Source organism: Henckelia pumila, chromosome 4, assembly GCF_033568475.1.
Source record: "Henckelia pumila isolate YLH828 chromosome 4, ASM3356847v2, whole genome shotgun sequence".
NCBI lineage: Eukaryota > Viridiplantae > Streptophyta > Magnoliopsida > Lamiales > Gesneriaceae > Henckelia > Henckelia pumila.
The window spans coordinates 33,260,710-33,332,798 of NC_133123.1; the positions used below are offsets into that span (position 1 = coordinate 33,260,710).

The 72,089-nt window shown below is 36.0% G+C and overlaps 4 protein-coding genes across 4 annotated transcripts; 3 read left to right on the top strand and 1 right to left on the bottom strand.

Annotated features, from left to right (window-relative positions):
* The first annotated feature begins 18,216 nt into the window (after positions 1-18,216).
* On the top strand, positions 18,217-21,820 carry LOC140864169 (LEAF RUST 10 DISEASE-RESISTANCE LOCUS RECEPTOR-LIKE PROTEIN KINASE-like 2.3). The gene is made up of 5 exons (XM_073268136.1): positions 18,217-19,002; positions 19,196-19,887; positions 20,016-20,102; positions 20,317-20,355; positions 20,434-21,820. The coding sequence occupies exons 1-5, from the start codon at positions 18,344-18,346 to the stop codon at positions 21,582-21,584; spliced, it is 2,628 nt and encodes an 875-aa protein (XP_073124237.1). The 5' UTR covers positions 18,217-18,343; the 3' UTR covers positions 21,585-21,820.
* A 1,194-nt stretch (positions 21,821-23,014) lies between these two features.
* LOC140860228 (LEAF RUST 10 DISEASE-RESISTANCE LOCUS RECEPTOR-LIKE PROTEIN KINASE-like 2.1) lies at positions 23,015-26,610 on the top strand. Its single transcript, XM_073263135.1, has 5 exons — positions 23,015-23,839; positions 24,209-24,906; positions 25,015-25,068; positions 25,196-25,234; positions 25,314-26,610. Exons 1-5 carry the CDS (start codon positions 23,157-23,159, stop codon positions 26,459-26,461), a joined length of 2,622 nt encoding a protein of 873 aa, XP_073119236.1. The 5' UTR covers positions 23,015-23,156; the 3' UTR covers positions 26,462-26,610.
* A 6,516-nt stretch (positions 26,611-33,126) lies between these two features.
* LOC140860795 (uncharacterized) lies at positions 33,127-36,089 on the bottom strand. Its single transcript, XM_073263801.1, has 6 exons — positions 35,837-36,089; positions 35,593-35,692; positions 35,111-35,538; positions 34,874-34,927; positions 33,973-34,287; positions 33,127-33,341 (listed from the first exon to the last, which is right to left on the bottom strand). Exons 1-6 carry the CDS (start codon positions 36,087-36,089, stop codon positions 33,127-33,129), a joined length of 1,365 nt encoding a protein of 454 aa, XP_073119902.1.
* A 3,024-nt stretch (positions 36,090-39,113) lies between these two features.
* On the top strand, positions 39,114-52,681 carry LOC140860796 (PR5-like receptor kinase). Its single transcript, XM_073263802.1, is given in 5 exon segments — positions 39,114-39,171; positions 39,256-39,708; positions 46,454-46,459; positions 52,031-52,302; positions 52,304-52,681. Coding segments are annotated over 5 exon segments (1,167 nt in total).
* The last annotated feature ends 19,408 nt before the right edge of the window (positions 52,682-72,089 follow it).

Here is a 72,089-nt window from a genome sequence, read left to right on the forward strand (position 1 = left end):
AATATTCTGTCACATGATTATTTAATATCGGTGCTTTCGTTTTCAAAAGTTGATGTTAAATTTTGATAAGATATTGACTTGATACGACACGTATGTCTTATGGTACTTGCATCAACACCTAGAAGAAATAGAACAATTTTAAAATTAAATTTCATATCAATGCAGAATTTCGTGGTGGTTACAATATAACTATGGAACTTACTGTCATTGTTGTTGGTTGGTGGTGCTGGAAAATTACTCTCTTTGAAATCTCCATTGCATCTAGAGGTGATGAGGTAGGACAGCGATGATTTCTTCAATAGGTTTCTTCGACGGCGAGCTAAATAGTTATTTCATTGTTCATCATTCATCAACCGTCGTATATTATGATCAGATAGTTTCCATTGAAACCTTTGATATGTCGAACAATATAGGATGAGAATGATATTCATGTTTACAAATACTGTGTATGAACGAATACCACAAACAACAAAGCAATCGTTGACAACATCACCAAAGTACACTGAATGGTGTTGGCCGAATTTGACAAAAAATTTAGAAGCAGATTTGTTGACAGACAATTCAGAGACAATAATAAAGATGCAGATATTTAGAATATATATGTTTTGAAGCTGGCTTCATACCATTTGTTTGTTGCTCACTTTGAGATCGTGACTCGATCCATTCGTCTTCTCCGATAGTTTGATCGACGAAGATTAAGGTATTCTTGTCGTCGTTTTTGAGTCATGGTATGTCTTCTCTGGCGTTCACGTGTTGTACGCATGCATTTGACGTCTTTCATTCGTGCGGGGCATTGTTGTGTTCTACATCGAATAATGAAGATATAGTTAGGTTTCTACAGATATCTGTAATGTGTAAGGAAAATACTTAAATGAATCGGTTATTTTGATATCGGCATTGTGTGTAATCTGTGATAACTTCAAAACTGAACAATAAATTTTTTGTTCAAAGTACGTAGCCGAGGAAGTGGGAGAAAGATTATGAATTCCATGATGAAGAAGAAAAAAAGAAAAAAAAAGATCAAAAAGCATGTACCTTGATGGGTTTGTTGATGGAGAAAATATGATTGTATCTCATATTTTCTTTCTGCTGTGAAATATGAGTGGCCGAGAGTTTGTGAGGATTTAACTGGTGCCATGTTAGAGAAATTAGTTTTAGGCACTAGAGTACAACGTAGTTGGTATGTTAGTGGGCAGTTTTAGTGCTAGTGCATCTTCCCATGTTTTAATTTTTGGTTGTTTTAATTATTATTTTTTATTTGGATCATATCAAAAGACCATGATATGGTGTTCTCATATAATAAATAGTAATAGATATTTACCAAGATATTTGAGAAAAAAGTTGGAGAAAAAAAATTGCAAGATATTGGAGATAGGGATGCCAACACTACTAGAACCGGATAAAAAATATTATGCAATGACAAATTTTTTTTTAAATAAAAAAACTTTTATGTTACACACAACAAGGATATTCAAATATTGAATTTGCATATTACTATATTTCATTTCAGTAGTATTAAAAGATCCATAGGATCTCATAAATACAATAAACGAAGCGCAAATTTACTTTTAAATTCTTGAAACCAAATTTAATTTTACATTCAGTCGTCTATGTTAAAAAATATATCTGTTTTTACTCTCTGATTCATAAAGAAATTTTTTTGTACTCCTGAATTCATATGTTTTTTTTCAAATAAAAGTCAGTACAAAATTAAAAACATAATACTGATATATGATATTTTAACATTAATTGTTTCAAATCTAGTACTTATATTGTTATACATGATTTTTTTAACTAACTGATACATGTTTTTCGAGTACTCAAATATGCATGTAATTATTGATATTAACGACACATCTGTTTTTCGATGAAAATCGGTACAAAACATTGAAAATATGATATAATATAATTGAATACCGACGATTTTAGATTTGATACTAATATATGATATTTGGGTACCCAAATATTTGTTGCAAGTGGATATTAATAAAATTATTCAAATTTTATTCTTAAAATGTTATCTTTTTGTACCATATTTAAATCAGGTAGCGCTCGAATATCATGCATTAGTATTATATTTTCAATGTTGTGTCCAATTTTTGTCAGTAAAAAGATATGTGAGCTCATATAGTGCAAAAACATTATTTTCTGAAACAAACAATACAAACACATATTTTTATGGGCAATGCTACATGTACAATGAAATTTGTACAATAATTTTTATGCCACACAAAATTCAATACAAAAATTTAATTTATCAAATTTCATGATACATTGAATGCAAAATCTCACAAAATAATAATAAAATATCATGATATAATTATTGTATATCGTTGTACGATATATTTTGATTGTACCTCTAGCATGTTTTATATTTTTTGTCACGAAAACAGAATACAAATTTGAATTCGAACTTGACCTCTCCACTCATTCGTATGGTACCCAAATAATGGTACGAAGATACTGCAGAGAAACCATACTGCACGCAAAACCAATGAGATGGACTTTTCAAATCGCATTCATTATTACAACTTTCAACAAACTTTTACGTAATTTTTGTTATCAATAGTACATTTACTTACATGTGCTATGGACTCTTAAAATCGTATTTATTACAACTTTCGACTTTTCAGTAATCCTTATCAATTCTACAATTTACTTACATGTGGTATGGACTCTAAAAATCGCATTTATTACCGCTTTCAAATTTTCGGCAATTTTTGTTATCAATTGAACAATTTACTTGCATGTGGTATTCACTATGTAGCCCATTTCCAATAATAATCTTCATATTTTCATTATCCATCCTCTAAAATAAAGATCTACATTTTCCATTTTAAAAAACATATCAAACTCATATTCTTTAAATTTTTATCAAATTCTCTATTTTTTTCAATACCAACCATAATATATATGAAATAAATAAATAATTATGTAACATAATATATAACCAAACTGAATTAAATATGTATTTTGGTTGATTTTTTTTTATAAAATAATACATTTATTTTGTCATCAAATTGCAAGCCACACACAACATTAAATATGCAACACATAAAAATAAATACAGAGGCTGAATTTGACGTCTTCGTAACTAAATATATAATATATGGTTTTTTAATGATCTTATTTATTACTTACCTTTGATTTGATCCAAATATTACAACTAAAATAAATAATAAAAAAAGGATAACACTCAAATCAATAAAAATTGGACCAAATAACTCACTAAAATTTAATATAATGGCTGAAAATAACAAACAAAAATTTGAAAAAATGACCAAAAATAAATGCTTTAAAGGCACGATTAGTGATTTTGGAGGATGACATTTTCGTAATTATTGTCATCCTCCAAAATCAATCTATATCATCATTTGAAATGGTGGATGACAACAGAGAACGGTTGGAGCTATGGTAATCACTCATCCGCCATTTTGGAGAACGATTGAAGTTGCTTTTAATTAGTCGTCCGAATAAAATTTATTTTGTAAAAAGTAAATCAATATATTTAATTGCTTATTCGAACTGAATTATTTGTACTTCAAAAAGATAATATTAATAAAGAAATAGTTTTATTAAAAAATTGTTTTAAAAGTATTGTATACTATATATATATATATATATATATATATATATATATATATATATATACACACTATATATATAGTATTGTATACTATTTTTTTTATTTTAGCATGTATATTTATTACTAATGAATTAATCTAATATTCTAAATAATTCGTTGAACTATTTTTTTAAAATTAAATTAATTTTTAGATAATTTTACATTGTAATCAAATTAATTTCAGAATTAATATTTAACGGTAAGCTTTTACTAAAGTATATATATATATATATATATATATATCATTTTCCTTTTTAGATGTTGTAATTCATTTTTATTCATATCGTGGGAGGAAAAGTGAATATTCACTTTAACTGCATTGTTTAGAACATGAAAATGCCCATTAAGTAGACATTTAAAAGAGTACATTTTTTTATGTTATGAGTTCTTTCGATTTGTATTTACGATGAAAAGTATTATTTTTGGCATAAAAAATAAATATTTTTTCATTGATAAGATCAAAAAAAATATCTGCATTACAAAATTGACTCGTCAAATCGGCTAAATAAGAGTTTTTGACAGAGAAAAAGTGAATATTCACTTTAACTGCATTTTTTAGAACATGAAAATGCCCATTAAGTAGACATTTAAAAGAGTATGTTTCTTATGTGACGAGTTGTTTCGATCTGTATTTACGATGAAAAATAATATTTTTGACGTAAAAGATAAATAATTTTTTATTGATAAGGTCGAAGAAAATATTCACATTACAAAAATTAACTTGTCAAACCGGCTAATAAGAGTTTTTGACATAAAAATAAATATTTTTTCATTGATCAGGTCGAAAAAAATACCCGCATTACAAAATTGACTCGTCAAATTAAACTGGCTAATAAGAGTTTTTGTACATTTGTAATAGATGGACAATTTATAAGTCCGATGATTCCACATAAATTCCTTTTGTAAAATGAAATATTTTCTTTTCTTTTCTTTTTTAAAATGGTCTCATGTACTAGATATGTATTCATATATAGTTGCTAACCAGAGTCATTTATTAAGCCATCAATTCCGTGATATAAATCATATTTCGAATGATCAGATATATATTTGTTAAGGTTTTTAATTTTGGTAATGAGCGAACGAGTAGCAGTAAATCAAACAGAACAGACAACCGTAGAAACGATAAAAAAATACGCTTAGTCTAAAAACAGTAGAATACTGGTATAAAACAGTAGATATCTCAAACAAGTAGAACTGAAGCGTAACAGATTCATATAGGGTTGTCCTTTAAGCATTTCAGAATCAGTAGAACAGAACTAGTAGACATACGAAAAAACATAATCAGTAAGAAAGGTTCAGTGAAAACAAGCCTTAAATAGCCGTTATGATATGATAGGACATCCCAATGCTGCTAGTATTACAAGAGATGGATTGTCGATTTGATGACAATACAGTAGAATTACTCATGAGACTCAGCTCAGCTTTGGATCCAAGAGATGGATACAAGTCATTCAACATCAATGACATTTGCAAACTTGTTGGAATGTTCTATCCTGATGATTTTACGAGTCAAGAAAAGTTGCACATAAAGTATCAGTTGGAGCTTTTTGAAATTGACATTCTGCGCAACCAATATTTTAAGAATATTTCAACGCTTTCAGAATAGTGCCAATGACTGTCATAAAGGGAAAAGAAAGAGAACTATTATATTATAGATCGATTGATTAGACTTATTTTGACTCTCCCAGTTTCTACTGCAACCACAGAACGTGCATTTTCATCTATGAAGATTGTGAAGACACGATTACGGAATAAGATGGAAGATGATTTTTTGACTAGTTCATTGCTAATTTATATTGAAAAGGAGATTTCTCAAACTTTCGGTACTGACTCAATTATTGATGACTTTGAGGTTAAAAAAAACGTCGAGTACAACTCAAAATAGATAAACATAATAAATAAGTTAGTAAATATGGAATTCCTATATGTTTTTATTATATTATTTGTATTATAAGATTAAAGTAATATTTTTTTGTATTGTTTGTAGGTTTGATTGTTATGGATGATCAGACAATGGATTAGGCATCGAAATTTTGGCAATTGTACATTGAAGTTTCTATTTTTTTTTATCTAAGTTATTTATTTTTTGTATGACGATTTTTTATTGTGTTGAAGTAATATTTTGTCCTATAATTATCTTTCTCTTGAAATATATGTGTTTTTTCATCTCGCCCCCCTATTTGATTTTTCTGGCTCCGTCCCTGGCCATAATTAGGGAGTATTTTGGAGAGCTTTTACTTATTTAAAAGTTATCTAGTAGAAATTATTTTGAAGTTGGTGAGAAGCTAAAGTAGGGAGTGTTTGAAAATAGAAGTTGAGAGCTAATACAAGCTAAAGTTTAGTGTTTGGAGAGTAATTGCTTCCAAGCTTAATTTTTAACTAAATGACAATCATACCATTATTTGATTATTTAATTTTTTATACTTACACTATAAAAAATGAGTTTATTTATTATTATTACATTATGAATTTTGTATCAAAAATATTTTATTTTTTATAAGATGAATACTTGAAAAAATATATAAGATTAATAAAAATAAAAATATAAAAAAAATGAAAAAATGAAAAAATTTGTATAAATATACAATATATGTACAAAAATTTATGAAAATGCAATATATATATATATAAATAAATTTTTGTAATAATAATGTAAAATTTTAAAAAGTATTTTTATAAAAAATGCTTGTAATAATTAATAATGTAAATTTTAAAAAATATATTTTTTTAAAAAAATACTTGTAATAATAATGTAAAATTAAAAAAAAATTTAAAATAAATAATAAAAGCATATGTAATAAAATAAGTTTATTAAGGATATATATGTCAACTTGTAATTTTATATCTTAAACAAAAAAACAGAAGCAAAAAAAAACATCAAATTTTAGCTTCTTTTAGAAAAAAGGGTTGACTCCGAAGGGGACCCCATTCCACATGAGTCAGAGGCCCATTGGCTCATGCGAAGGGTCAATCGAGGGATGTGCACGAGCGGCAGGGACCTGAAGGAGGGAGCACATGGCTCAATCCCCAGAGCATACCCCCCCACAATATTTCAGCAGGGAATATGCTCCACACGAGGATCGAACCCGCAACGCTGGGAAATTTCTTCTCACGTTACCTCTGGCCTTACCAACTCGCCTATGCCCCTGTGGGCATCAAATTTTAGCTTCTTGCTTTTGGGTAAACTTGTAGAAACTAAAACAGAATTTAACATTCACAAACATTCAAAAACACTTCTATGCAGCTAGAAGCTAAGGTAGTGTTTGGGAGAGCTTCTAGAAAGCACTTCTCAACTTTTCGTTAATAAAATTTTGAAATTTTGTGAAATTTTGTTAAGAAAAAGCTGAGAAGTGTTTACTAGAAACTCCCCCAAACACTGCCTAAGAAATACTTTGTAGAAGCTCTACCAAACACTCCCTTAAATATCGGTGTGGTGGGATGTAGACAACTTTCCAATCCGACCGACAAACAACTGTCCTCGTTTGGTCGTGAATAACATCATACGCTCTTTGCGCCAAGCGCATTTTGAGGGAGTAACTAAAATATCTGCTTTCGATCGGAAACACCCTCAACTTCAGCCCCCAAGTGAAAGCTGAATTTTGCTTCACTGGTGTGTCCATCGATCGCTTCATAACGTGCCTCCTGGTAATTAATATTGTATTCTTTTTTTGCTAGATCGATTCGACAATAATTTTGTGTATACATAACATGCATGCATTAATATGCTGTGCCATTTCATCAGATAGCTAGATATATAACCAGTTCGAGTATGGTCCACATGGTGACATCTCTTCAGGGGCGGAGCCAGGATTAAATATTGAGGGGGGCCACAAACAATATTGGGAAAGATAAAAAAATGTTATAGTTTAATCAATAATAATCAATATCCATCGTTAATGAAGATTCTGAAATACATCGTTACTTTTCGAATAAATAAATTAGAATTTAGAACGTTTCTCTTGCATCTCTAGAAAAAATCTATTAAATTTTTTTGAGCAACTAGCTTCTCAATATATATCAACAATAGTCATTAAGAATATTATTTATTTAAATATGACACATTTTAATAGAAAAAAATCTTTCAATTTCAAGTTTTACTTTGTATCATAATGATCATTTTATCTAGTAATAGAAAATTAATATCAATGAAGTTTTTTTGTTTAAAACAAACATGTCTTACTAAAATTTAAAAGTGGATTAGAATTCAAGATAATAAAGAAAGATGGAAAATCCACACATAAAAGTGAGATCAAAGGAGGAAAGAGACAAAAAATTTGGAGTCAGCAGATCATGTTCCTAATTAGTTTTGTAGAATTAGTTCAAAATTTTAAAGATGCATTAACTATTATTATATTAATTAAAATTTAGATATTAAATACAAGAAATATTCATACAATAACTAAAAACCGTTATTATTTTTTTGGGATTGATTTAGAAAATTTTGAACCTTTTATGATGAAAGAAAAAAAATATAATAAAATTAACATATATATATATATATATTCATATATATTGGGTGGGGGGTGGGGCCAGGCCCCCACCTGAGGACAATGTCCCTCCGCCCCTGCATCTCTTCGTATTAATTAATCAGCCTCCGACAAATATATTATTCTACGTATTTGAAGATCTCGAAGAATATTGGCGGCGTTCAATATTACCTGGGAAAACTGCAAATTTGGTCATGTATATTTGTCACTTTGCGATTTTGGTCCTCTATGTTTTCATATTTCAGTTTTAGTTCTGTATGTTTCGATTTTTGGAAATTTCGATCCTTTTTATTCAAAAATGCTTACGTGGCACTGTACACGTTAGCTCCACATCAGCACTTAATTGGTTCCACGTCAGCGCCACGTCGGAAAATGACTAAAATTGCCAAAAAAACAAAAAAAAATGGACTAAAACTAAAATTTAAAAATATAAAAGACTGAAATAGCAAAAGTTTGATGTTCTCGGTTGGTGGAAAGTTCATAGCCCCAGGTTTCCCATTTTATCTAGATTGGCTCGCGATGTGTTGGCCATGCCTATATCTACAGTAGCTTCAGAGTCTGTCTTTAGTACAGGGGATCGTATCATTGATGATTTCAGAGCTTCGTTGACCCCTAAAATGGCACAATCTCTGATTTGTTGCCAAGATTGGCTCCGTCACAATCCAATGAAAAGTTCAGAAGAAGATTATGATTTCATTCAAAATATTGAAAGAGGTATGATTATTTAATTTTACTTTTGCTGCCGCCTGTCTATACTAATTGTTTTTATTATAATGTTCTCTTCATATCATAATGTGTGTATATATATATATGTGTGTGTATACGTGCACGCATTCTTATTCATATTTTGCAGAATTTTCTCAAAGTATTGGCACCGAATCTGGAATAATTGGCATATGAATCATACTTGTTAGAGGTAAGTTAAATTTTATTATTTTACATTATTTTTTGATCTTTAGTTTGATGCTAAATATTGTTTGTTCTTGTTGAAAATTTCGTATTACTTTGATGCTAAATATGTTTGTTCTTGTTGTAGGTGAAGGCATGATAAGTACTGGAGCAGCCGAGCAGTGATGAGCTATCAAACATTAATAAATTATGATTTATGTGTTGTTACTTGTTATTGGCTTGTAGACTATTATAATGGATTGATGTTAAAGACTAAAGACTTGTTTGTATTGTGAATTATGATTTGTGGTCTTGTGTTGAGGATTTATTGTGTTAAAAGTTAATGTAAGAGTTTGTGGATTGTGGTTATATTTGTATTTATCTTAATTAGTTTGTCAATTGCTTTTTGTTTTTGGCCTTTTGGGTTTGCTCAGAAATACTAAATTATAACAGTTGTGACTTGTGATTCACATGTATGCAAATTAAAAACATTTATAAATTACAATTCTGTTAATTAGCCAAATATATATTATATAGGTGTGTAGTGCATGCATCAGTTGGACAGTGTACATTTCTTAATTTATGTAATTTTTTTAGCTCGTTTGTATATAAATATAAATATATTATATATATTAAAATCATTAGTAAGCAGGGATATTTGGTGGTTTGGCAATTGGCACGAAAGAAAAGATTGTGTTTGCAATTCTAATTTGTCCTCTCGACGACTAACTTCTAAGAGAGACTAAGGATATTTTTAAATTTATTTAATTAGATAATATTGGAATAATAATTAATAAATATTTAATACAATAGTAAATTAACTATAAATTATATTTTAAAAAAATGAAATAAACTTAATTATTTGAAATACAAATTAAAATTTATTTGAATTTTAAAGTTCGAATATAATTTCTTCTTTTATTTCAAATATTCCGCTACTTTCTGATAATACCTTGTAGGAGTCACTAGTTATTTTCTAAAAATACATAAATTGCAAAAAAAAAAAAAAAAAAAAAGGTTAACCGAAAAACCGAACCAAAAAACCGAAATACTTTCGGTTAAAAACCGAACCGAACTGTTTAGTTCGGTTTGGTTTTTGGTTCGACATTTCGGAGAACCGAAAATTCGGTTTAACCGAATTTTCGGTTCGGGCGGTTCGGCCCGAATGAACAGCCCTAGACCTTATGATATATACAATCATCGACCAAATTCATCTCAAAACAAACGAGATGATCACATGATGAAATGTAAAAATATCATTTATTAATTAAAATTCAGTACTATGTCAATATATATTCCTGAAGAGTCTTTCAAAGAAACCAAAGAGAAAAACCCTTTATAATTGTATCCTCTTACTGTGTAAAATCTCATTAATGACAAGGCGAGCCTTATATCTTTCCACATTACCTTTTGAGTACTCATGGTTTTAAATATCCATTAAGAACAAATGAACTTCACACTTTAGGCAATGAGACAAGATATCAAATGTCATTGTCTTTCAAAGATTTTATCTCTTTATATTGACATCAATCCATTTCGAAAGTTAGAATTTTTTATGACTTGATAGAAATTGATAAAATCATTTTTTTATCATGTCAATGTTGACCTTATTCTTTTGGAAAAATACAATCAAATTACCTTAGATTGCACTTCTTCTCTCTCGAGTAGAATTCCATAATGACGAGGTTATTGAGATGTAAGAGTTTGTTCTTTCAGAATATTTCTTGAATGAGAGATTTTTTTAAATTGTCTTACCGTATTATGTTTTTGAACAAAGTCAAATATTCTTCCTTAAAGACAATTTTTCAAAACTTTATCTCCCCCCACAAACTCGACATCCTCAAAAACCAAGCATTTTCTTAACTAATAATCAAATTAATTGTGGGACCATAAAACTTTTACCCCTGAGATCTTTAAGAATCACTTCAATCAAACTTTGTTATTGATATATGCTGCAGTCATTAGTGTTTTTCCATAAATGAGATATAAAAGTCATATATAAAATAATCATCTATGAACAATATAAATTATTGTTGATCATTCCAAAAAACCATATGAAAGACCCACTAATATTCATATTTATAAGTTCATAGACATTCAAATTCTTGTTGACTTCAAATCTCTTTTAATTTGTTTGTTTTCCCTTTATACATTTAACACAAATATCAAAATATGTTAAATTTAAAGGATTGAGAATTTCGTCATATATAAGTTTCTTTATTCTCCATCCGGAGATATAACATAATATCTCATGTCACGACGTAACTGAATTCTCATTTACTGGAATTTTATCTTTGAGACTTTTAAATTGAATTGCAGGGACTCATTAAATGAAACAATTGTATCAACCGAAGAAAGATTATTGTAACGAGATGAAGAGCCAGAGCCAACCAATTTTGAATCATGAAACAACCTAAATTTCCATTTCCAAATGAGCAAGAGAAACCGAATTTGCCCAAAATAGAAATAAAAATTATCCCCCCTGAAAGTCGGTACAATAAATGTTTCATTTAGATTCAAATAAAACTCAGGCCTTAACAATAATCTAAAATTTTTAATTATTTCAACTTTAACTGTTTTGCCATTGTACACCGATGAATATTTCATCATCATCTGAACTTTAGCAATAATAATAATAACCCGCGTAGACACACTGATGATAGCACCAACATCTATCCATCATATGTGACATCAAAGATAAATTATTTTTAAAACAAATCTTTATCAAATTTAGAAACTTTATTTTCATGAGCCTTTTAGCTCCACAAAAGAAACAACTAGTATTTTCCGATTAACTCGATTTCTTTTGTTGTTTCTTTTGAAGTGCTTTATTTGCAGCTTACTTTATCCTTAATCATTTATCTTTATACCTCATTGAAAGCGAATTTGTCAAGAACGTACAAAATTCATCCTTTCATTCTTGACAAACCTCATTTTCAATATTCTTAAGGTGATTTTTAGCTGTAGTTATATCTTTTCGACATATTGCCCTAATGATTCCTAAATGACTACCTTAATGATCATCAAACATGCAATTTAATTTTCCATAGCTTTCTAGCTCCCTTCTTTCAAAAGAGGTATTCTAGTTCATAAAGGTATATTGGAATCAATCTTTATTGCACTATCTTTGATCATTATTCCAATAACTATCAAGATGTTTACTTTTCCATAACTTGAAGTAACAATCATCTTTGAAAGTAATAATAAAGTTTATGTGGACAGTAAAACTAACAAAAATATTCAAACAATAACTGAATAGAAAATTATCAATAAATTAAATATGCTCACAAAAAATGCCCAAATAAGTAATATTAAATTCAAATAAAGGCACTCTCCATCTCAAGATATCGGACACTCCATTAATATTCCATCTTTGGACAAAATATTAACTTGTAAATGATATCTTGATGTAGTAATCAAATACTGATCATAAGAACATATCAAATAATAAATCTTCCTTTGAGCCGATTTATTATTCATATGTAAAACCAAATAATAATCACATATTTATTACCACAACTGCACATGTAATTCTGTTAAATAATAACATTCCTTTGGGCCGATTAATTATTCACATAAGTTACATGTACAAAACCTTTTATATTTCAAAACAAATTAATTTCCACAATAGAGGTCACTTTGGCGACATGTTGCTTCAATCAATTTATCCCAAAATATATATACCTTAAATGTTCCTTTATTCAAATTTAATATCAAAGAAAATTGACCCATTTCTTAAAAAATAAATTTTAAGTATTTTGGTCAAATTCAATTATTTAAACATTGATCGTAAGATCAATGCCGACTGGCGGGCAAATCAGGCAATTTACTGGTCATGGGTGATCTTCTCGGGTTGGATTCCTGTATATTCAAAAAATTAACTGACCCATGTATATTGACCTGATAAACTTAATCCATAGAAAATAATCAATTAATTCAAATAATGCAAACCTCATAAGGGATACCGAAAATTGATAGTCTAACATGCCAAATAATAATCTTCCTTTGGGCCGATTATTATTCACATGAAAACTGAATAACTATCACAATTTTACCCTTATATAAATACATATGTAATCATATTAAATATTGATCTTCCTTTGGGCCGATTAATACTAATAAAAATTACATAACCGAAACCTTTTATATTCAAAATAAATTAATATTCACAAGAGAGGTCACTTTGGTGACATGTTGTTTCAATTAATTCATTTTAAAATATATAAAATATAATCTTATCATTATTTGAATAATTGAAAATTTAAACCTTAAACCCAAAAATAAAAATATTGGGCTTATAACCAAATTAAACTTTATCCAAAAAAATATATGATGGGCTAGAAAAAATTTACCAAAAATCTGAATATTTTCGTTTCCTTGATTTTTTAAATTTTTTTTTTAATTTTCGAAAATTAGAAAATTGCCCAAAATAGAACAAACCCTAACCCATCAACATCTTCATCCTTATTGCGCCGCCGTCGCCTTTCCTCAGACCGATTCCGACCGGAAAATGGTAGCCCACAAAGAGGCGACCACGACGGTGCCTTCACCTTCCCCGATCGTCGCCTTATCAGCCGGAAATCAGCCCCGATTTATTCGAAGCTCGCGACCTGCCAGGCGTGACTTTGGCTTCGAAATCGGACGATTGTGTGATGATTTACGGAGATGTATCTTTACTATCGGAGGCGCCTTTATATGGGCAACAAAACGCCTTATGTATCGCCGCCGGAAACGGCCTGAAAGCCGGTCGATTTGGGCGATTTTCCGGCGGCCCTAACCCTAATTCGAAAAATTCAAATTTTCCAAATTTTTTTTAAAAAAAAATCCGAAAATAAAAAAATAATTTCTGGACTGGAAAATTCGAATTTGATTCGAACACTGTAATTTTCTGTTTTCGATTAGATCAAATCGAATATAAACCGTATCTCAATGATTTAAACATGAGCGTCTCTGATACCACTTGTTAGGGAAAAATTCCCTATAAATTTAAACCCAGAATCATCATGTTAAATCTTCAAGATTAAATACTGTAAACTTAAGCGGAAGCGTACCTTAATTCTTAACAATTGATACCGATGTAGATCTTCATGGTTTGGCCTTCCAGATCAACACGATTTGCTTTGAGAGTTCCTTCAGTTCTCTCACGCTCTCTAACTATCGATGAGAATAGAATAGAATGACTGTGTCGATGTAGACGTCGTGTGATCTGGGGACCATAACCCTATATTTATATTTTGGGATTCTATTTAAGCCCATCAATCAAATAGAAAATCCCACTAGTATCTACACATTAAAGGTCACACCCTATTAGATACATTAAAGCCCAAATAAACCGAAACTTTATTTAGATCACTTTTAAGGGCTAACTTTATTTGACAGTCCACAACACATAATTATTTACATATAAGCCCAACGTTGGATTTATGATCCAACAAAATTAACTTGTCAAACCGGCTAATAAGAGTTTTTGACATAAAAATAAATATTTTTTCATTGATCAGGTCGAAAAAAATACCCGCATTACAAAATTGACTCGTCAAATTAAACTGGCTAATAAGAGTTTTTGTACATTTGTAATAGATGGAAAATTTATAAGTCCGATGATTCCACAAAAATTCCATTTTGTAAAATGAAATATTTTCTTTTCTTTTCTTTTTTAAAATGGTCTCATGTACTAGATATGTATTCATATATAGTTGCTAACCAGAGTCATTTATTAAGCCATCAATTCCGTGATATAAATCATATTTCGAATGAACAGATATATATTTGTTAAGGTTTTTAATTTTGGTAATGAGCGAACGAGTAGCAGTAAATCAAACAGAACAGACAACCGTAGAAACGATAAAAAAATACGCTTAGTCTAAAAACAGTAGAATACTGGTATAAAACAGTAGATATCTCAAACAAGTAGAACTGAAGCGTAACAGATTCATATAGGGTTGTCCTTTAAGCATTTCAGAATCAGTAGAACAGAACTAGTAGACCTACGAAAAAACATAATCAGTAAGCAATGTTCAGTGAAAACAAGCCTTAAATAGCCGTTATGATATGATAGGACATCCCAATGCTGCTAGTATTACAAGAGATGGATTGTCGATTTGATGACAATACAGTAGAATTACTCATGAGACTCAGCTCAGCTTTGGATCCAAGAGATGGATACAAGTCATTCAACATCAATGACATTTTGCAAACTTGTTGGAATGTTCTATCCTGATGATTTTACGAGTAAATAAAAGTTGCACATAAAGTATCAGTTGGAGCCTTTTGAAATTGACATTCTGCGCAACCAATATTTTCAGAATATTTCAACGCTTTCAGAATTGTGCCAATTACTGTCAGAAAGGGAAAAGAAAGAGAACTATTATATTATAGATCAATTGATTAGACTTATTTTGACTCTCCCAGTTTCTACTGCAACCACAGAACGTGCATTTTCATCTATGAAGATTGTGAAGACACGATTACGGAATAAGATGGAAGATGATTTTTTGACTAGTTCATTGCTAATTTATATTGAAAAGAAGATTGCTCAAACTTTCGAAACTGACTCAATTATTGATGAGTTTGAGGTTACAAAAAAAACGTCGAGTACAACTCAAAATGGATAAACATAATAAATAAGTTAGTAAATATGGAATTCCTATCTGTTTTTATTATATTATTTGTATTATAAGATTAAAGTAATATTTTTTTGTATTGTTTGTAGGTTTGATTGTTATGGATGATCAGACAATAGATGAGGCATCGAAATTTTGGCAATTGTACATTGAAGTTTCTATTTTTTTTTTATCTAAGTTATTTATTTATTTTTTGACGATTTTTTATTGTGTTGAAGCAATATTTTGTCCTATAATTATCTTTCTCTTGAAATATATGTGTTTTTTTTATCTCGCCCCCTATTTGATTTTTTTGGCTCCGTCCCTGACCATAATTAGGGAGCTTTTTGGAGAGCTTTTACTTATTTAAAAGTTATCTAGTAGAGATTATTTTGAAGTTGGTGAGAAGCTAAAGTAGGAAGTGTTTGGAAATAAAAGTTGAGAGCTAATACAAGCTAAAGTTTAGTGTTTGGAGAATAATTGCTTCCAAGCTTAATTTTTTAACTAAATGACAATCATACCATTATTTGATTATTTAATTTTTTATACTCACACTATAAAAAATGAGTTTATATATTATTATTACATTATGAATTTTGTATCAAAAATATTTTATTTTTTATAAGATGAATAATTGAAAAAATATATAAGATTAATAAAAATAAAAATATAAAAAATGAAAAAATGAAAAAATTTGTATAAATATACAATATATGTACAAAAATTTATGAAAATGCAATATATATATATAAATAAATTTTTGTAATAATAATGTAAAATTTTAAAAGTATTTTTATAAAAAATGCTTGTAATAATTAATAATGTAAATTTTAAAAAATATATTTTTTTAAAAAATACTTGTAATAATAATGTAAAATTAAAAAAAAATTTAAAATAAATAATAAAAGCATATGTAATAAAATAAGTTTATTAAGGATATATATGTCAACTTGTAATTTTATATCTTAAACAAAAAAACAAAAGCAAAAAAAAACATCAAATTTTAGCTTCTTGCTTTTGGGTAAACTTGTAAAAGTTAAAACAAAATTTAACATTCACAAACATTCAAAAGCACTTCTATGCAGCTAGAAGCTAAGGTAGTGTTTGGGAGAGCTTCTAGAAAGCATTTCTCAGTTTTTCGTTAACAAAATTTTGAAATTTTGTGAAATTTTGTTAAGAAAAAGCTGAGAAGTGTTTACTAGAAACTCCCCCAAACACTACCTAAGAAATACTTTGTAGAAGCTCTACTAAACACTCCCTTAAATATCGGTGTGGTGGGATGCAGACAACTTTCCAATCCGACCGACAAACAAAACAACTGTCCTCGTTTGGTCGTGAATAACATCATACGCTCTTTGCGCCAAGCGCATTTTGAGGGAGTAACTAAAATATCTGCTTTCGATCGGAAACACCCTCAACTTCATCCCCCAAGTGAAAGCTGAATTTTGCTTCACTGGTGTGTCCATCGATCGCTTCATAACATGCCTCCTAGTAATTAATATTGTATTCTTTTTTTGCTCGATCGATTCGACAATAATTTTGTGTATACATAACATGCATGCATTAATATGCTGTGTCATTTCATCAGATAGCTAGATATATAACCAGTTCGAGTATGGTCCACATGGTGACATCTCTTCAGGGGCGGAGCCAGGATTAAATATTGAGGGGGGCCACAAACAATATTGGGAAAGATAAAAAAACGTTATAGTTTAATCAATAATAATCAATATCCATCGTTAATGAAGATTCTGAAATACATCGTTACTTTTCGAATAAATAAATTAGAATTTAGAACGTTTCTCTTGCATCTCTAGAAAAAATCTATTAAATTTTTTTGAGCAACTAGCTTCTCAATATATATCAACAATAGTCATTAAGAATATTATTTATTTAAATATGACACATTTTAATAGAAAAAAAATCTTTCAATTTCAAGTTTTACTTTGTATCATAATGATCATTTTATCTAGTAATAGAAAATTAATATCAATGAAGTTTTTTTGTTTAAAACAAACATGTCTTACTAAAATTTAAAAGTGGATTAGAATTCAACATAATAAAGAAAGATAAAAAATCCACACATAAAAGTGAGATCAAAGGAGGGAAGAGACAAAAAAATTGGAGTCAGCAGATCATGTTCCTAATTAGTGAAAGGTTATAGGATGAAGCTTTCAAGGGGCTTACGCTTATGGGGCGTCAAGCAAATACAACACATTACTTAGCTACATTTGCATCAAATTGTATCCACGGGATGTCGTGGAATGTGGTTAATGGATTCACTGAAGTTATTTATGCGGATAATTTGGTTTAAAATGTTTTTTTTACCTTCAAGAAAAGAAAATTAGAAAGGAAAACATTTGTATATAATTTTTTTAAAAAAATCTTAAAATATCAATTCCGTCTTTTCTTTTCACAAAAACCTAGATTGTATTTGGATGAATGTATTTCAAACTAAGCATTTCAAATCCAAAATCCATAATAACAAACCTATTGGTTTATTTGACAAAAATTACCCCGGGATTTTTATTAATAAAAGTCTTCTATTCATAATTTTTATCAGGCATTAAAGATATGGGCCTCTAATCTTGAAGGTGAAGAGCAAGTTCCTGGAAAGATGCACTTGATCAGGACCATTTAGTTGACTGATCATGCATTCCAGATAATTGAACCAAAAGACAAGCCATCTACACCCCCTTCAATTTCATCTTCCTTCACTAGTCTGTAATGCTTTCTCCGCCATGTCTTCTTCCATCATCCTTCTGCTCCACACCTTTACTTGGTTTCTAGCAGTGGCCCTTGTTAATGGCGCGACATTTACGCTCGTCAACAACTGTACTCAAACCATTTGGCCTGCGATTTCGGGCACCCCATCACTTAATACGACAGGATTCGAGCTCCTCAATGGTGGCACCCGAGTGTTGCAAGTTCCAAAAGGGTGGAATGGTCGGTTCTGGGGCAGAACAGGGTGTGTTTTCAATGCCAATGGCCAAGGCTCCTGCAGTACTGGCGACAACTCCACTGCAACCCTTGCGGAGTTCTCCGTCGATTCTTTCAATTCCATGGACTTTTACGACATCAGCCTGGTCGATGGCTTCAACTTACCCATTATGATACAAGGCAGAGGCAGATCGGGGCAACGCTGCCAATCCATAGGTTGCACAGAGGACTTGAACCGGCTGTGCCCAGCGGACCTGATAACTAAAAGTGGCGATGCGTGCCAGAACAAGTGCAAGGCCACCGGCGTACGCAGTCCGTCGGTGTGCGGGCTGACAAATTATTTGCAGTTGTTCAAGAATGCTTGTCCCATGGCTTTCATCTATCCCACCGATGATGCCAATGCAGTGTTCACTTGCTCCGCCGCAGATTATGTCATCACCTTCTGTCCCTACCAACTAAGGTACCACTTTTTAACCAACAAATTTATAATTAGGAATGCTGAGGTTGTGTTTGGATGCGAAACTTGAATTTCAAGTCCATCTGAGTGTTTGGATGAATTCTAAATAAGTATACTTTTCTTAATTTATTATGTAAATGCAATAGTGGAACACAAAAACTTGATTGATTTCATCAATAATTCCAAACACTTGCAGCCTGCAAAATGAGATGTGCAGCCAGCCATTTCAATGCGGCAGCATCAGCAACATAAGCTTTCCCTTCTGGGGAGCGAATCGTCCCAGAAATTGCGGCTTTCCAGGTTTCCAGTTAACCAATTGCAAGGAGGGCGATGTCCCCTTGCTCAGCATAAATTCAAGACCTTATCGAGTCCTGGGAATCAATCATTCGTCACAAACTCTAGAAGTAGCAAGACAGGACTTATGGGTCAATACATGTCCGAGTGTTCTCTACAACACAACTTTAGATCCAAACCTTTTCAGCTTTCCTCAAAACTATAGTTACAAGAAAGTCACCCTGTATTACGGCTGCAGAGAAGGTGTCAATTTGCCACTTAGTAACAACCAGTTTACCTGCTCTACAGATGGTATCGAAACTCTAAATTACTTCATGGGAGAAGAGGCATCCGACATAGGATCCAATGTCACATGTAGCAATAGCATTTCTGTGCCATTAAATCCGTCTGCTGCAGTGCTTTTGTCCAATCACTCGGCTTTAATAAACGATTTGAAGGATGCTCTTGGCAAAGGATTTTCGATCCAATGGTTAAATAGCATCGCTGACTGCCAGGGTTGCATTCGATCAGGCGGTGTTTGTGGGTATGGCCCAGATTCAGCATTGATTAACTGTAACATATCAAACAATGTGCTGGTGGTGGATACTTCAATAGGTATTTGCAAGTTTGATTCTATGCACAACTTTTGTGTAGTGATGAATAGATTGCACCTCGATTTTACGTCCATTTTTGAATGGCTTAACATGGTTTTTGTTTTTTGTTTTTTGTTTTTTTAATACTAGGTATGGGTCCAACTCTTAGTCCCGGACCTTCTCCATTTTATTACACTGGTGACGAAGATCCATTCTATGATACTAACCGTGGATATGGTATGTTCAGCTTATCGCTCCCGTCTGCCCATTTCAGCCATTTTTCATCTTTCTTGGTTAGGAAAAATTTATCATTTCGCATACACTATTTTGTGAAATCTTGAGATTGCTGAAAACACTATGACTAGTAACCCGTGTTTTCTAGGAGATTTTTAGCAATTTCGATACTTCACAAATCAAAAAATTGACTGTCTAATGTGAAGGTTTCTACTAGGTGAATCCGGGCTGTCTATTGTGGTGAAGGCTCTAATTGGTAAATCTTGTTCTGCCTTTAGTCAATTAATCAGTTCTAAAACTCTTTAATCTATTGTATACTATGATTTATTTTCAGGATTGGCCGTAATTGCAACTGTTGCAGTTGTTGCAGCCTTTATCATAGTCTACCTTCGAAGAAAACGTCGCTTCAAAAGATCACAACTTGGTTTGAACCAAGAAACTAATCCAGATGTTGAAAATTTTCTACTCAATCGTGAATATCTGGCTCCAAAGGAATATAAATATTCTCAAATCAAGAAAATAACAAAATCATTTAGTGAAAAGCTCGGGCAAGGAGGATACGGAAGCGTGTACAAAGGAACGCTAACTGATGGGCAATTTGTTGCTGTCAAGCTTTTGACAGAGACAAAAAGCAATGGAGAAGATTTCATTAATGAAGTTGCGAGCATCAGCAAAACTTCTCACGTGAATATCGTGAATCTGTTGGGATTTTGCTACGGAAAGAACAAAAGAGCTTTGGTCTATGAATTTTTGCCCAACAAATCATTAGACAAATTCATCGGTACCAATGGATCACTTAACACGAAATGCAGCCTGGATTGGGAAACTTTGCATAAAATTGCAGTCGGTGTTGCTCGAGGTTTAGAATACCTTCACAAAGGTTGCAACACGAGGATTGTTCATTTCGACATCAAGCCTCAGAATATTCTATTGGATGAAGAATTCTGTCCTAAAATATCTGATTTCGGGCTTGCTAAACTATGCAAAAAGAAGCAGAGTGTTTTATCTATGACCGGGACAAGAGGTACAATTGGATACATTGCTCCTGAAGTATTCTCCAGGAATTTTGGAGGAGTTTCTCACAAGTCAGACGTCTACAGCTACGGAATGATGGTTCTTGAAATGGCTGGAGCAAGAAACATTGTTGACCTTGGATCAATGCAGTCTAGTGAAAATTATTTTCCAGATAAGATTTATGAGCAAACAATATTACATGAAACCGAAAACTTGGAAGCAACAGCCAGTGAAGAAGAAGAAGCAACACGGAAAATGTTTTTGGTGGGATTTTGGTGCATTCAAACCATCCCCGCGGACAGGCCATCGATGTCTAAGGTTGTTGAAATGCTAGAAGGTAGTCTTGAATCCATACAGATTCCACCAAAGCCATTTCTGTTCAATCCGGTGTCACTAAGGCAAGAATTATCCCCATCCGCATCTGGAAATGTAGATATAGAAAGTTCTATTGAGGGAGAGCATGATAGTTAGCTATTGGTTCATATATATCCCACTTGAATACTTGATATTCTAAGCAAAACAAAAGGCTAGGAATTTCGTGTAGTAACATATTCATCGTATCTTAGTAAACTATAAAGAACAATGTTGTATCAAGAATGAAATGTAGTAGTTTGGAAACATAAATTTGCATATGTCAGATAGTTGTTTCACCAGATTGTTCTGAATTATGGCAGATTCGTGTATTAAAAGTTGCAATAGATAGTTTTTTTCACAAAATTGTTTTTAGTTTTTCAAAACGTTGTTTCGTCCATTACAAATTCCACTAGATTTTCACAACTTTAATTTTGCAATAATTCAGAGGTCGTATTATCTTGTACTATATATATTATTAATAAAGCACGATTGAGTAAATGAAACATTTGACCTTTTAGATGAACATTAAACCAAATGACCATATCGCCCTCTTTTCACAATCAAATTAATTACAGAATTATCTTATCGTTAAGGCATTACCAAAACCATCCCCTTATTAAAATAATGGAAAATAGTGTTTTTGGTTCACTAACTTGGTCTATTTTGGTTAAAAAAAATAAAAAAATTGTTCCATTTTGCATTTTATCCATTAATTTCAAAATTTGATTATGATACACTAACTTTAAATTTTCGGCTATCTCGAGCCAATTATTAATGCTACATCGGAATTAAAATAATCACATGACATTCAGATTTCACATTAACAATTGGACAATAATAACTGAAAATCAAAAGTTGATGTATCAAAAACCAACTTCAACAAAACACAAATCCAAAATTGGACACAGTAATGGACAAAAATAATCTTTTAATTTCCACCTAATTATAAGGTAAAATAATAATGATTGACACTAACTACTATCATCATTCCAATGCTTAAACAAAAAATCATCCTTTTTAAAAAATAAATTCTCACATTTCAATAACAATTTTAACCATTTAATACAATCAATATAACTAATTATAACAAAGATATTTTCTGATGAATTATTATAATAATTACAATCAATCAACAAGAACACATATAATTAATGGATGGCTCGACCAGCAAAGGTGAAATATTGCAGTAAATGTTGGCTAAAACTTAGAATATCTACATAAAGGCTGCAATACGAGGGTCACACATCAAGCTTTAAACATCCTTTCAGACAAAAACTTTCCCACAAATATCATGGATCCTAGGCTTGCAAAACTATGCTAGAAGAAGTATGTTTACTTGCTGGACATGAGAGTCTGGAAAAGATACCAGAATGAATGTGAGATGGATATTGTCGTAATATTGCAAATGAGTTGATAAAATTATTGGACATGATATGATATTTTTCTCGTGTCGGTTCAAACGATAGGTCCTTGAGTCATCAAACATATTGTCCTGTAATCTGAAATCATGGGGTCAAGATCAGCAAGTTCCTGGAAAGATATGTATAAAACTTGATTAGGACCATTTTGTTTCCTTAGTTGACTGATCAGGCATTCCAGGAAATTGAACCAAAAGATGAGGCATCTACACCCCTTCAATTCCCTCTTCTTCACTACACTGTAATAACTACTTTCTACAAAAGTTCTTCCATGTTTTCTTCCACCATTGTTCTGCTCCAAACCTTTACTTGGTTTCTAGCAGTGGCCCTTGTCAATGGGGCCACATTTACGGTCGTGAACAACTGTACTAATACCATTTGGCCTGCCATTTCGGGTAGTCCATCCCTTGATTCAATAGGATTCGACCTCCCCAGCGGTAGCACCGGAGTTTTCAAAGCTCCGAAAGGGTGGGTGGGTCGGCTGTGGGGCAGAACAGGGTGCACCTTTGATGCTACGGGCCAAGGATCCTGCAGAACTGGCGACTGCGGCTCTGGCCGAATAGACTGCAATGGCTTTGATTCCACTGGGATCACCCTGGCTGAGTTCTCCATCCACCGATCGGTCGATTCCATGGACTCGTATAAGATCAGCCTCGCCAATGGCTTCAACCTGCCCATTATGATAGAAGCCAGAGGCGGATCGAGACAGCACTGCCAATCCACAGGCTGCACAGAGAACGTGAACCGGCTGTGCCCGGCTGGGCTTAGAACTAAAAGTGGCCAAGCGTGCCAGAACCCTTGTAAGGCGACGGGTACCGACCGCACATCGGAGTGCGGGCCGGCAAATTATACTGCGTGTCCCATGGCTCTTATCATCCCGGACGATGATGCCAATGCAACATTCACTTGCTCCGCTGGTGATTATGTTATTACCTTCTGTCCCTCCCTGTTCAGGTACTACTCTTTAACCAAATAATATTTGGTAAACTGACACTTGGTAGGATGATCGTGCTCATCTACTCCACCTACTCGAAGACCCTTCACCTTCACGGACATTGGTTCATATTCTATGTAGTTTTAGGCACATCAAATTGTATTATTGCATTACTATTTGTCCACTTCTTTGGTACAATACATCCCAACTTCCATAATACTCTTATTCGCCATGCTTCTACGAATCTGACAAAATGTGTTGACATGTCTGTGTTTTGCTGAATCAAGAATCTTGAGAAACCATTTTAGTAGCAACCCATTATGATTGGAAATTGTTGGCCGTAGAGACGAAAGTTAATTGATTTTAGCAATAATCCGGAATTCCTGCAGCCTGCAAAATGAGAAGTGCCGCGAGCCATTCAACTGCGGCGTCCTCAGCAACATAGTCTATCCCTTTTGGGGAGGGGATCATCCTGAGATTTGCGGTTTTCCAGGTTTTGAGTTGACCAACTGCGGAGGCGAGTTCCCACAGCTCAATATTGATTCTAAGACTTATCGAGTCCTAGGATTCCATTTCTGGGAGCAAACTCTAAGAGTAGAAAGACAGGACTTAAAGGAGAGCTTATGTCCAAGTGTTCTCTACAACACAACTTTCAATCCAAACCTTTTCAGCTTTCCTCAGAACTATAGTTATGAGAACGCCACCCTGTACTACGACTGCATAGAAGATCATTCAGATTACAAGATGCCATATAATGACAACCGGTTTACCTGCCCTATAAATAGGACCCAAACTCTAAATTACTTCGTGGCAGGGAAGGTATCTGAGCTAGGATACAATGTCAAATGCAAAACTAGTATCTCTATTCCAGTAAATCAGTCTGCAACAAAGACTTTGTACAATGTTTCAACTCCGCTAAATGATTTAAAGAATGCATTTCACCAAGGATTTTATATCCAATGGATAAATAGCATCGCTAGCTGCCAGGGTTGCGTTCGATCAGGTGGGGTTTGTGTATATGACCCGAATTCAACATTGATTAACTGTAATATTTTTCAGCATACGCTGGTGGAGGCCCCTACTATAGGTATTTGCAAGTTTGATTCTGTGCATAGTTTTAAATAGGTTTCACCATAATAATAAAGTCCTTCATTTACATTTGGATGGTGTAATATGGTTTGGTTTTTTGTACAAGGTTTGCCTATCGCTCTCGGTCCCACTCCATTTTTTTATTCTGATACTGGATATGGTATGCTCATCTTATCGTTCCCCCCATCCGTTTTAGTCCCTTTTTTTTTATCATATTTTCGATTGAAATTTTTTCATCACTTTGTCATGTTGAGTTTATTGTCTAATGTGAAGAAGGTTTGTACTAGGTGAATCTGGACTGTCTGCTATGGAGAAGTTTCTAATAGGTAAATTTTGTGCCATCATTGGTTTGTTAATGGGTTGAGTGACTCTACTACCTATGGTGTCATGTTATTCTATTTTCAGGAACGGCGCTAGTTGCAACATTTATAGTTGCTGCGGCCTTTATCTTACTCTGTCTTGTAAGACGTCGTCGTCGCCATAAAAGATCACGATCTGCTTTGTACCAGGATACTAATCCAAATGTTGAAAATTTTCTACTGAACAATGCATATCTGGCTCCACAAAGATATGAATACTCCCATATCAAGAAAATAACCAAATCGTTTAGTGATAAGCTCGGGCAAGGAGGATATGGAAGCGTGTACAAAGGAACTCTATCCAATGGGAAACTTGTTGCTGTCAAGCTTTTGATAGAGTCAAAAAGCAATGGAGAAGATTTCATTAACGAAGTTGCTAGTATAAGCAGAACTTCACATGTCAATATCGTGAATCTTTTGGGGTTTTGCTATGAGAAAAACAGAAGAGCTTTAATCTATGAATTCATGCCCAACAAATCTCTAGATGAATTCATCAACACCAATGGACCAATCAATACAAATTGTCAATTGGATTGGGAAATATTGCATAAGATTGCACTGGGTGTTGCTCGGGGTCTAGAATATCTTCACAAAGGTTGTAATACGAGGATCGTTCATTTTGACATCAAGCCTCAAAATATTCTTTTAGATGAAGAATTCTGTCCCAAAATATCTGATTTTGGACTTGCTAAACTATGCGAGAAAAGACAAAGTATTCTATCTATGGTCGGGACGAGAGGAACAGTTGGATACATCTCTCCTGAAGTATTCTCAAGGAATTTTGGAGGAGTTTCTCACAAATCTGATGTGTACAGCTATGGTATGATGGTTCTTGAAATGGCGGGAGCAAAGGGTATCGTTGGCATGGGATCAATCCAGTCGAGTGGACACTATTTTCCGGATAAAATTTATGATCAAGTAACACATCAGGAAAACAAGAACTTTGATGACATTGTGAGTAGTGAAGAGGATGATGACTTGAGCAGGAAGATGTTTTTGGTGGGGTTTTGGTGCATTCAGACCATTCCCGCGGACAGGCCGTCGATGTCTAAGGTCGTGGACATGTTAGAAGGGAGCCTTCAATCTATACAAATTCCACCAAAGCCATACCTATTTAATCCTCCCAATTTGGGGCAAGGATTTTCCTCCTCAGCCTCTGGAAATATGGAGATGGGAAATAAGGCTGAAGATTAGCAACATTGTTGGAACAGAACAAATTTGCCTGAACATGTTTTTTTTTTACATGAATTAACGAAATATAGCTTATCATATATGTGTGATATAATTTATTTAGTCTAAATCATGATCCTCAATGTTACAAGTCCAATCAAACATATCAACGTTTTAACAAAGTCAATGAAAATCAGATTATTTTGCTAACTTGATCAATATAATAAAATAAATAAATAAAGTAAAGTCTTTACTTGATTCAGCATCGGTTGAATGCAAAATTATTTCTAATTAATTAGTTTAAAATTTTTAAAAAAATTTGTGAATTTTAGAATTTAGTAATTAGCGCAATTTTGAAATGTAAAGTTTTAGTCATCGTATACTTGCCACACCAAAAGATGTCAAAACTATTAAGTATCTATATATTTGTGTTTGTCCAAGGAACAGGGCTACAACATACATTTTTAGAAACTCTGAGTTGAGATCTTGAGAGTAAGATCATGCCAGAGTTTAACAAACAAACGCAGCCAAGTAATAACAATCGAAACTTCGTAAAACTACTAAAATAGTTGATGTTTCATAATAAAATACAGTAATATTAGAAAGTATATTTAATTTATCGAATTTTTTTCAAACCAATAATAGTTATGCAAGCATTAGATATATGATTAGTACAATTAATCAGATCCTTCTTCTTTCCGGACATTATGAACGATGCATCTAAAGATGAATATTTAGGTAGTGTTTGCAACCTCTAAAAATAAGTGATTATGGAGATTCTCTTAATAAATTTGTTAAGTAAAATTTGTTAAGAGAATCTCCATAATCACTTATTTTTAGAGGTCGCAAACACTACATTATATAACTATCTGAAAAAAACGGTGTACGTGGTTGGTTATGTAAAATAGGCAGTGTTGTCCTTTGTGTTGTAACACCACAGACAACACAGTGCAGCAAAAATTTAAAGCGTAAATAAAACACAAGTAAATAATTTTGCACGAGTATAAAAACTCGTGCGGGTGCCTTAGGGCTAAATATTACTAGTAAACGTAAGATCAGTCTTACAAAGCAATCATAGTAATTTTACGAAAAGTCATTAAATCCTAAATTTCTCAACAAGTTGAGAAATCAAACTTGCATCCTAAAATACAACAGAGTATAAAAGAAATTGGATGCAACTTTCGTAGCCTAAATTGAAGAGACATAAAAGATCTTCAACAACACAGTTCCCACAGTGTTGTTTCTGATGTCTTCAACACGAACGAAAACACGGGGACATGCAACAACGATGGCTGCAAACCTTGCTTCAGAGTTCTTCAAATACTTCAACAGAATTCTTCAGAGTATGCGCAGAGTATTGTACGTCTGAAGCTTGCTTTTATCTTGTGCGTGAAATCCCCTTTTATAGATTAACATTCAAATCTTGAAGATTTCCTTAGATAGAATCCTACATGAATAAGAAAACATATTTTAGTAGGAAATAAACTCTATCAAATCTTGCAAATCAAATCTTGATAATATCGAATTATATTATATCAACTAATCACCTTATCAAAACATGATTTAAACTTTGGCAAATATATCTTTAACATAAACGACACATACTCAGGATATTTATCATATATTTTATCTTGTCTAGAAAACAAAATCTAATAATATCAATTAATACAAGGGCCAAAAATATCAAGGAATAAAATTCCTTTCAATCTCTCCTTTTTTGCTTTCTGGACAAAACATTGCACAAGAATGAACTAATCACAAACTCCCCCTGAGTTTAAAAATCTTCTCCCCCTGAATCTTAAAGTCTCCCCCTGAAGTGTTGTCCCTCGTGTCGTAACACGGTGGATAGCATGGACAATAACACATGGGATTCTTTGATTCATATATCAGATCACAAGTGGGGTAGAAGATGTTAGTCTAGTTAAAGCATGTAAGAGTACTTAAAGCACATAACTAGAACGAACAAAAACACTTATATTATAATAAAAAAGAAACAGATAAGCAAAGATGAGAGAAGAAGCAAAATCTAAATTTGATCACTATCGGATCCCTCTTGATCAGTAGCTTCATCCTCATCATCTTTAGTCCCAGATGGACCAGCTTCAACTTGTGCACTATTATCTCCCCCTGTTTGGCCAGAAATACCAAGTTGTCTCCGACAATCAGCCGAGATCATGCTGTAGAACGCAATATCTTCCCGTGCTTGCGCAATTTTCTCTTCAGCACGAGTCATCAGCAGCTGAATAGTGGCAGTGGTGAATTCCAAGGTAGTAGGAGTAGGCACTGTTTCTTCAGTGTTGTCACCCGTGTTGGCAACACCGGGTGCAACACCAACAGCTTCAGCAGCAGAAGTAGGAATAACAGTCCAGGGCAAATCCAGAACTCGATTTCCCTTGAGAAGTCCAGCTGCTAACTTCAAAATCTCAGGTTGATCAGTGAGATCTTCTGTAATATTGCGGATGAAAGCCTGAGATTCCAAAATGCCATAGATCAAGGATGGGAAAGGCAGCTTAGTAGACTTGAGTCCTCCATCAGCAAACTGGAGCACTGTCTTGAACATCATCTTCCCAAAATTGAAGGGACTCCCAGTCCCAATGGCATACAAAATGACCGCCTGTGGTCTTGTGATAACTGTTGAGTTGGATGAAGGAGTCCAATTTCTCACAGCTATCTTATGCAGCACAGAATAAAAAGAGGTGAGCTTAGCTGCAGAAAAATGGTCAGAGAATTTTTTGACCATACCACTAGTAAGAACAGTAATCACTTCATTGATTTATGGAGGATTGCCTTCATCCACATCTGGGGTGGAATAAAAAGAGTTGATTACGGCTGGAGTGAACTCGAACAGCCTACCCCGAAGGTACACCAAGCCATACTTTGCAGATTCTGGATCTTCAATGCTTGAGGTTAAGTTGGCGTAGAACTCCAGAATCACCCTCTTACAATAGGGTATCACCGCAAAAATAGTAGAATAGAGTTGTCTAAGCTTCAAAAAATCAATCAAATTGTACCTATCGTAGGAGCGTACATCTATGTTCCTTTCATCCAGTAGACCTCTATGAGTGAAGAGAGGCCAGACAGCAGCAGCATCACCAGAATAAAACATGAGGGAATGAGAAGCATCCATGTCATAGTCCTTATCAACAGTGTTGTTCGTGGTGTTGACGACACCAACAGCAACACTGGCATCAGGAGCAAAAACTTCCTCAGTCTCTAAAGCATCTTCATCAGCATTCATGCTGGAAATATCTTCAGAGTCTTCTTTTTCTCCAATATCAGCACTCTTATCAGAAGAATCAGCAGCTGACGTGGCAGAGGAGGAAGAGGAGGAAGAAACAAAATCTTGATGTGCTTTTCCCTGAGCAAATTCTTCCATCATCTCAGTATCAGGCTCATCATCGGAGAGATGAGCAGAAGGAGGAACAGACGAAGAAGCCTTGCCTTGCTTAAGGATTTCCAAAATTTGAGCCAGAGTGGCATCTTCATCAGAAGCAATACTTTTTTGAGGAACAGTAGCAGCAGGAGTGTCCTTAGTAGGAACATCATCAGAAGGGTTTGAATCTTTGCTATCAGAAGCAGATTCAATGATCGGAGCAGAGGCAGAGGCAACAGCAAAACCAGAGGGTTTCTTCCTTGCCACAAATTCATAGTTGGCATCATCAGAATTGTCGCCGGAGCTGCGATCTTCTTCAGCCATGGAGATGCGAGGAACCTTGTAAAACCGCTTAGACTGAGTAAAATCAGGGTCGTACCCTGCCTGCCTTTTTGAACGCCGAACCATCGGTGGAGGAGGATTAACACTATTCAAAACGGAAAAATCAAGAGGATTCTCCAAATCAATCGCGTTTCCTGGTTCTCACGACATGAGAACAGCAAGATGAACGGGTTCCATGGGTACTGGAACGATCGACAGAGAAGGAGTGGAAGTTGGGTTCTCCGGTGTTGCAACACTGGCGGAAACATCGGGTTTTTTATGACCCATCTCGCTTCTAATATCCTGTGGATCAAAGCCTGCCATGGAAAATAAAAATTCTAGAGAAAGAAGGATGTAGGGTTTGCAGAAGACTTGATCGAGAGTAAAGAAATTTGAGAAGATGATAATGCCCGATAATCACGAAAACTCATATATATAACCCTTATCACAAACAATAATATTTTCCTAACAAACCCATAATTACTTTGATTTCCTTATCTCACCAGGTTACCAACGGCCAAGAATTAAAAACCGAGATTAAAGAGATAAAATCTCATAAATAAGGCAATAATCCAAGATGTATATTTCAGCCCAAATCTTCCAGAATTACCTACACATCAGCGTAACTCCACTGAACCAAAAGGCAATCACAAAAATTCAATTTTTAGTAAATAGGGTAAATCATCAAAATTCGTCTATTTAGAAACTTACCCAAAAACAGAACCCTATTAACAAAAATGCATATGCATGACCTATTTTATGCCTAAACAGAATGTAACATAAAGTAAGAATGCAATCACAAGCAAACAATATGTTGACAAGTGTAGTGTTGTCTCTCATGTTGCTAGCATTATCAACAACACCATAGTTTTTCAAAAAGCATTTGAGACTTACACACTTGATTACCCTTGTTTTTAAAAAAATTCCAGAATTGGTAGCCTGCACACTAAAAGAACAGTCTTCATTGGACTCAATTAGGTAGCTTTTTCCATTTTCTTCCGATTATTTATAAAGATTGTATATATGACATTGGTCATCAAACTTTAAAAAGCTGAACACTGAATTTTCGAAACCACTTTTCACATGGGACAAGAACATGGAATACACGTACATCCCTCAACTACTTAGTGGTTTAGTCAGAGTTCGATTTACAAGGGCCAGTATGTTTCAATAAAAAATTTGCAGAAAAACTTGGCATTGATTGAATCAATGAAACAGAGATTTAAACACTACACAAAACAGAGTGAGTGCAGAATGCCTAAAATCCTAAAAATGCATGACAAGAAGAACAACAGTGTTGTCGGTAGTGTTGTAACACCGCAGACAACACATGCAATGAATTATAATGCACACATGCTGAGTGACCTCCGAAGAGTTGAGAATCTCTCATGATCTAATGCTTTAGTAAATATGTCTGCCAATTGGTTATTGGTTCCAATAGACTCCATTCGAATCATACCTTTTTCTACTAAATCTCGAATAAAGTGATGACGAATGTCAATGTGTTTTGTGCGTGAGTTTGAACTGGATTCTATGATATATCAATAGCACTCGAATTATCACAATAAACAATGGGGGGTTCACTCTTAAAACCATAATCTTCAATCATTTGGTTCATCCAAAGAAGTTGTGAACAACAACTTCCGGCTGCCACATATTCAGATTCAGCAGTCGAAAGTGACACACAATTTTGCTTATGACTATACCATAAAACCAAATTATTGCCAAGGTAAAAACACCCACCCGTAGTGCTCTTTCTATCATTCACATCACCAGCCCAATCAGCATCACTAAAACCTACAAGATTAGTGTTGGTTTCCCTCGTATACCACAATCCCAAATCCAATGTACCCGAAACATATTTCAAAATTCTCATAACAGATTTTAAATGGGTTACCTTTGGATCAGATTGGTACCTAGCACATAAACACACACTGAACATGATATCCGGACGACTAGCAGTCAAGTACAAAAGACTCCCTATCATGCTGCAATACATGGTGTTGTTAACACCAGCCGCAACACTGTCTTTTTCTAATTTTTCACTCGAGCCCATAGGAGTTTTCATGTTCTTAACATTCTCTTTGCAAAAATTTTTCACCAAATTCTTTGCATACTTACTTTGACAAAGAAAAATCCCATCATTTGATTGCTTAACTTGCAGTCCAAGGAAAAAAGTTAACTCTCCTACCATGCTCATTTCAAAAGTAGAAGACATGCATTCAACAAAACTATCAACATGCTTTTGAGAAGAAGCACCAAATATAATGTCATCCACATAAACTTGACAAATAAGGATTTCACCTTTGGCCTTTTGAATAAAAAGGTTTTTGTCAACCTCACCTCGTTTGAAGCCAATTTCGAGCAAATACTCGGTCAACCTACCATACCATGCTCGTGGAGCTTGCTTCAAGCCATAGAGTGCCTTCTTCAACTTGTAAACATGATCCAAGTGGTGTGGATCCTCAAAGCCTTTGGGTTGCTTCACATACACTTCCTCATTTAAAATATCATTCAAAAATGCACTCTTCACATCCATTTGGTAAAGTTTTATACCCATATGACATGCAATTGCTAGCAATAGTCGGACTGACTCAATGCGCGCAACAGGAGCAAAGGTCTCATCAAAATCAACCCCCTCAACCTGCGTATACCCTTGAGCAACTAACCTTGCTTTGTTCCTAATGATGTTTCCTGATTCATCGGTTTTATTTTTAAAAATCCATTTTGTACCAATGACATTACCATGATCAGGAGGTGGAACCAAAAACCACACATCATTTCGGACAAATTGCTCAAGTTCTTCATGCATGGCATTTACCCAAAATTCATCATTCAAAGCATCATTGACATTCTTGGGTTCAATATTGGAAACAAAACAGGAATGCATTACTCGTGAGTACATGAAACTCATGCATACTAACCCAACCATCTTGCGGTAGTCAACTTTGTCCTTAACACGGGTTTGTCTTGTTCCATGAGCATCTCCAATAATCTATGATGATGGATGATTCTTCTGTATCTTGCTTGAAATGTTCTTTTCAGTAGATACCTCAGTTTCCTCATTATTTTGAGAATTTTCTTCATGAACAGTTTTTGGAAGAACCAGTGTTGTGTTTGGTGTTATAACATCCGGGACAACACTGTGTTCTTCAGGAGGAATTTCCAGCAAGCCTTCAATATCATCTTCAGCAGTTTTTCCTTTGAGATCTGCACCATCATAAAAAACAACATTAATAGATTCCATAATTGTTCTGGTCCTAAGGTTATACATCCTATATGCACGACTATTAGTAGAATAACCAAGGAACAAACACTTATCACTTTTTGGAATCAAATTTTGCTAGGTGATTTCTATCATTCAAAACATAGCATACACAGCCAAAGATATGAAAATAAGTGAGATTTGGCTTCTTTTCCATGAGAATTTCATAGGAAGTCATCGAAGAACCACTTCTCAAATACACACGATTGGAAATATGACATGCTGTGTTTAATGCTTCTGCCCAAAATTTCTTAGAGATATTTTTTGAGCTTATCATCACCCTAGCCATCTCCTGCAACGTCCTATTCTTCCTTTCGGCAATTCCATTTTGTTGAGGAGTTTTTGGGGCAGAGAATTCCTGTGAGATGCCCTTCTTATCACATAAAAAAGAAAAAGATGAGTTCTCAAATTTCTTTCCATGATCAGTTCTGATTCTTGCTACAGTCAAAGTATGTAGGTTAATAATCTTGGTAAACAACTTCTTAAAAACATCAAAAGTGTCTGATTTTTCTCTATGAAATCTGACCCATGTAAAACGAGAAAAATCATCAACACATACCAAAGAATACTTTTTACCTCCATAGCTTTCGACTTCCATGTGACCCATCAAATCCATGTGCAAAAGTTCAAGATACCGTGTCGTCCCACAGTGTTGTAACATGGGGTGCGAAACACGGGTTTGCTTACCTTTTTGGCATGCACCGCAAACATAAGAAACCCCAGCCTTTAGATTTGGAAGACCTCTTACAGCTTCAAACTTACTCAAATTCTTTAAGGTCTTGAAATTCACATGTCCAAGTTTTTGGTTCCATAAACTAAACTCATCAACCTTTGAGTGTCTACATGCCAATTCTTCACCAAGTTGGTAGCAATTATCAACTGATCTTGTACCTGTCATAACACAACGATTAGTATTATCAAAAACTTCACAAGTATTCTTATCAAACTTCACATGCAAGTCATCATCACACAGTTGGCTAATTGAAATTAAATTCGCATTAAGTCCTTCAACGTGTAAGAAGTTATGAAGCTTTGGAAACCCTTCTATGTTGAGTGTTCCTTTGCCAACAATTCTTCCCTTTGCACCATCTCCATAGGTCACTCTACCACCATTTTGTTCAACGTAATTAGTGAGGTGATCTTTCAAGCCTGTCATGTGTCGAGAGCTTCCACTATCAAAATACCAATTACCTGCAGTGTTAGCTTTCAAGGAAGTATAAATAACAAAACATCTAACATCAGGCTTTTGTATCCAAACATTCTTCACAGTGGGCCTCTTTCTGCTAGTGTTGCTCTTGGTGTTGGGCAACACGGGGGGCAACACCTGCTTAGATTCCCACACCACATAGTCATTTTTCAGCTTTCGACAAAAGGGCCTGATATGACCAGATTTGAGACAATAGTGACATACAAAAGGACGCTTCCATTGTTTTGGCTTAGGGACAGAAACATTCTTTTTCAACAATGGGTTTCTTACCTTTCGAAGCAGTTGAAGGATGATTCAAGAAATCATTACCTTCCTTCACAAACACTGGTGATTTGGAAGATTCACCAGTTTCAAAAACACTTTCTTTAAAACCAAGACCAAACTTATCATTCTTACCCATAGTCAAAATGGAATCAAGTTTGCTTGAACTAGAATTAAATTTATCAAGTGTTGTTTTTGCTCTTTCAAGTTCAGAATTCAGCAACCCTAATTCCAGATCTTTCTTACTCATTAGAACTTCCAATCTAGCCACAACAGCTTTCAATTGAATATTCTCTTTTGTAAGGGTTGAGTTCAACTGATTCCTCTTGTTCCAATCACAGTACAACTCTTCATAGAGTTTTTGAATACCTTCCAGAGTATAAGGATCAGCTACCTGTTCTTCATGATTACTGGAATTATCAAGGTTAGAAGCAACAAAACAAACAGATTTTTGAACTGTGTTGCCTCCAGGTGTTGCAACACCGGAGCCAACACCAAGAGGATTAATCTGAAAATGTTTCTTACTCTCCAACAAAGTAGTAAAGGATATGAGATCTGCCTGTTCAATCTTTTCTTGTTCTTCTTCAGAATCATCATCACTCAGAGAAGCATTCATACCTTTCCGAAGGCGATTTGCGCATTCATAAGCATAGTGGCCATATCCCTTATATTCCCTGCATTGAACATTATCAAAATTTTTGCTTGAGGACTGAACCTTACCTTCATACCTTTGACGAGGTCCTCGAGTAGCAGCAGGTTTTTGAGGTTTCTCTGAAGTAGGCAATTTAGGAAAATTTGAAGGTTGCGCACCTTTCACATCCTTCTTTTCTTTCATAACCTTGAAATAATCAGTGAACTTCTTCGAAATCAAGGCGATAGAATTCTATTCAAGATCAGATTTCTTTACTTCCTGTTGAACTTCAGAAAAATCATTGTAAACATTATTAGATACTTGAAAGGCAATAGACTTACCTTTTGAGTCATCTTTGGCTTCTAACTCCATTTCATATGTGCGAACAGAACTTATTAACTCATCCAAACCCATTGTAGATGTATCTTTGGATTCATCTATCGCACAAACCTTGGTGTGAAATCTTTTGGGGACAGAACGAAGCACTTTGGATACAAGTCTCTCGTTTGAAATAGGATCACCAAGAACAGATGCTTCATTTGCAAGGCTCATCAATCTTCCATTATATTCCATGATGGTCTCTGATTTCTCCATTCTCATTTTTTCAAATTTTGAAGTTATGAGATGCATCCTTGTTTTCTTAACACTTGCCGAGCCTTCACAGTGGGTTTGCAGTTTCTCCCAAGCATCCCTAGCACAAGTACAAGTACCAATTAGATTAAACATATTCATATCAACAGAAACAAACATAGCATTAAGAGCTTTAGCATTATAAATAGCCGTAGTATTCTCCTCGGCTGTCCATTGTGATCTTGGCTTTGGTCCTGGTACATCATCATCTCTCATAGGTGGTGACCAACCGTCAAGAACACGTTGCCAAGCCCTGGACTCAATGGATTGGATGTACATGCTCATCTTCAATTTCCAAGGGCCGTAATTTGTTCCATCCAAAATAGGTGGATGAATTGCACTTGTGTACGGAGTGTCCATAACTAACCTGTAACACAAACCAGGAACTCACTTAGTAAAGTCAAGTGGTGGCTCTGATGCCACGTGAAAGAAACGGTGTACGTAGTTGGTTATGTAAAATAGGCAGTGTTGTCCTTTGTGTTGTAACACCACAGACAACACAGTGCAGCAGAAATTTAAAGCGTAAATAAAACACAAGTAAATAATTTTGCACGAGTATAAAAATCGTGCGGGTGCCTTAGGGCTAAATATTAGTAGTAAACGTAAGATCAGTCTTACAAATCAATCCTAGTAATTTTACGAAAAGTCATTAAATCCTAAATTTCTCAACAAGTTGAGAAATCAAACTTGCATCCTAAAATACAACAGAGTATAAAAGAAATTGGATGCAACTCCCGTAGCCTAAATTGAAGAGACAGAAAAGATCTTCAACAACATAGTTCCCACAGTGTTGTCTCTGATGTCTTCAACACGAACGACAACATGGGGACATGCAACAACGATGACTGCAAACCTTGATTCAGAGTTCTTCAAATTCTTCAACAGAATTCTTCAGAGTAGAGTATTGTACGTCTGAAGCTTGCTTTTATCTTGTGCGTGAAATCCCCTTTTATAGATTAACATTCAAATTTTGAAGATTTCCTTAGATAGAGTCCTACATGAATAAGGAAACATGTTTTAGTAGGAAATAAACTCTATCAAATCTTGCAAATCAAATCTTGATAATATCAAATTATATTATATCAACTAATCACCTTATCAAGACATGATTTAAACTTTGGCAAATATATCTTTAGCATAAACGATACATACTCAGAATATTTACCATATATTTTATCTTGTCTAGAAAGCAAAATCTAATAATATCAATTAATACAAGGGCCGAAAATATCAAGGAATAAAATTCCTTTCACTATCATTTGAAGCCCGTCAAAATCTAAACGAAATAAACTCTGTTTTGAATTCATCAAAAGGAAAAATGTTCACGGCAAAGACACTCAAGTGAGAAAACAATCGGTTTTTGTTCGGCCTTAATTTACTTCCTCTGTGTTTTCAAGCATCCCCGAAGACTTTTTCTACAATTGGTAGCTGAATTTTGCTTTGTTTAGTTTAGTTTTTTTTTTAAACCAAACCATCTTAACATTAAGGAGAAAGATTAGTACAAAAACTGTTTAAAAGATACTAAATAAACTAGGATGTTCAGTCCACACCATATGGCTAGAAAATAAACAAGTTCTTTTAGTCAAACTATTACGTGCCCACTTTAAACAGAAATCAGATTGTCCGTACAACAAGAGTTTTCCAAGCTCCGAAAGGGTGGATGGGTCGGTTCTGGGGAAGAACAGGGTGCACCTTCAATGCCACGGGCCGAGGCTCCTGCAGAACTGGCGACTGCGGCTCCGGCCAGATGGAATGCGACCGCTTTGACTCCACTGCCGTTACCCTGGCGGAGTTCTCTATCGACCGATCAGTCGATTCCATGGACTTCTACGATGTCAGCCTTGCCAATGGCTTCAACCTTCCCATGAAGATATCCGCCAGAAGCGGATCAAGACAGAACTGCCATTCCACGGGTTGCACGGAGGACGTGAACCGGCTGTGCCCGGCGGAGCTGAGAACCGAAGGCGGCGACGCGTGCCAGAATGAATGTAATGTGTTCAGCGATTCGGAGTGCGGGTCGACATATTATTCGCAGTTGTTCAAGAATGCGTTTCCCTTGGCTTTCAGCCACCCGACAGAAGATGCCGGTGGTCTATTCACTTGCTCCACCGGGGATTATGTCATCACCTTCTGTCCCGCCCTGTTCAGGTACAAGTACAATCTATGAATTATTATTATAAACTAGATTGATTTTAATTCGATCAATAATCCTGGATTCCCCTGCAGCCTGCAAAATGAGAAGTGCAGAGAGCCATTTCAATGTGGCAGCATCAGCAACATAAACTATCCCTTCTGGGGAGCGAATCGTCCTAAAATTTGCGGTTTTCCAGGTTTCCAGTTGCTCGACTACGAGGACGATGTCCCACTGCTCAAGATTGATTCAGGAAATTACAGAGTTCTGGAGATCGATTACCCTTCACAAACTCTAAAAGTAGCAAGACAGGACTTGTGGAACAGCACATGCCCAAGTGTTCTCTTCAACACAACTTTAGATCCAAACTTTTTCACATTTCCTCGAAACTATACTTACGAGAATGCGACTTTGTACTATGATTGCACGACCGATCGACCTCAGGCAACAACTTCTTCCAATCATCAAGAGACACTATCTCTCGATGCACTTGACCCGAGTAGGCCAAATCGTACCAACCAATTTACGTGCAATGTAGGCAGCACGACCGAAAGATTAAATTTCTTTGTGTCTGGGAAGGCATTTGAGCTAGGATCGAATGTCAAATTCAATGATAATATTTTTGTTCCAGTAAACCAATCTGTCGCACATGCTTTGGCCAATGATTCAGCTTCGGTAAATGATTTGCAGAATGCTTTTGCCAGTGGATTTTCGATCCAATGGTTAAATAGCATCGCCAATTGTCAGGGTTGCGTTCAATCAGGTGGGGTTTGTGAATATGAGTTTGTTTTTTGAATTTTTTTTTACCATTTTTGTGTAACTGTAACAAAATCATTCTTAAAAATAAACTTTCTAATATGAAGAAGTTTGTACTAGGTAAATCCGGGCTATCTGTTGTGAGGAAGATTCTAATAGGTAAGTGTTGCACTTCTGTCCCTTAGTTTATCAATTGATTGGATGACTCTATAACGTATGTTGTCATGTGTTTTCTATATTCAGGGATGGCGCTAGTTGTAACAGTTATAATAGTTGTAGCCATTATCATAATCTGTCTCATGAAACGTCGATGCTGCCAGATATTACGAATTCCTTTATACCAGGAGACTAATCCAGATATTGAACATTTTTTACTTAATAATAAATCTCAGGCTCCAAGAAGATATAAATATTCCCAGATCAAGAAAATGACCAAATCTTTTAGTGATATGCTCGGGCAAGGAGGATATGGAAGCGTGTACAAAGGAATGCTACCGGATGGGCAATTTGTTGTTGTCAAGCTGTTGACAGAAACAAAAGGCAATGGAGAAAATTTCATTAATGAAGTTGCGAGTATCAGCAAAACTTCTCACGTCAATATTGTGAATTTGTTAGGTTTTTGTTATGATACAAACAAAAGAGCTCTAGTCTATGAATTTATGTCTAACAAATCTTTAGACAAATTCATTAGTACCAGTGGATCTGCTATGGCCCAGGGATATTGAGCGGGTTATGGGACGATTAACAGGTCTGTCGTTTAGATCGGTGATAACGGAAGAACTTTCTTCATATTTTATTCATCATAATATGCTGGAATTTATACAGAAATTCTGAGAGTCATAAATAGAAAGTTCTCCTAGACTTAGGACTCTAATTTATTCTATGATAACGGAAGATATGCTAAAATCAAGAGTTCTTATTCTACTACCTAATTTATTCCCCGATTCTAGTGAATTTCTTTATTTGAAAGAAGCTAAATAAGTAAAGTTGGCTGTCAGACCATTACATCACTTCCCCCCTGGAAAATGTGTTTGCCCACAAACACAAGAATCAGGAACCGCACGGCCGTAAACGTCACTGTTTCCAGGGGAATATTCCAAACAGTGAAGGTCTTCAGTTGCTTCAAGCCAAAATAATTTTTTACATTGATGACCGCGATGATATATTTCATCGCAGTTGAAACAGAGACCTTTGGCCTTCCTTTCCTCCATATCCATCATGCTTAGCTTCTTAACAAATAAGGGTCTTGAAGAATTAGTGGCTGGATGTTTTGGCGCTGAAGGTGCTTCATTGATAATTCCAAACCTCTTTTCATAGAGTCTTGCAAGGCTCATGGCGCTAATAAGATCAGGAGGATGTTGTAGCTCGACTTCTATTGCAATTTGTTCTTGGAGACCGCTGATGAATAGTTGAACCTCCTGTTCATTGGTCAAAAAACTTACTCGAGCCGCTAACTGCTCAAAGCGGCATTGGTAATCGTCTACTGTTCCATATTGGAGCAATTTGGACAATTGCCCTAGGTTATTGCTTCGCATGGGCGGACCAAAACGTAAATTACATTGAGTTTTGAATTCCTCCCAATGTAAATTTGGGCGGTCACACTCTAATTTCAAAAACCAGACCTGGCTGTCTCCTTCTAAATGGAAGGAAGCCCACCCAACCTTATCTTCATCTGGAGTTCTTTGGTGGCGGAAAAAATGTTCGCACCTATTGAGCCACCCAAGGGGATCGGATAGCCCATAAAATTTTGGGAAATTCAGCTTGGCATAATGTGGAACTAATGAATGGGTCTCTTCTCTGCCTCGTGGTCCATGTCCCTGTGTGCGCTGCTGGAAGGATTGGCGAGCGCTGCTGTTCTCCCCTCCATTATTTGAGAGTTCCACCTTCATATGTGACAAGCTTCTGGACAATTCCTCAAGCTGGACAGTCAATGCTTGCTGCCGCTGTTCGTGTTTCACTTTTCCTCTTGATATGCATTGAGAAACGCCTCAAACTACTGTTGGAGTTGATGAAACACGTTTTCAGATCAGTCAGATCTGATACCCGGAGCAGCGGAAGTTTAAAAATTTTATTTTCTGATCTGGAACGATTCCAGATCATGGGCATCAAATCCTTACGATTAAAATTAAACAAGTAAAATAATAATAACAATTAATATTTTACCTCTTCAAGCTATGGCTTGATCTATGGACTGCAACAGATTAAATCTGCTCTTGTTGTAAATTCTAGGAACCGATGACTCGCTCGATCAACTCCTGAATTAGGTCCACGAATAGAAAACTAAAACCCTCTGATTGATTGCATTAGAAATCAATCAGATGTTTATCGAAGAGATTTACAGATTTGATCTGTCAATTCAGAATGTAATTTTCAAAAAATCACAGACTGAATTCTCTCACAAAAGGGAGACAGAGTTCGAAAATTCTCCTTAGAATTAATCTAGGATTTTCCAAAACTGTAGATGTGTGTTGTTCAAAAACCCCATCAACTCCTATAGCAACCCTACCCAGATCCACTACCTAATCAGAGTGATTAGCTCAAGCAACAATAATTAAAGCGTTAAATAGCGGATAATTCCAAAGTACAACAAATCCAATCGGCAGAATACAACCGACAATAGAAACAGTGTATAATTATTTATACAACCAAATCGAAATTAGGGTATCAGAATCCCTAACAAAATACCTCTGCACGGTAGCAACCTCAACCCTGCTGGGAACCACTGGGATCGTCCAGCCTCAGACCTGACCCGCCACAAGGTGTCCCAAAATACGAAACATAAAGGGCGTGAGCGACTACGCTCAATACGGAAGCAATGATATAAATACAATTATGAGCATGCACATGACTTTAAAAATCAGGGTTAAATCACTTTACTCATGGCGCCTGGAATACACAGTACCGGGCAAGAGAGCGACTCCACGTGGTACTCGTATATTCCCAAGACACGAATCCTCAGGAAGAATCGCCTCGACTGATGGAAACTGTCATGACTCACATCATACCCGATGCAGTCTCCGTAAAAACATATGCATGTGCTAAAAACAGTAAAACATAGCCAATACAGCACATACATCATGCATCACACACATATGTATAAATATCATGCCGGCTATCTCGGTCAGTACTTATGTACCTCTAACACTGCAGGTCAACTCCTACCACACCCGTCTAGGTCCAAAGCCTACAAGTCTGCTCTACTGCGTCTACACATGCAAAAGTCCATGAATCACTATAAACGCTCTAAAAGCCTTAACTAAGCTATTTCATACTCCTAAATATTTTTAGGAAGCCAAATTATACCTTCGTCCGTCGTCAGCCCGCTGGTGTAGAATCGCCTCAAAACTTAGGCACACCTCCGCTACGACGCCGGGATCGCTAGGCAACTTCCGGATTTCCAATAGGATGCCTAGAACTCCGTAGATCTAAGTAAGAAGGTTCGAAAACCAGAGGAGAGGAGGGAAATTGGTGCACAGAATGAGGACTCGGACCCCTTATTTATAGACGGCGATCGGAACGTCCGATCCCTCATCGGAACGTCCGATCACGAACGGAGCGTCCGATCGTGACATCGGAACGTCCGATGTCACCTCACGTGCGTAAGCAGTGACATCATCTTGCTGACGTCGGTGATGACGCCAGCCCTAGCCAGAACGGAACGTCCGATCCTCCAACGGAACGTTCGATCCAGATCGGAGCTTCCGATCTGTGCTTCGGAGCTTCCGATCCACTTCGGATAATTTTAGGCAAAAACCTTGATTAATTGCGGGTCACTACATTCTCCCCCACTTAAGAAATTTCGTCCTCGAAATTACATCTTAAGGAAAACATAGTATGCAAAATCTATGCTCTTATTACAACTGAACAATATACATTCGATACAACAGAGTACAAAATTTTAAAACAACTCGGGGTGCTCGGCTAACATCCGACTCTCCAACTCCCAAGTAGCTTTCTCTGTACCTCTGCGTTGCCACTGTACCATCACCAACGGTATGCGCTTGTTACGAAGCACCTTGTCCTTTCTGTCGAGAATTCTGAGAGGTTTCTCCACATATGACAAATCGTGGTCTAGTTGCACCTCAGTCGGACGCAAGATGTGGGACTGATCCGCCACGTACTGTCTCAACAAAGACACGTAAAGCACATCATGAATCTTCGAAAGATTCGGTGGCAAGGCTAGACGATAAGCCACGTCTCCAACTTTCTCGAGAATCTCGAAAGGACCAATAAATCTTGGTGACAACTTACCCTTGAGACCAAACCTCATCACCTTCCGAAAAGGTGATACACGCAAGAATACATACTCTCCTTCTTCAAAATGAAGTGGCCTGCGGTGAGTGTTCGCGTAGCTAGCCTGTCGATCCTGGGATGCCTTAATCCTGCGTCGGATCAATTATACTGCATCAGTCATCTGCTAAATCATCTGAGGACCCTCCACCTGCCGCTCGCCAACCTCGTCCCAAAACAAAGGTGTACGACAACGACGTCCATAAAGATCCTCAAATGGTGCCATGCCAATGCTGATATGGTAGCTATTGTTATAAGCGAACTCCACCAATGACAAATGATCGTGCCATGCTGGGCCAAAGTCCATTACGGTAGCTCGAAGCAAGTCCTCGAGAGTACGGATAGTCCTCTCCGATTTTCCATCAGTCTCTGGATGATACACTGTGCTCAAACTCAAAGTGGTACCAAGAGCACGCTGAAAACTCCCCCAAAATCTTGAGGTGAAACGAGGATCTATGTCGCTCACAATACTCAGTGGAATACCATGCAAACGGACAATCTTTTGCAGATACAGCTGTGCCATCCTGTCGAAGGTGAAATACCGGTTATATGGTAAGAAATGCGCGGATTTCGACAATCGGTCAACAACAACCCAAATCGCGTCGCAATTCCTGGAAGACATAGGTAAGTGGGTGAAAAAGTTCATCGTCATATGCTCCCACTTCCACTCAGGAATATCGAGATTGTGAAGTAGACCTCCGGGTCGACGATACTCTGCCTTGACCTGCTGACACACAAGGCATCGGGACACGAACTGATAAACGCTGCGCTTCATTCCTTTCCACAAAAATCGAGTTCGTAGATCCTTGTACATCTTCATGCTGCCAGGATGTACTGAGAACCTACTATGATGAGCTTGCGATAAGATCTCATCTCTAAGTGTGGAATCATCAGGCACAACCACACGGCCAGAAAGACACAACAAACCATCCGCCTGAAAATGGAAACCAGCTGAATTCTCACCCTCAGTGAATCGGGCTAATCTTTGAATCTTGGGATCAACACCCTGTGCCTCACGAATACGTCTATACAAGGCTGGCTCGGCAAGCACAGACGCAACACGAACTCCCTGTTGTTCCTTCTTGTGACGGAAAGTGAAACCCAAGGAACAACACTCTTCGACCATTCGTGACACTGCACTGGTACGAAGGGAACTCAAATAAATCTTGCGACTAAGCGCATCAACAACCGGATTAGAAGATCCTGGATGGTAATTGATTTCGCAATCATAGTCCTTCAGCAAGTCCATCCAACGGCACTGTCGCATGTTCAACTCTGCCTGAGTGAACAGGTACTTCAAACTCTTATGATCAGTAAAAATCTGGAATCGTTCACCGTACAAATAATGACGCCATATCTTCAGAGCAAAGACAATGGCTGCAAGCTCTAGATCATGTACGGGATAATTCCCCTCGTGAGTCTTTAGTTGCCTGGAGGCATAGGCAATCACATGCCCATTTTGAGTCAACACACACCCCAAACCCTGAAGATAAGCATTAGTGTTGACTACGAAACCAACAGATCCAGTCGGCAAGGATAGTACTAGAGCAGTCGTCAATCGACGTCTCAACTCACGAAAACTATCTTCGCATGCGGAAGACCACTCAAAAGAAACATCCTTTTGCGTCAACTGTTTCAAAGGCCTGGCTAAGAGAAATTCTCCACGAATCGACGGTAGTATCCGGCCAAACCCAAGAAACTACGAATCTCAGATGCTGTCGTCGGGCGCGACCAATTAAGAATAGCCTCTGTCTTGCTAGGATCCACTGATACTCCATCTCTAGAAATGACATGACCAAGGAACACAACTCGGTCAATCCAGAAGTCACACTTGCTGAGCTTAGCATACAACTGATGCTCTCGCAAGGTCTGTAAAACAGTACGAAGATGAAAGACATGCTCATCCATGCTACGAGAATACACAAGGATGTCATCGATGAACACTACAACGAACTTATCCAAGAGCTCTTGGAAAACCCTGTTCATCAAATCCATGAAAACAGCTGGAGCATTCGTCAGACCAAATGGCATCACTAAGAACTCATAGTGCCCATATCGAGTACGAAATTCTGTCTTTGAAACATCCTCGTCTCTAACTTGCAACTGATGATACCCAGAACGCAAGTCGATCTTGGAATAGACAGAAGTACCCTGCAATTGATCAAACAGATCGTCAATCTGTGGGAGAGGATACTTGTTCTTTACTGTCACTTTGTTCAACTGACGATAGTCAATGCACAAACGCATCGAACCATCCTTCTTCTTGACGAATAGAACCGGGGCTCCCCAAGGTGAAACACTGGGTCAAATGTAGCCCTTATCAAAAAGATCCTGCAACTGCTGCTGCAACTCTCGCATCTCAGATGGAGCTAATCGGTACGGTGCTCGGGAAATCGGCGCTGTCCCTGGCAACAAATTAATGCCAAACTCGATCTCTCGCACATGTGGTAACCCTGGAATCTCGTCGGGAAACACATCCGGGAACTCACTGACTACTGGTATCTCCTCCATGTCCGGACCCTCTAAGGATGCATGAATCGCATAGATCAGGTAGCCTTCCCCGCCATACTCTAAAGCACGTCGGGCTTTCAGAGCAGAAACCACTGGCATCAGGGGTCGCGCTCCCTCACCATAGAAATACCAAGCATCCTCAGCCTCGGGGCGAAACTGGACAAATCTCTGGTAGCAATCCACTACCGCTCGATACGAAGTCAAAAGATCAATCCCGATGATACCATCAAAGTCATCCATCGCTAAAACCATCAGGTTAGCACTCAACAGATGTCCCTCAAATCCCAAAATACAACCCAAAACAAGACGCTTAGCTAAGACTTCCTGACCCATCGGAGTTAAAACCGCTAACAAGACGTCTAAGGAAACAAAAGGTAATCTATGCCTCTTTACAAATCGAGCTGATATGAATGAATGCGAAGCACCGGTATTGATAAAAAGATAAGCAGGAAAACCGCACAAACTAAAAGTACCTGCAATCATATTCTCACTGTCTGCCTGAGCCTGCTCCTGGTTCAGCGCAAACACCTGCCCCTGAGCACGCGGGCGCGATGACTGTCCTCTCGAAGAAGACTGAGAATGATGTCACTGCGATGGCTGCGACTGCTGACGCTGCTGCTGATACTGCGGTGGCTGATAGATAGTGGTCTGAGAACCACCAAAACTCCCCGAACCACTCACTGTACCGGCCAAAGTGGGACAATCTCTCTTCATGTGACCCTCCTGGCCGCACTGAAAACAAACACCAGTGATATGAGGACACGGTCCTGGGTGATGCTTCCGTTTGCACTGAAGACAACGTCGTGAATCACCAAAACGATGAACACCGCCAGATCCGGAAGAAGAAGAAGAAGTACCACCCTGTTTCTTAAAAAAACTGGGCCCTTGGACCCAAAGAGCTAGATGGTCTGGATGCAGAAGATCCGAAAGTCCCGTTCCTCTGCAGACTGTCCTATGCCTGGTGACAATTGTTCACCAAATTCTCGAAGTTCCTCTCTCTGCCCGCGGCAACCAACTGATGAATGTCAGGGTTAAGGCCTTGAAGAAATAGATCGTGCATCGTCTCTGAGCTACTCGCAATATGGGGACTGAAAGAAAGAAGCTCAAAGAATTTCTGCTGGTACTCATCAATGGTTATAGTACCCTGTCGCAAACTCAGCAACTCGCTCGCCTTCGTCTGACGCAAAGCTGGAGAAAAGTAATGCTTCTCAAAGGAAGACTTAAACTCAGCCCAAGTAGCGGTACCCCTGGCGGCAATAAACGGAGTAGAAGTAGCTCTCCACCACCTCTTCGCATTTCCCTCTAGAACAAAAGCTAAAGTCTCCATCTTCTGGGCTTCAGTACACTGATACTCCCGAAAACAACTCTCCATACGCTCCAACCAGTCCTCAGCAACTGCAGGAGCCTCGCCACCCACCAATGGCTTAGGAGCCATCTGAAGAAAACGGTTCATACTAAAACGCCTATGATCCTCATGATGATGTCTATGGTGATGTCTCCTTGGTGGATCACCCCAACGACCACCACTAGCCTGACTTTCGTAATCATCATCTGCCATCTGTCAATAACAACAGACAACTCTTAAAATCCGCTTTACTAATTCCCAGTTGCAATGCGCTCTGATACCAATGAATGTAGCGACCCTACCCGGATCCACTACCTAATCAGAGTGATTAGCGCAAGCAACAATAATTAAAGCGTTAAATAGCGGATAATTCCAAAGTACAACAAATCCAATCGGCAGAATACAACCGACAATAGAAACAGTGTATAATTCTTTATACAACCAAATCGAAATTAGGGTATCAGAATCCCTAACAAACTACCTCTGCACGGTAGCAACCTCAACCCTGCTGGGAACCACCGGGACTGTCCAGCCTCAGACCTGACCCGCCACAAGGTGTCCCAAAACACGAAACATAAAGGGCGTGAGCGACTACGCTCAATACGGAAGCAATGATATAAATACAAATATGAGCATGCACATGACTTTAAAAATCAGGGTTAAATCACTTTACTCATGGCACCTGGAATACACAGTACCGGGCAAGAGAGCGACTCCGCGTGGTACTCGTATATTCCCAAGACACGAATCCTCAGGAAGAATCGCCTCGACTGATGGAAACTGTCATGACTCACATCATACCCGATGCAGTCTCCGTAAAAACATATGCATGTGCTAAAAACAGTAAAACATAGCCAATACAGCACATACATCATGCATCACACACATATGTATAAATATCATGTCGGCTATCTCGGTCAGTACTTACGTACCTCTAACACTGCAGGTCAACTCCTAGCACACCCGTCTAGGTCCAAAGCCTACAAGTCTGCCCTACTGCGTCTACACATGCAAAAGTCCATGCATCACTATAAATGCTCTAAAAGCCTTAACTAAGCTATTTCATACTCCTAAATATTTTTAGGAAGCCAAACTATACCTTCGTCCATCGTCAGCCCGCTGGTGTAGAATCGCCTCAAAACTTAGGCACACCTCCGATACAACGCCGGGATCGCTAGGCAACTTCTGGATTCCCAATAGGATGCCTAGAACTCCGTAGATCTAAGTAAGAAGGTTCGAAAACCAGAGGAAAGGAGGGAAATTGGTGCACAGAATGAGGGCTCGGACCCCTAATTTATAGACGGCGATCGGAACGTCCGATCCCTCATCGGAACGTTCGATCGCGAACGGAGCGTTCGATCGTGACATCGGAACGTCCGATGTCACATCACGTGCGTAAGCAATGACGTCATCTTGCTGACATTGGTGATGACGCCAGCCCTAGCCAGAACGGAACGTTCGATCCTCCAACGGAACGTCCGATCTAGATCGGAGCTTCCGATCTGTGCTTCGGAGCTTCCGATCCACTTCGGATAATTTTAGGCAAAAACCTTGATTAATTGCGGGTCACTACAACTCCTATATATAATTTCTGTACTGGACTAAGTTATATGTCTAATAGGACACTAACACCTTAGGGCACATTAGTTATAACTTAAGCCCAACAAGCCAAGCCTGTTATTATAGAAATTAATATAAAATTCATCATGACTCCGATTGATAAACAGATTTCACCAATGTGCACAGAAACCATTTCTGCACCTTTTAAAGTCAAGATAATTTTTCTGAATCCGAATTCAGTGATTTCCAAAAATGCACATCCCTATGTCATTTTAGGAAATTCCATTCCCTTTAGTTAAGAAGTCCAAATTCTCTTTCGCCAAATTTAACTTTTAAATTCAAATATCTCAACGGGGATTAGAAATCCATTACTTGTGTAACCCTCAATGGTTCAGGGATACAACTAGCCGTGGGCTCACAACTCCTTGTAACTCGGAACAACAATTTCCGACTTACCCATCGAATCATGGTAAGAGCGCCTAGCAACATCGCCCCATGATTCCCTAGGTATCACTGATAGTGCCTGCAAGAACTAGTAGGTTTTGGTTAGCGTACAGTATGGTCCCTTCAACCATATATCCCAATCGAATCAACAACCATTGGTACATCGAGAGTCATTCGAGATTTGATAACTATGCAATACATCTTGAAGATCAAATAGTGACATCGCATGTGCTACTAGGAAACCAAGTAACCTAAAGCACATCATGTACTCTGGCCAGAGATTTGTCACACTAATATCTCCTCAGATCGCATAGGATATCCACAGTCGCAAGCATGTGGTGAATCCTTGAAAACAAAGAATTGACTCCTATATGTGTCGTAAATGTACCCAATCTCGACACCTAATGACCCTCATAGAGTCGGTAAACGAGTCAAAGTACAGTACTAACATATAGAGTCTCCATGATATTTCAAGTAGTAAGGACTAATGGTGTACAACCAAAACCGCGGACTTATACACTCAATTAATGATAACCACTTGGAAAGTCCGAATAGGGTAGTTCGATCATCCATCATATGAATATCCATTTGCATGCTTCGAACATCTCTATGTTCTATACCAATGAAACGTGGTACTAGGCATCGCAAATGCTAGTCTCAATCTCCAGCGATCCTTATCCTTATTAGCGGATGGCTCAATTGACTAGGAACTGTTTAGAATATACAGTGATTATAAGATGTGTTTCATGATAGTCATTCAATTCTACTATCACATTTTACATGTACTCTAGTATATTCAAGGTCTTTATCTAAACATCGTATAGTATATTCAAGGTCTTTATCTAAACATCGTATAGTACGTCACACCATAATAATATGATAAAAGATAAAGTAAATGCCAATATAAAAATGTAAATTATATTAAACAAAGATTGTTTACACATAGAGTCACAAAATCCCTTAGTCACAAGTTGGATAAGAGGGCACCTACTCTTTCAGGAGTGTGCTGAAATCACCCATGGTTGCCGGCTTTGATACCAGATTGTTATGGCCCAGGGATATTGAGCGGGTTATGGGACGATTAACAGGTCTGTCGTTTAGATCGGTGATCTTTTTAGAGGATTTACGCTCCTTTTTCCCTATTGTGATAATTGTGCTAAGGGCTCGTTAAGAGAAAACCCTATGATCTCGTAATACTTTTTTAAAAGAACTTTCTTCATATTTTATTCATCATAATATGCTGGAATTTATACAAAAATTCTGAGAGTCATAAATAGAAAGTTCTCCTAGACTTAGGACTCTAATTTATTCTATGATAACGGAAGATATGCTAAAATCAAGAGTTCTTATTCTACTACCTAATTTATTCCCCGATTCTAGTGAATTTCTTTATTTGAAAGCAGCTAAATAATTAAAGTTGGCTGTCAGACCATTACATCACTTCCCCCCTGGAAAACGTGTTTGCCCACAAACACGAGAATCGGGAACCGCACGATCGTAAACGTCACTGTTTCCAGGGGAATCTTACAAACAGTGAAGGTCTTCAGCTGCTTCAAGCCAAAATAATTTTTTACATTGATGACCGCGATGATATATTTCATCGCAGTTGAAACAGAGACCTTTGGCCTTCCTTTCCTCCATATCCATCCTGCTTAGCTTCTTAACAAATAAGGGTCTTGAAGAATTAGTGGCTGGATGTTTTGGCGCTGAAGGTGCTTCATTGATAATTCCAAATCTCTTTTCATAGAGTCTTGAAAGGCTCATGGCAATTGTAGCTCAACTTCTATTGTTATTTGTTCTTGGAGACCGCTGATGAATAGTTGAACCTCCTATTCATTGGCCAAAAAACTTACTCGAGCCGCTAACTGCTCAAAGCGGCGTTGGTAATCGTCTATTGTTCCATCTTGGAGCAATTTGGACAATTCCCCTAGGTTATTGCTTCGCATGGGCGGACCAAAACGTAAATTACATTGAGTTTTGAATTCCTCCCAATGTAAATTTGGGCGGTCACGCTCTAATTTCAAAAACCAGACCTGACTGTCTCCTTCTAAATGGAAGGAAGCCCACCCAACCTTATCTTCATCTGGAGTTCTTTGGTGGCGGAAAAAATGTTCGCACCTATTGAGCCACCCAAGGGGATCGGATAGCCCATCAAATTTTGGGAAATTCATCTTGGCATAATGTGGAACTGATGAATGGGTCTCTTCTCTGCCTCGTGGTCCATGTCCCTGTGTGCGCTGCTGGAAGGATTGACGAGTGCTGCTGTTCTCCCCTCCATTATTTGAGAGTTCCACCTTCATATGTGACAAGCTTCTGGACAATTCCTCAAGCTGGATAGTCAATGCTTGCTGCCGCTGTTCGTTTGTCACTTTGTCCTCTTAATATGCATTGAGAAATGCCTCAAACTGCTGTTTGAGTGTGCTGAAATTGCCCATGGTTGCTGGATTTGATACCAGATTGTTATGGCCCAGGGATATTGAGCGGGTTATGGGACGATTAACAGGTCTGTCGTTTAGATCGGTGATCTTTTTAGAGGATTTACGCTCCTTTTTCCCTATTGTGATAATTGTGCTAAGGGCTCGTTAAGAGAGAACCCTATGATCTCGTAATACTCTTTTAAAAGAACTTTCTTCATATTTTATTCATCATAATATGCTGGAATTTATACAGAAATTCTGAGAGTCATAAATAGAAAGTTCTCCTAGACTTAGGACTCTAATTTATTCTATGATAACGGAAGATATGCTAAAATCAAGAGTTCTTATTCTACTACCTAATTTATTCCCCGATTCTAGTGAATTTCTTTATTTGAAAGCAGCTAAATAAGTAAAGTTGGCTGTCAGACCATTACAGGATCACTCGATACAGACTGTCAATTGGATTGCAAAACATTGTATAAGATTGCAGTTGGCGTTGCTCGAGGTCTAGAATATCTTCACAAAGGCTGCAATGCAAGAATTGTTCATTTCGACATCAAACCTCAAAATATTCTATTGGACGAAGAATTTTGTCCGAAGATATCTGATTTTGGGCTTGCTAAGCTATACAAGAAGAAGCAGAGTATTTTATCTATGGCCGAGACGAGAGGTACTGTTGGATACATTGCTCCTGAAGTATTCTCTAGGAATTTTGGAGGCGTTTTCTCACAAGTCTGATGTCTATAGCTATGGGATAATGATTCTTGAAATGGCTGGAGCACAAAATAATGTTGGCATTGGATCAAGTCAATCCGGTGAAAATGATTTTATAGACAAAATTTATGAGCAAGTGATCTTACATGAAACTGAGAACATGGATGCAATTGCAAGTGATCAAGATGAGGAAAAAGCCATAGGAAAAATGTTTTCGGTTGGATTTTGGTGTATTCAGACTGTCCCGTCCCAGAGGCCGTCGATGTCTAAGGTTGTGGAAATGTTAGAAGGTAGTCTTAAATCCATACAGATTCCACCAAAGCCATTTCTGTTTACTCCTACGACGCCGTTGGAGCCTAATTCAGACTTGTTCCCGCCTGTATTGTAAATGTAAAGACAGAGAGTTCGTTTGAGAGAGCTTGTTTGTTAGCTTTTTCTATATTCCGCACAAAAAATCAAAAGACATTGTTTGGTTTGATGTATTATTAATCTATGTATAACTTATCACAATCAATTTCGCCTTATTTTCGTCATATTATTTATCTATTTATTAATTAATAATTTTACATTAATTAAATCAAATAAATTATAATCTATCCATCAAATCAAATAATGTATTAACAATTTTTTTTTATTTTTAATTTACATTATATTACTTATCTATGGATTACTTAACCTATCACTCAAACCAAATGGTGCCGAAATGTATTAATTCCTAAACTTGTAAAACCACGTGGGAAAAGAAACCAAAGAAATGTTGAATTTACGTTCTATCATAAAAGAACATGAATGAATTTACGTACGTGTTTCAAGATAATGAAATCATCATATTTTGAAATTTTAATTTATTGAATGATATATGTATATACACGACCATGAAAAAAGTCAAAGTCAAAGCCAAAACATCAATGAGCTTTTTTTCTTTATATTCTATTTTTCAATCTAAATATTTGACTTTGTGCAATTGGATTCTTGTTTCCAAGTGTCAGCCGCCTCAGTACCTTTTAACTGGGAAAATTGCAAAAATCTCGTAAATTGGTTTGTTTCAGCTTCTTCTCGTCAAAAGTTTGATTTTCGTTAACTAGAATTTTTAAAACTTTGATATTTTTTGGCCGAAGGTTACTAAGCTGTTCAGTTGGCACCAAAGATGCTAATATGACCTAAAAAAAGGTTTACATGAACGCCAAGTGTCCTTGAAAATTGCGAAAAAATTATGGCAAGTTAACCGGTCCCAAAGAATTTTCTCCATGATCTATTTATTGTTGTGATGATGTCTTTAATCTGCTTAGTAATTTTTTTTATAAGGCAAAAACTCCTATGAGACGGTCTCAAGAGTCATTTTTATGAGACGGGTCTCTTGTATGGGTAATCCATTAAAAAATATTACAATTTATGCCAAAAGTATTACTTATTATTATAAATATGGGTAGGATTGACCCGTCTCACGGATGAGACCGTCTCACAAGAGTATTACTCTTTTTATAATCATTATGACTTCTTGTTATATTTAATGCATGTATTACATATACTAGTAAACAGCACGTGCGCGTGGTGACACTTTGTTTTTATAATATATATTTATTATTTTTATAATTATATTTAGTGGGATTTTCAGGCATCATAATAAAAAATCATATAAAATTGAATTATTAATTATGTAATCAACTCAAATAATATAAAGATTAATTTTTTTTCACTTTGTGTCGTATTAATGGTGAATTTGTATTTTTAGTCCTGTAAATTGAATATTTTTCCTTTTTAGTCACGTCACGATACATTTTCATTTTAGTTATGTCACTCGTATATATATTGTGTTTTATTTTGATCATTTAACTCACATGTTTTTTTTTTAAATTATTTTTGGTTTTTTTACCATAATCTATCATGTTTCTCGATCATAAAAAATATAAAAAATTAAAATAAATACAAATTAAATGATCAAAATAAAAACAATATACAAGTAAAATGACAAAAATGAAAATGTATCGTAATATGATTAAAACTGAAGAGCATTCAAGTTAGATAATACTCCCCCATCCAATTATATAAATCATGTTTGTCTCAAATTTATAGGAATATATATATATATATATAACATTTTAGTAATATTTTTTTTACACTCTACCCCTATTAAGTATTAACTATATTTTGAAACTTGTGCATTAATTTTTTGAATACATTCAAAGGTATAAATTAATAGAAAGTTTACAAAATTTGTTTTCTCGATTATTTTTTTAATATGTGTTAAAAAAATAATCAAAAAATAATAAGAATGAAAAATATGAAATGAGTCATAATTACACGCATTACCATAGTATCAATTATATAATTTGTTCACTTAATATTAATAAAGAAAATAATCTACTAAACCATAAAATTTATTAATTTAAATCTTTTTATCATAATAATCAAACTCGAATATATATATATATATATTATCATTATTAATTAAATTTGTATAATTATTATTAAAATTTCTCTTCTTAAATATATAAAAATATCAAGGATTTAATTTATAATCTAAAAATTTCGTAAATATATATTTTTAATTATAACTTTTTATATTAATGTCGTAATTTTGAGATTTGAGTTTTGTTCTTTTCAAGATTTATTTATATTTGATTAACTACAACTCAATTAAAGTCATAAACTAAAATTTATCTTTTACTTTAATATTCTTATCTTTTTTTAATATCAAGGGTTACATTTATACTCTTACATTAATATTTATGGATATTAATTAATATTTACATATAATATAATAGAAATATTTATTTTAGGGTACTTTTACTTATATATTTTTAACTCTAAATTTTAATATTATATTACACTAAATTTTTAATTCTAACTTTTTATATTAATACCGTAAGTTTTAGTTTTTTATTTTGTTCTTTTCAAGATTTTCAAATTCCTTCATCTCCCATATTCTGAATTGAGATGCAATGTGGTTTGTCTTTTATTCACATACTATTAGACAATAGTTACTACAGAGTCACCGAATTTCGTTATAACTCTTTTAATAAACACATCTGATGAACTAAAACCAATCTCTACAAAATTGACTCACATACTAAGTGGCATATATATATATAATAAGAAGGTTATTTACAAAACCCAAAGAACCTCAAGTATCGATGACCTTATGAAAATTATAAATCTGACACATTCACGAAAATATAAATATGAATTCTCCTAATAAATTTTGTGAATAAATCCATTCAAGATACATTAATGATTATTGTATGTTTTAATTGTCCGGCCACATTCAGTTATAAGTACTCAATAGATATAATTTATATTATTCAAATTTATGTATAATTATTTTTTTTCTATTATATTATCCTACATTATTCTAGTATTGGAATTAGTTAATACAAAATTGTTAATTAACAATTTTAAAATTTTATTTTTTTATTCACATTTTTAGATCAGTAATAATATATAATAGATAATTTAATTCTTTTTTTCCGATGTTCATATAAAATACATTGATACTTGATAGATAATATATAAATTTAAAATTATTATTTTTTATTTACACAAAAATATATAAATTAAAAACTAAAAAAGATAAAATGTTAAAAATAAAAAAAAAATTCATTAAAATTTGTTTTTTTTTATTCATACTGATAGATAATATTAGATAATAGATAAGTTAATTCTTTATTCTCATAGATGTTCATATAAAATACATTGATACCTAATTATTACACTAAAAAAATATAAATTAAAAATTAAAAATATAAAATATTTTAAAGTAATTCATCAAATTTTTTTAATTAATTATCATCAAATGAAAAATGAAAGACTAAATATAGTAGTAGTTGTGCAATAGGTCAACCTACTTACTAATTGCAATTAAGTTATAGTCATAAATGTATATAACATAAATGAATTATATTTAATAGATAAAATATATATTTACTTTTATGCCCTAGTTAAAATGAGACTATTTACTTTTATATCCTTATATATATTAATGTAACCTACATAAAATGTGGAATAGAAGGACAAATTTGTCAATTCACAATTGTAATTTTTAATTGTCCGGCCACATTCAGTTACAAGTACTCAATCGATATAATTTATACTGTTCAAATTTATGTATAATTATTTTTTTCTATTATATTATCCTACATTATTCTAGTATTGGAATTAGTAATTACAAAATTGTTAATTAACAATTTTAAAATTTTATTTTTTTTATTCACATTTTTAGATAAGTAATAATATATAATAGATAAGTTAATTCTTTTTTTCCCATAGATGTTCTAAAAATATACAAATGAAAAATAAAAAAGATAAAAATGTTTAAAAGTAAGTCATATATCGAAATATTTTTTCTTTAAAATTTTGTTTTTTTATTTACACTAAAAATATATAAATGAAAATTTTAAAAATATAAAATGTTAAAAATAAGTGATCGAATTTTTTTCATTAAAATTTTGTTTTTTTATTCACACTTTTAGATAGAATAATAATAGATAATAGATAAGTTAATTATTTATTCTCATAGATGTTCATATAAAATACATTGATACCTAATTATTACACTAAAAATATATAAATTAAAAATTTTAATATAAAATATTTTAAATTAATTCATTGAAATATTTTTTATTAATTTTTTTTATTAATTATCATCAAATGAAAAATAAAAGACTAAATATAGTAGTAGTTGTGCAATAACCTACCCACTAATTTCAATTAAGTTATAGTCATAAATGTATATAATATAAATGTATTATATTTAATAGATAGAATATATATTTTTACTTTTATGTCCTAGTTAAAATGAGACTATTTACTTTTATATCCCTATATATATTTATGTAACCTACATAAAAATGTGAATAAAAGGGCAAAGTTTTACAATTGTGGTTGTCAATTCACAATTGTAAAACTTTGCCCTTTTATTCACACTTTTAGATAGATATTAGATAAGTATTTAGATATAGATATAAATTATGCCCTAGTTAAAATGACACTATTTATTTTTATATCCCTATATATATTTATGTAACCTACATAAAATGTGAAATAGAAGAACAAAGTTGTCAATTCACAATTGTAAAACTTTGCCCTTTTATTCACACTTTTAGATAGGTATAGAATAGATATAAATATAGATATAGATATAGATATAGATATAGATATAGATATAGATATAGATATAGATAGATGTTCTAAAAATATACAAATGAAAAATAAAAAAGATAAAATTTTTAAAAGTAAGTCATATATCGAAATCTTTTTTCATTAAATTTTTTTTTATTTACACTAAAAATATATAAATGAAAAATTGAAAAATATAAAATGTTAAAAATAAGTGATCGAATTTTTTTTTCATTAAAATTTTGTTTTTAATTCACACTTTTAGAATTTTTTTTTTTGGTCGCGGGAGGTGATTCACACTTAAGATAGATAATAATAGATAATAGATAAGTTAATTATTTATAAGTTTTATAAAAACTTGACATGAACGGCAATCCTAGCTTCGTTCCTGCCGACGGTGAGGGGGCGCCTTCGGCCGATGAACCTCCGGATAAGGGGCGTATTTCTTATGTTGCTCCTTTCCTGGCTTCCTCTCCTAGGACAACTAGGAAAAGTTTTTCAGAAGGTGGTGAGGGCTCTATACAGGCTAAGCCGATGGTCTTATATAAGAACAAGCCTGGCATTTTCTTTTCTGAGGAGACTACTGTGATGGAGAAAGCATATCCTCATGCACTGATCGGCAAATTTTCCGGCAGCTGGCCTTCGAAGGAGGAAACGCTTCAGGCGTTTGCAGGAGTAGGGTTTTCTGGGCCATATTCCGTGAAGTTTCTCCGGCCGGGCTATATCTTTATTGACTTCAAGCTCGAGGAAGTGGTAGGCCTGTCGTCAGCCAACAAACTTAAAATACCTACTCCTTAACAAAACGAGTATAGTAATGAGCATGGTCGAATCCACAGGGAACAAATATTTATTTCTTTCAACTTTTTAGTTTTGAATAAAAATAACAAATTAAAAATAATGTGAGAATTTAATAAATGAGAAGAACAAATAATTAAATGAGAAATTCAAATATTTTACCAAACTCTGATTCAAGAAATTTTTGTATTTTAATTATATCACTGGTCATCGGTTAACAAATAATTTATTCATGCAGTTTCTAGCAATTAACCTTAAAATCAAAGGGATAGCCACTAATATTTTTGTGTTCTCCTATTTTAATTGACCAAACCCAGCATCCAGTCAACACTTATCAATAATCAACTGGGCACGATAGTGTTTCATATTGATTAAAAATAGCTTTTTGATTTGTGAAAACAGTTAATCCTAAAATCTAACAATCGAGATAGCTGCAATTGTTAAATCTAGTTTCGTTAATTTATTTAGATCAAACATGCTATGATAGCACAACATACCTAAACTATTGCTACTCAGTACCAATCATTCATGACAATTACGGATCACTAAACTCATGGTTAGCAATAGAAAATCGTAAATCAAATTAATTTATCAGATTAATCGACTCACAACTTTCATGAAATAAATCATAAATTAACAAATACTAAAAACAAACAAGAATATCAATTTAAACTCAAAACCTCACAGTAATAAATTGAAATACAGGAAAATATCCCTTGAATCAGAACTAAAAAACTTAATCAAGCATAGTTGGCTTCATAATTCCCTAGAAATATAAAAGATTAAACCTATAAATTATGAAGAGGAAAAAAGAAGAAAATTCCCTTCTCTGGCCGTGCAGAGCGTGCAGATGCAAAAACAGAAATTTGTAATTCTAAAATCTCCAAACTAACGTGTAAAATCCCTAAGAGAAAAGAAAAAAAATAAAATCTAGGAAAAAGATAAGATTATCTACAAGATAATCTTGACAATTGTTTTAAATAAAAACAAATCTCCAACAATACTTATCCAAAATAAAATTTTTTTCTTCAAAATTCTTCCATAAATTAAATACCATATTTAGAATTCCTAAAATATGGTATTTTCTTCTCAAATTCTGCAATCTTCAATTTCCACTAGACAGTAATAGCATAGTAACACAGCGCGTCCACGTCTTGCTTCAGCACCTCTTCTAGTTTGCTCAATTTCTCAAAATTTCTCTTGAAAACTTCAAATCCAAACCGAAGAAAGAAAATTCAGTTACTTTATGTAACAATTTTAGATCACATTCTCAATGTTTTACCTTTGTTATTTGTATAAAAGGTGTTCGAAATAGATGATATTAAAGCGTGGAAGTCTGTACTGACATCTGTAACTTCCTACGCTTTGGGGATCTGGATGATTGCCAAAGCACCATGGTATCTGCTTCCTCTGTCTTGGGCCTGGACCGGAACTGCGATTACAGGGGTTAGTTCTGTTCTTATATTTCCTATACTGCTATATACTTCAATGTTTCAGCTGATAGATCCTTAGAAGAGTGGAAGAAATAAATAAAAAATTTCTGAGGGAATCCATTTATCAAAGGCCCCCCTGTAACATAAAATATGGTTCAATAACAGCAATGGTCATATCTATATATCTTCTAAACGACAACGATTTTGTGAAAAAACTTTAAAGCACAACGCCAGCTTCTGTGCTTCCTGGTAGCATACAGAACAAGAATGCTTTTATATGATTTAAAGTGGTCGTGATTATCAAACCTCCTCGATCTCCACTAAACATATGTGAAATGTAATGTGATTGAAGGCAATTTCATGTAGTTCCAAGCTCGAAACATCGAAATTTTTGAACTTTTTTTAGAGATTAGGGTATATCGACTAACATGATTAAATAATATGGATACATACCGATGGATATGGCCATTTGTAATGCCTGCTCCACCAGTCGAGTAACTGTTGCCGGGCTTCTTTAGGCAGCTTTCCTTTCTTTCTTTTCTTCATGAATTCTTGCTTTAGGTTCCCCAAGTATCCACTGTATTTACGCATCAATTGACCTTTCAGTTCATGATCTTCTGCTAGAGGGTCAATTGTGGTGGTGTTCACATCCAAGTCTTCCTCCGAGGAACCATTTCTGTCCATTTCTTCGCCACAAGCTTCAAGAGAATCGCCGAGTCAAAGTATCCATCATATAGAGTTGTCCTTCACTTAGCAGTCAAGTAAAAACAATAAAGTCATTAACATTGTGAAATTAATATAGACAGCATATGCAACACAGTCTTGTGCCTGAAAAGTGTTTCAAGCACTATCCAATTAATGAGGAACATTAAAAATACATTATCTCCAACTTGTATGCAGATAGACATACTCTATTTCTTCAAGATATTTGTGGACTAGAAAATGTACATCAGGTTAAAAATGCAACCCGTGCAAGGATACAAAGACTTTGGTTCAAAGTCTGTTTTGCATGCATTAAGCTTCCAAAAAGAGATTTAGCTCTAAAACTTGAACCTTATAATCATACACCATTACTGCCCCAAATAAGTAAATTATGGGTATGGAAACAAATTATACCAATCAATTGGAAAAATTGTTCGGGCTAATGATGCTTACATTAATGAGATTTAGACTCAAAAGTACATGATATAGGCGACACACTGAGAAGAAACATGAGGAAAAATGGTAAAAACAACAGGCAAATAACGTTGAACAGTAAGATGCTTTTGATAGGAAAACTTGCGGAGAAGCACCATTAAATCATCGATTTAAGTACTAGGCTTCTAATATAACCTATAACGACCAAGAATAGCTAAAAATCGCAAGAAATCGAAGAAAGAAAACTCACATTGTGACGGTCGCGTGACAGGGAAGCTTTTCTTCAAGCTGTAAACTCGAGATTCAAGTCACAATGGAGTTGTTAAGGCTTGGGCTAGGTGACAGAAGGTCGGATGACCTATTCCCGGTGATCGATCGGCGGCTAGAGCGTCGGAACTGAGCTGGCTCGAAGGGGCGACGGGTTGGGGCTAGGGTTTGGGATTCCTTTTTCTTTCCTTTTTTTCATTCTTCATTGAGCGTGTAGTTGTAGGTGTGTGTACATACATTTATATATATATAAATATAAATAAATATAATATAATATATTTATATATATATTTTTAAAAAAACAAAGACAACGGTTTACAAAAAAATGTTGTCTTAGACTACATAAAACATTGCAAAACAACAACGGTTAAAAAAACCGTTGTCGTAGACCTCAAAAAACATGCACATAGACAATGGTTAATTAAAACCGTTGTCGTAGGTCATTAAAAACCCGCTCATAGACACATATAAGACAATGGTTTTTTAAAAACTATCACGCCCCGAGATCGGAACGCAGCATCGGCGTTGTTAACAATTTTAAATCGTAAAACAACAAGCCATGTAGTGTATAAATAGCTTCAACCAGTATTTTACAAATCCAGAAATGTCTTTATAATATCAAAACATGACAATAGCGGAAGCGAAACGTAAAAGATAATAAAACTAATAAGACTGCTAGCATTTCCATAATTTTAGACTTGATCACCAACCCCAGAATGCGTGTTGCTCATCGTCATCCAACTGCTCTTCGGTATCTGGGAAGGGAAGTAAGGGGGGTGAGTGTTTTGGGAAACACTCAGCAAGAGGGGGCCAATCGTACATGCAAATGTCGAATATACAGATGTCTAGGAGTTCAAAGGGAGCATGTTCCAACACATGTCGCAACATAAATGAAGACAAGGCAAAACTTAAAACTGATCATGAACACATATCATGAATGAAACATAAACTTAGACATAGCACTGTTATTCATCTCGTTAATCATGGATACTGATCAGTCCCTAATTTTTACTCCTCTAAGGGGACGAGGCCTTAAACGGTTATTATAACCCACCGCATCAGGGCCATATCATATCTTATCATATTTTCGGAATTCCTTATCCACTTCTTAAGTCAAATTCTAACAGTGCATAACAAGGAGTTTCATGGAATGAACATGTACAAAATTCAAAGAAATATGAACCAGACGATGTACGATTAAGTTTTCACAAACAAGATCATGAACGTTTTTAAAAACATACATAAATATAAGCCCTCTTACCTTAAGTGATTTGTAAGAAAATCGTGCAGAAACTGATGTTGATGGTAAGCATCAAACGTGAGCAAAAAACTTCTTCAACTATAGAACAGAGTGCTTGCTTCGAAACTGGGACAGAGACCTTGCTCAAACTTTGGACAGGAATCTGCTCGAACTGCTGCTATCAAACTGGTGCTGCTTCTGCTATGCTTCGAAAGTGGCTGAAGGTTGGAACTCGAAAATGTGCAGAGTTTTACTCAGTTTTTGTACTCGAAAAGGTGTGATTTCCCTTCTGAATCTGCCACTATTTATAGGTGTAATAAGAAGCTGAAGGGCCTCCCATTCATGGCCAATAACTCATATTAACAGCCATCATTTTCCATTATTGTGGCTGTTACATTTCTGACTACTACATGCAGCATGAATTTCGAAATTGACAGCATAATCCATCAGTTTCAGCAGCCACTACTCTCCATCATTGTGATTGTTACCATTCCTTATGTTCAGTTGGTTCTTGCCCCTTTGTATTTTGAAATTCATTATCATTATACCATCAGTTACATTTGCTTTTATATGACTGATAGATTACAGCTTTTGCCTTCAAGTACATGCATATAACCTTGGCTTCACATTCCTCCCACCTTGGGAGAAGTTTCGTCCACGAAACTTGGATTGGCTTGTTCTGCAAAGAGAAATGGATACAAGTTGCGCATCTTCTCTTCCAATTCCCAAGTGGCCTCCCTCTCCGTGTGATTTGACCATTGGACCTTTACATATGGAATGGTCCTTCGCCTCAAAATTTGATCCTTAGTATCAACTATTCGAATTAGAACCTCTTCATACTTGAGCCCCTTATTCAGATTTCCTTCAATTACAAGAGGTTCAATTTCAAGGACATGACTGGGATCTGGGATGTACTTCCTTAATTGAGAAACATGGAAAACATTGTGAATCCTTGACATATCTGGTGGTAAGGCCAGTCTATACGCCAAGGTTCCTACTTTGTCCAGAATCTCGAATGGTCCGACATATCTGGAATTCAATTTTCCAGTTTTACCAAATCGAACTACTCCTTTCATGGGTGAGATTTTTACATATGCCTTTTCACCTACTTCAAATTCCAACGGTCGTCTCTTCATATCAGCCCAACTCTTTTGTCGATCTTGAGCAGCTTTGAGTCTTTCCTTGATGATGGTTACTTTTTCTATCGTTTCTTGAACCAGTTCAGGTCCAGTGATGGCTTTCTCTCCTACTTCATCCCAGTATAAAGGTGAGCGACACTTTCTCCCATATAAGGCTTCGTATGGTGCCATTCCAATATTGTTGTGGTAACTATTGTTGTAAGCAAACTCGATTAAAGACAAGTGTTCACTCCAGTTACCACTAAAGTCTAGAGCACAAGCCCTCAGCATGTCCTCCAATGTTTGGATTGTTCTCTCTATTTGGCCATCAGTTTGAGGGTGATAGGCCGTACTGAGAGTGACCTTGGTTCCCATGACATCCTAAAAGCTTTTCCAAAATCTGGACGCAAACCTCGGGTCCCTATCTGACAAAATACTAGCAGGTACGCCATGTAACCTTACGATATTTTCCATGTATAGGGTAGCTAGTTTATCCAGGTTGTAGTTCATGCGAACCGGTAGGAAATGCGCTGTATTTGTAAGTCTATCTACAATTACCCATATTCCTTCATGACTCTGCCTTGACTTGGGTAAGCCGACAAAAAAATTCATAGAAATGTGTTCCCACTTCCATTCTGGAATTTCCAAAGGTTGAAGTAATCCTTCAGGTCGTTGATGTTCAGCTTTGACTTTCTGACAGACCTGACATCAAGACACAAACTCAGCAACATCCTTCTTCATCCCATTCCACCAAAAATTTCCTTTTAAATCTCGATACATCTTGGTGCTGCCGGGATGAACTCAAAATTTTGATTTGTGTGTGATGTAGCCAAAAATCACCTGTACTCTACACGTTGCTTCCGCAAAGTCCGGAGTATGGATAAGTCCTTGTACGTTCCCTTGGGAGATCTTCAAGTGGGAGGGTTCCCGGCGAAGGTGCTCCGACGCTCAAGTCAGCGATTACTCAAGGAATAATAATCGAGAGTAGATCGATATAGTGCTTAAGAAAGTGTGTACCTTAATAATGAGGTGACTTGAGCTATTTATAGATATTCGAAGAGTTTTCATGGGCTTGAGCCTTTTATGGGCTTTTGTAGAATTCAGAGCATGCTTGATTTAAATATATATAATATTTAAATAAGATTTCAAAAATATTTGGAGTGGACCTTCATGATTGGGCTCAGGTCCAGTTGAATTTTTAGGTGTAACCTATCATAGGCCCCCCACTCTCGGGCGTCGCGTGTGTGGAGAGGTCCGAGAGTAGAATTTTTACCGGAGTATTGTCAGAAATTTAATTGGATAGGAATCAAAGTCCTACCAGAATATTAATTGTAGAAACCCAGTATAACTCCATCAGCTACGACTATTATAAATTCAACACTGCTGTATATTTTTGTCACAACTTACTAACTTAGTTTGAATTTTCTGAGTTGTGATTGCAGTATTTGCGTGCTGATACTTAATAGCAAAGGTCAAACAATCTCATGACAGGTAAAGACCAATTCTCTCCTTTTGTGCCTTTAATTTTATTAATACATACACATTGTTCTCTCTCCTCTATCCCTCTCTCAACATAAAAAAGATGAATATACTGTGTATGTATATGTTGTGTGGATCCTTTCTATCCAATCCTCCACCATCTCCTCGGACCATCGGTCGGCCGATGGTGGCGACGGAGGCTAGGAGAGCAGCAGGCGGTGGCGTGCGACTCCAGAGAAGCAACAGGCGTCGGCGATGCAGATCCAGAGGGAGGGAGGCGGCGGCTTGGCTAAATCTGGAACGAGGAGGAGAGGCGGCGACCTGGCTAGACTTGGAACGAGGAGGAGAGGCAGCGATGCAGTGCGAAGAAGGCGGAGGTGCGGCGCTCTCAGACCCGTGATGGAGGCGCGGCGGCGCTCTCAGACCTGTGATGGATGCACAGTGGCGGCGATGCGGCGGGGCGGCGATGCTGCGGCTGCGGCGGCGACTAGGCGGCAATCCACTGGCGGCGGCAGCAAGGGCGCGACGATGAACTCTTTGGGCCGTGAGAGGGATGGATAGATACACATATACACACATATGCATATAAAATATATCGTGTCTTTATTACTAATTTGCAATTATTATGTGTTTATACTTTTGATAATAATTATTCTATTGTTGTTTAAAATTATGAGAATTTGATTTTCCTACACTGAACTCTCTTATCAAATATTAAAAATATTATCACTTGATTAATTATATCGCAATGTGTAAGAGAATGAAGTATATATATATATTTTTAAAATATATATATTTTTGCAGGACGTCCATTTCGGGGCAAGGTATTATCCTTGTTGAGGGCGAATCGGAGTAAAAATTTATCTGCTCGCACGGAGTATAGTGACAATAGTGACTTTAAAGAGCACGTTCCTCCTTTAAGTGATTTAGACACCCCCTTTCCGCGTGATCCGGAGAGTCTGACCCCCTTAAAAATTGTTAGTAAACTTGACTATTGTGAAAGGAGTAGATCCAGAGATTTATCGGAGGGGGTTGAGGAGTGTGTATTGGGAAATTTGAAAATTTCAACCTCATGCGAGAAACTTGACATATTGACAAAACATATCATGAAAATTCCGAAAAAAAAAAAAGATTCTTGTCAGTGCCCTCCTGCGGGATATTTCGCCGTTTACTTGGAGTATTTTAATTATGGGTTTTCGCCTCCTCCTAATGCCATTTTGATAGAAATTGTTTGTAGGCTTGGTGTGAGTTTTAGTCAGTTGACCCCAAGGGCTATCCTTGTATTTTCATGTTTTCTCCGTAGAATGAGCGAAATTCAATTGATTCCGACTGCGGAGCTATTTTTCTCGCTCTTCGTGGTGCGTCGTTCTATGCCCGACTCTTATATTTATTTTCAACCTCGTGTGGACTGTAAATTTTTATCCCGTTTTTCGTCTCCAAAGAGTGCATGGAGATCGGAGTTTTTTTACGTTTGGGATTATAGTGGGGGGGTTCCCACGAGTTGGAGTCCGGGGCCTAGAAAAATCATACTTGGTAAAACTCATCGCACTTTGCAGCTTGACTGTCGATCCTTAGGTCTTTTTGACGAACTAGTCGATCCTAGGAGTTTGGTTCCTACTGGTAATGCTTTGTCCAAGTTGAATTTTGATAACTGTATTTTGCGTCTTCTTGGGATTCTTCTACTCGTGTTAATTTAAAATTTATTAAATTTATTTATTGATCATTCTCTCTTTTCTCTTTGTGTTTGTTTGTAGGTGACAAAATAAGTTTGGCGGAGGTTCGCGCTTGCATAGAGAAAAACGAGAAGACTTCGTCAAAGATGTCGAGAAAAGAGTCACCAATGGATCGAGGTAATCATAATTCCCAAGGGATTTCAAGGAGGAGGAATTCTCCCGGGCCATCCGACCGTGTCAATCGTTCTGGTCCTCCATCTAGAAATACTGACGCTCGGGACCGAAGGAATGGTGGTAGAAGAAATGATGCTGGCCATGATACCCGTATTAGGGAGAATGATAATGGTAGAATAAATCCAAAAAGAAGACGTGATGATGAACGAACAGTTCCTCTCGACACCCGTGAGGGTCGCCACTTGTTCTTGGAGGGTGTGAATCATAGGAATAATGCTGGCTCTTTTTGGGATTTGAAGGATCCAGAGATTGGTTGGAGAACCGGAGCTAATCTCATTGGAGATCACGACAGGTTGCATTTACTGCCTCAACCTACCGAAGTATTAACTCGGTCTCTTGCCTCGTCTGCCTTCCTGGTATATTATTATATGTTTGTTACTTGTTATGATTTTTATGTAGTAAATAATACTCTTTATCTATGGGTGTTTACAGATTTTATCGCTTGCTCACACTTTTCAATTTCGAGAAGAGAGGTCTCGAAATTCCGGGAAAAAATTTGATGACGAGCTGACGTCCTTAAGGGGTGAGTGCCAAAGACTTGGCGAGGAAAACACTAAGGCTCAAGATGATTTTCTCAAGTCGCAAAAGGAACTTGAAGAAAAATCCAAAAAGTACAATGCCTTGTGCAAGGAGATGGAGCAACTTAAGGGGAAATATTCCCATGAATCGGAGACCGGGGAGAACTTTCTCAACTCGACAGTAGGCAAGAGTTTTTTGCAAAGTACCGGAGAAAAAGCGATTGAAGGCTATCGAGCATCCACAGCTTTTAGAGATGAAGTGATTCAGCGGGCGATTGTTATTCATGATGAAGTTGTAGTGGATTGTCGCAAAGAACTGCGGAAAACACAATTAGTTCCGGAGGAAATTATTATGAAGATTTACCCTAAAATTCCGGAGCCTAGGACTGCATCTGAAAGAGTTGAAGATGACTTAGACCCAGCATTAGGAAATTTATTGGGAGATCTGGGTGATGAGGAGATGATCGAAGCTTTGCATTCGAATTTTTAGCTTATACAATCAATAATGACGGTGTGTGTCAAAGCTACATGGAGACTACTCTTTGGAGCCGTGGAGCAGTTTAGCTTTATTATTTCTTGCCACTTTTGGGCAAAAATTTTTTTTGTAACAAAGTCAAAGTCATAGACTTTGTCTGTTCTTTTTGAGTAAGTAAGTAGTTGGTGGAGGAGCAAAGAAAAAACAATAATTCCTTTATATATATATATTCAATTTTGTCGATTATCATATCTCATTTGCATTTTGAATTTGCTATTGCATACTTGTTTGATGAATAAAATACTATCGCTTTAATATTGGAGTACTTGGGAGGGGATCAGTCTCCCAAAATTTTGTCTCATGGGGAAGTCCTAAACCCACTTAGTACGTGGTGAGGTATCCCGGGACTTGTAATATTATTATTTCGTCTTGACCTCTTACAGCGTCATAATTTCAAATGTCCCATGGGGCTGGCCAAGCCTCTTATTGTTGGGAATTTTTTTTTTATGATTGCTAGGGTCTATGACGTTTACATCGTAAGTAAGCGTTAGTATAGGAGAGGAGATATGATAAGCTTTCGACAAAGTGATCTGTTTGTATAACAAAATAATCATATTAGTTGAAAACTACATAACAAAATTGTAGTATCAAAGCATAAAGAAAATATGCTAGTAACAAAAGAGGTAGATTTAGCCTATTATTGGCGAGAGTTGCAGTTTATGCATAAAACTTCTTCAGGTTGGCCACGTTCCAAGGTCTGGGAAGTATTCTTCCATCTGAATGTTGGAGGCGATATGTTCCCATCTTCACAATCTCAATTACTTTGTACGGGCCTTCCCATTTTGGGTCTAATTTACCCACAGACTTCAAGATGTCGGATTTTCTCAAGACCAGGTCTCCTACTTGGAAAGATCTTGGTTTGACTCTGTCATTGTATGCTTTAGTCATACAAGCTCGATATCTCTCGGCTCGTGTCGAAGCTTCATCTCTCAATTCATCCACCAAGTCCAATGAAATTCGGAGGGCTTGGTCATTCCCAGATGAAGTGTACTGTTTCACTCGCCATGATTGCTCTCCAATTTCGGCAGGAGCCATAACTTCCGCTCCGTAGGCCAGGTTGAAAGGAGATTCTCCAGTTGAAGAGCGTGGAGTGGTTCGATATGCCAATAGAACAATTGGAAACTCATCCACCCATTTTCCTTTGGCATTGCCTAGGCGTTTTTTGAGGTGCTGTAGAATGGTCCGGTTGGTGACCTCGGTTTGCCCATTTCCTTGAGGATTCCCTACAGAAGTGAAGAACTGCTTGATAAAGATTCCTTTGCACCAGTCTCTTATCTTCGCTCCAGAGAATTGAGTTCCATTGTCTGAAACCAAGGTTTGAGGAATGCCAAATCTGCATATTATATTCTTCCATAAGAAATTGATTACATCTCTCTCGGATATTTTGGCCAATGGTTCAGCTTCGACCCATTTGGTGAAATAATCCATAGCTACTATCAGAAATTTTCTTTGTCCGGTAGCAGGAGGAAAAGGACCTACCAAATCCATTCCCCATTGAGCAAAAGGTAGAGGACTTTCCAGGGGCTGTAAGATTGTAGCCGGCTGGTGATGGAAGTTAGCATGCTCTTGACATGCGTGACAATGTTTTGCTAACTCAATAGCATCTTGCTTCATCGTTGGCCAAAAGTACCCTTGGCGCAATGTTTTCCCCGCGAGAGCTCTGCCAGCTAAGTGATTTTCACATATTCCTTCATGAATTTCATGGAGCACATAGTTTCCCTTAGCTGGCGTTAGACACTTTAGGTAAGGTGAAGAGAAACTTCTTTTGTACAGTTCTCCGTCAATGATCGTGAACCGAGCAGCTCTCACTCTAATTTTTCAAGCTTCGACTTGGTTAGCAGGTAGTTTCTCCTGCTTCAAATAGTCGATTATTTCATCTTTCCAACTAGGTTCTTCGCTGTCAGCACAGAAGATTGTAACATCACTTCCATCAGTTTTTTCCTTGTCATAAGTTAGGAATGTAATTTCCCTATTATCAATGTTGGCCAAGGAGCTTGCTAACTTGGCAAGGCGGTCTGCTGACTCATTTTCCCCTCTAGGTATCTGCTTTATATCATAGCTGTCAAAATGCGAGAGAAGCTCATTCACTTGAGTGAGGTATTCAAGCATTTTATCTTCCTTCGCTTCATAATTTCCATTAACCTGACTGACGATAAGTTGGGAGTCACTGTGTATCGTCAGTATTTTTGCTCCGACTGACAGGGCCAATTTAATTCCCATGATGAAAGCTTCATATTCTGCCTCATTATTCATTGCAGGGAATAGAAATTTGACGGCATATTGAAATTTATCTCCCTGTGGGCTCTCCACAACTATACCTGCACCGCTTCCTGTAGAGGTTAATGACCCGTTGACATAAACCATCCATGTCTGGGTGGAGCTTTCTTCTTGAGTTACTGTCATCTCTACTAGAAAATCAGCCCGAATTTGTGCTTTAATCGCTGGACGCGGGCAATATTCAATTCCATATTGGCTCAGTTCAACAGCCCACTTAACCATTCTTCCTGATGCTTCAGGACTCGAGATAATTTGTTTGAGAGGATGATTGGTGAGTACAATTATTGGATGAGATTGAAAGTAAGGACGTAGTTTTCTCGCTGCAGTTACCAAAGCCAGTGCCAGTTTCTCGATCTTTGTATATCTTAATTCTGCTCCGTGTAAAGTTCGACTGATATAATAAACTGGTTTTTGCTCACGTCCTACTTCAGAGACCAATACTGCACTTACCGCCTCCGCAGATATTGCCAGATAAATCAACAGGGTGTCACCTTCGTTTGGTTTTACCAACAACGGCCGAGAGGTCAGATGCACTTTCAACTCGTCAAATGCTTGCTGACACTCTTCTGTCCATTGAAAACCTTTCCCACTCCTCAACATTTTGAAAAATGGTAAACCCTTGTCTGCAGATCTTGAGATAAATAGGTTGAGGGCAGCCAAACGTCCTGTCAACTCTTGGATGCCTTTTACACTCTTCGGAGGATTCATGTTTAAAATTGCTTTGATTTTTTCAGGGTTGGCCTCTATTCCTCGTTCTGACACCATATAACCGAGAAATTTGCCTCCTCGTACACCAAAAGTGCATTTATCCGGATTAAGTTTCATCCTGTATTTTCTGAGTATACTGAATCATTCCTCAAGATCTTCCAAGTGATTAGATGCTTGAATACTTTTGACGAGCATGTCATCTATATAAACTTCCATGTTACGCCCGATCAAGTGTTCGAACATGGTATTTACCAGACGTTGATAGGTAGCTCCAGCATTTTTCAACCCAAACGGCATTACATCATAACAATAAATTCCTCGATCAGTGACGAAACTTGCTTTTTCATGGTCTTCTGGCGCTAGGCCGATCTGATTGTATCCTTGATATGCATCAAGAAAAGTGAGCAGCTCGCATCCTGCTGTCGAATCGACTAACAAGTCAATTCGAGGGAGTGGAAACGGATCTTTGGGGCATGCTTTGTTGAGATCAGTGAAATCTATACACAAACGCCACTTTCCTCCCGGCTTCGGTACTAAAACCACATTTGCAAGCCAATCTGGGTATGAAACTGGCCTGATGTACTTTGCCGCTAAGAGTTTCTCCACTTCAGCGGCTATATGCCAATTTTTCTCTGGACCAAATGCTCTTTTCTTTTGCTTCACCGGTCTCATTTTTGGATCAACACGGAGGTGATGAAGCGCATATTCATGAGGTATTCCTGGCAGAGGCTCATCACCCCAAGCAAACACGTCCAAATTGCGAACAAGAAAATTTTTCAACTTCTCTTCCAATTCAGGAGGTAATTCGGTCCCGATTTTCAGTGTCTTCTTGGGATTACTCGGTACGATTTCTACATGCTTTAGATTTTTGGTTGCTGTTATTCTTTCTTTGCTCTCGGCTTCCTCATCCACCAAGTGTATTCCGTTTTCACGTAAAATTTTACCAGGTTTCAGGGCTCTTTCCTCACTAAAAACTTGTCTTTTACGATTTTCTGATGAATCCCGTAGTGTCACCGCATGACGCTCTCTGTCTAGATGATGGTCACCAATGGCTTCTCCTACTCCTCCTTGAGTTGGAAACTTCAGCTTCATATGATATGTCGATCCGATGGCTTGGAATATATTGAGACTTGGTCATCCCAATATCACATTGTATGCAGATGAAGCCTTTACTACAAGGAATTTCACCATCTTAGTAGACCTTTTGGGGTAAGAACCCAAGGAAAGAGGAAGCGTTACTTCTCCCAAAGCTTCAACTATTTCTCCG

Excerpts from the sequence above, each read along its gene's own strand:
- LOC140864169 (XM_073268136.1), top strand. The coding sequence starts at position 18,344 with ATGTCTTCTTCCATCATCCTTCTGCTCCACACCTTTACTTGGTTTCTA. Across the intron at positions 20,103-20,316 it reads TGATACTAACCGTGGATATG|GTGAATCCGGGCTGTCTATT; the intron begins GTATGTTCAGCT and ends GGTTTCTACTAG. Across the intron at positions 20,356-20,433 it reads TGTGGTGAAGGCTCTAATTG|GATTGGCCGTAATTGCAACT; the intron begins GTAAATCTTGTT and ends ATTTATTTTCAG.
- LOC140860228 (XM_073263135.1), top strand. The coding sequence starts at position 23,157 with ATGTTTTCTTCCACCATTGTTCTGCTCCAAACCTTTACTTGGTTTCTA. Across the intron at positions 23,840-24,208 it reads TTCTGTCCCTCCCTGTTCAG|CCTGCAAAATGAGAAGTGCC; the intron begins GTACTACTCTTT and ends GAATTCCTGCAG. Across the intron at positions 25,235-25,313 it reads TATGGAGAAGTTTCTAATAG|GAACGGCGCTAGTTGCAACA; the intron begins GTAAATTTTGTG and ends TTCTATTTTCAG.
- LOC140860795 (XM_073263801.1), bottom strand. The coding sequence starts at position 36,089 with ATGGAGAAATCAGAGACCATCATGGAATATAATGGAAGATTGATGAGC. Across the intron at positions 35,693-35,836 it reads AGCCAAAGATGACTCAAAAG|AAAAGAAGGATGTGAAAGGT; the intron begins GTAAGTCTATTG and ends AGGTTATGAAAG. Across the intron at positions 34,928-35,110 it reads TAGATTGGAAGTTCTAATGA|TGTTTGTGAAGGAAGGTAAT; the intron begins GTAAGAAAGATC and ends CCAAATCACCAG.